Source organism: Procambarus clarkii, chromosome 52 (genome assembly GCF_040958095.1).
Source record: "Procambarus clarkii isolate CNS0578487 chromosome 52, FALCON_Pclarkii_2.0, whole genome shotgun sequence".
Classification (NCBI taxonomy): Eukaryota; Metazoa; Arthropoda; class Malacostraca; order Decapoda; family Cambaridae; genus Procambarus; species Procambarus clarkii.
Genome location: NC_091201.1, coordinates 8,784,306 through 8,856,394, shown reverse-complemented (window position 1 = coordinate 8,856,394; position 72,089 = coordinate 8,784,306). Strand labels below are relative to the sequence as shown.

At 39.0% G+C, this 72,089-nt stretch overlaps 1 protein-coding gene and 1 pseudogene across 1 annotated transcript in view; both read left to right on the top strand.

Moving 5' to 3' along the window:
- Window positions 1-17,983, top strand: part of LOC138351997 (transcription elongation factor SPT6-like) — an 18,074-nt gene extending 91 nt beyond the window's left edge. The window contains 15 exon segments of the mRNA XM_069304168.1: window positions 1-50; window positions 3,155-3,354; window positions 4,175-4,213; window positions 4,216-4,278; window positions 4,996-5,089; window positions 5,092-5,214; window positions 6,351-6,472; window positions 7,297-7,509; window positions 9,137-9,325; window positions 9,791-9,933; window positions 12,027-12,469; window positions 13,741-13,870; window positions 14,433-14,555; window positions 14,557-16,946; window positions 16,949-17,983. The exon segment at window positions 1-50 is cut by the window's left edge and continues 91 nt beyond it. Coding sequence (XP_069160269.1) covers window positions 1-50; window positions 3,155-3,354; window positions 4,175-4,213; window positions 4,216-4,278; window positions 4,996-5,089; window positions 5,092-5,214; window positions 6,351-6,472; window positions 7,297-7,509; window positions 9,137-9,325; window positions 9,791-9,933; window positions 12,027-12,469; window positions 13,741-13,870; window positions 14,433-14,555; window positions 14,557-16,946; window positions 16,949-17,808 — 5,182 coding nt within the window. The 3' untranslated portion in view covers window positions 17,809-17,983.
- Window positions 17,984-49,624: 31,641 nt separating this feature from the next.
- Window positions 49,625-62,222, top strand: LOC123763740 (transcription elongation factor SPT6-like; annotated as a pseudogene).
- The last annotated feature ends 9,867 nt before the right edge of the window (window positions 62,223-72,089 follow it).

Below are 72,089 nucleotides of genomic sequence, written 5' to 3'. Positions count from 1 at the left end.
AAAACTAAAAACAGTTATAGATGATTCTTCTGAAGAGGATGATGACGATGGTAAGTGATGCAAAAGTTCTCAATGCTGTTGTTGTTGTTGTTGTTATAGATTCAGCTACTCGGAACAAGTTCTAAGTAGCACGGGCTATGGTGAGCCGGTAACTTACCTAGCACAGAAGCGGGGCAAGTAGCACGGGCTATGGTGAGCCCGTAGTGGACTTTCCTGGCACAGGAGCGGTGCTAAATGTGAATGTGAACGTTCTCATTGATTCCAAGACTTTGTATATATACTATGAATTTGTTTCATCCATACCTGATGAGGTTCTAGAATTTCTACTCCTCAAACCCGGCCTGAGGCCATGATTGAATTTTGAGAGCTTGGTCCAACGGTCTGTTGCTTGGAGCGTACCACATATCCACCATAGTCCAACACTTCTTGAAGAAAACTATCTAGTTTTATCTTTAAAAAATATCCGTCAATATTATGGCTGTGAGGTTGTTGAACAACCGTGGACCTCTCATGTTTATTCAGTTCAGTGGTTTCTGGTTATGCTCATGGCCCCCTGTTCCTCATTGGTTGTATTCTGCATTTTCTTCCATGTCGATTACTCCAGTATGTCATTTACTGTGTAGATTTGGGACCTGGGCCTCCAGTATTTTCCACGTGTATATCATTTGATATCTCTCCTTTCTCTTTCTATCGAGTACATTTGGAGAGCATTAAGATCACTTTGTCAATGAATTATTAGGACGTATCCCAATAATTTAGGTGCTTTATCTCGTTTATTTATGCCGTATATGTTCTCTGAAATCCCTCTATTTCAGCAATCTGCTTTCAGCAATCTTAAATAATTTGATATAAATGTATTGTTAATGTTCTGATATATTTGTCATTTTTAACGAGACGTAGTTAAGAACAAAGGCAACTGCAGAAAGCCTATTGGCTCATACGAGGAAGCTCCTATCTATAACCACCCAAGCCCACTTATACATGTCCATGAAACAATCGAGGGACCCCACCTCCACCACATTACGCGGTAATTGGTTCCACAAATCAACAACCCTGTTACCGAACCAGTATTTACCCAAGTCTTTTCTAAATCTAAATTTATCTAATATATACCCAATGTTTTGTGTTCTGTCTTGTGTTGCTACTTTTAATGCCCTATTAATATCTACTTTGTTGTGTCCATTCATCCACTTGTAAACCTTTATCATGTCACCCCCTAACTCTTCGCCTTTCCAGTGAATGCAATTTAAGCTTTGTTAATCTTTCTTCATATGAAAGATTTCTAATTTGGGGAATTAACTTAGTCATCCTACGCTGGACACGTTCAAGTGAATTTATATCCATTCTATAATACGGCGACCAAAACTAAACTGCATAATCTAAGTGGGGCCTAACCGGAGCAAGATATTGCTGAAGAACCACACCAGGTGTCTTGTTACTAAAGATTCGATTAATAAATCCCAATGGCCTATTTGCCTTATTACGAACATTCATGCATTTATACTTTTGTTTTAAATTCTTACTAATAATAACTCCCAGATCTCTTTCGCAATCCGACTTCGCAATATCAACACCATCAAGCTCGTATCTTGTAACTCTACCATCATTACCTAGACTCAGAACTTTACATTTATCAGCATTAAACTGCTTCTGACAATCCTTTGACCATTTCAAAACCCTATTTAGATCAACTTGAAGTGATAGTGAGTCTTCTTCCGTATTAATTTCCCTACCTACCCTACCGATTTTTGTATCATCGGCAAATTTGCAGATGTTGCTACTCAAACCTTAATCTAAATCATTTATATATATTATAAACATCAGAGGTCCCAGGACAGAGCCTTGAGGCACTCCACTAACAACATTATCCCACTCTGACTTAACCCACATTTATACTAACTCTGTTTCCTTTGGTATAGCCATGCCCTAATCCAACTTAATATAGGACCCCCAATACCATGAGCCTCTATCTTTTTAATCAGTCTTTCATGTGGCACTGTATCAAAAGCTTTGCTAAAGTCAAGGTACACAACATCACAGTCCTTACCACTATCAACTGCCTCAACTATGCTAGAATAAAAAGATAACAAATTTGTTAAGCATGAACGGCCATTTATAAAAACATTTGCCACTCAATTATTAATTTATGTTTTTCAAGATGAAGACGAATTTTATTTGCAATTATCGATTCGAGTAACTTTCCCACAATAGACGTTAGGCAAATTGGCCGATAGTTTGACGCAAGTGATCTATCTCCTTTCTTAAAAACTGGTATCACATTAGCAACTTTCCAAAACTCTGGCACTCTTCCTGACTCTATTGATTTATTAAATATGGTAGACAGTGGGTCGCGAAGTTCCTCTTTGCATTCTTTAAGCACCCTGGCAAACACTTCATCCGGCCCTGGGGATTTGTTTGGTTTGAGTTTTACTATCTGTTTAATTACAACCTCCCTGGTAACTGCTAAACTAGTCAACCTGTCCTCGTCCCCACCCACATAGACTTGTTCGGCTGAATGCATATCGTCAAGTTCCTCTTTAGTAAATACAGATATAAAATATTTATTAAAAATACTACGTTTTATACCTTAGTTGTTATTAAGTGTTGAAAATGAAACTAGGTGACTTGACATCAATCACATTACTGTTATTATACCATATGGCCTTGCTTCTGTGCTTCAAGTTATTATACCATAAAGCCTTGCTTCTGTGCTTCCAAGTTATATATCATAAAGCCTTGCTTCTGTGCTTCCAAGTTATTATATCATAAAGCCTTGCTTCTGTGCTTCCAAGTTATTATATCCTAAAGCCTTGCTTCTGTGCTTCCAAGTTATTATACCATAAAGCCTTTTGAAATATGCCAGACCTTCAAAACTTCAAGAAATGAAGGGAGTTGTCAGAAATGTCAGTTGCTTAATTTAAAAACTGCAAAGGTGGTCGTTCTGGAGCCTGTTGAATTTTTGAACTATCTCATCAATATTTTAACTTGCTTAGCTAAATGAACTGTGGGGTTAATTCCTTAAGCCCATTATGTGTCTCTGTAATCTATATTATGGGCTGCATAATAAATGAACTAAACTAAGTAAAACTAATAAGAACAATACAATAAGACTAAAGAACTTTCATCGCATTCATCTCTGGTTATTTATTGATAGATGAAGAGAAAATTCGTGAAGAAAATAAAGACTTCATTAACGACGACGATGAAGAGGATGATGAAGGAGGTTCGGGGTCAGACAGTGAAAAGTATGGCAAACGAAAACGGCGGAAGGACGATGAAGATAAAACAAACTACCTCGATGATGATGATATTGATCTTATTGAGGAGAACACTGGTATGAAACTTGACAGAAAGGTTAGTTTTCTCCAATAATTATTGTAATATATATTTTGTTTATATTTATACAAGTTTCTGTACAGGATAGAAAAAAATAATTTGCATTTTTGTGTTTTAAAGAATGAAAAGAACTTGAATTTCACACCGTTTAGATGAATTAGAAACAAAATTGGGAAACCATTATTGCTTCTGCTGGCATATATATAAGTAGAGAAATATAATTTAAGATTAATTTCTGATATATATCTAATATATTTAATATATTTATATTTCAATTATATAAAAGTGTATTTATATAATACACAGTATACAGTATTTTTCAGAGTGAATGTTTTAAAAATAAGTTTTGGACAATTATATAATTTTTATGGTAAAATTTTAGTCAAAATTTTGATTAAATTTTCCTAGAAATATATGCTGATTCCAATTATAGCAAAAACCAATTCTGCTGTCTTGTAAATTCAAGATTTACTAGATTTAAATAAATTTAAAAAATGTATATTTAAAAACGGGTTGACCAATATATATAAAAAAAGTTGTACTTTTAAACATTTGGCTGCTCCATAATATTGGCTGCCTCACTGACTTGGAGGTTGTGCTACAATGATAACCTAAGTAAGTCTCATAAGGTTATCTAAGGAATAACCAAACCCTTGAATCATTTGAATGGTTTCGTGAGCGTGTAACATACTAAATCTCTAAACAAGATACTAAATATACTAAGATACTAACATACAAATAAGAACTATAATACTAGCATAGTACTATAGATTGTCTTCATGACAATTTTTTGTTTATGAAATTAATGTATATATGTCTTGAATTTTTGTTTCACCAGAGAAAGTATAAGCGTTTGAAGAGGATTGTGGATGAAGACATCTGGACGTAGAAGAGGAAGATGTGCAGGGTCAGATTCGAAGAGAGATCTTCGAGGGTTCAGACGTAAGTAAATCTCTGGAGTTTATGTTGTATTCAGTGCCACTTTATATGCATAGGCAGTGTTTATAATTGTTCGTTTTCTGACGATGTTTATTAAGAGGGTATCCTGTGTACTCACCTTACCCTAGTTGTGTTGGAGGGGTTTAAGCTTCGGCTCTTTGGTCCCGCCACTCAACTATTAATCCCAGTGTTTCTCGAGCACTGCTTCCTAAGATCCTCGGAGCTCTATCATAACTGCATTTAAAACTGTGGAGTTAGCCTCACCACATTATTTTCATTTACTAACTACTCTGACACTGTAAGAGTTTTTCTAATGTTTCTGTCGCTTATTTGGATACGCAGCTTCCCCCTGTATCCTCTTATGCGTATTCATCACATGTTAAATAATCCACCCTGGTCTACCCTGTCGGTTCTCCTGAGAATTTTGTATGTGATGATCATGTCTCCCTTAGCTCTTCCATGTCGTTTGTAGTGTGTGATGTTTATTATGAGACCACTGTGTGTGATGCTATCTCTCGGTCATTCTTCTTTGTTCTGGCTCTAGTGGGTTAGAAATTTTGAATACAGTAAAATAGTTCGAGTGTGCCTTTTAGTCTTATCCCTCTTACCTGCATAATTGACACTTTAATGAGAGATATTTCGTTATTGCTTAAATATTATTAGTCGTTTGATTCTGTTTCCTTCGTCTGTCATTCATAACTTTAATATCTGGTACCACAGGATGAGGAGGAGGATGGGGCCTCCGCTCTCCACCCTCCACAGCACCCTGAAATGTACGCGTCAGAGGAGGAAGAGTCTGATGAAGATAATTTCATTTTGATGACAAGACACCCAATGTCAAACAGGAGAGGATGGCTATGCTTGAACCTGGTGGAATGAAGGTTGCCCGTGAAATATTCGGCGGTGATTATCATTTTGAGGAGTTTGAACAACATGAAGGTATGTGTTTTGTCAAATTTAAATGTAAATTAAATTATAATATGGCAGACTAGGTATGTCACACTATTCTCACTTCTCAGATGTACAATCTGAGAAGTTTTCCTTCTTCCTGTTCTCACTCCAGGATTGGAGAGACATTTTATTTTGACATTATATTTTGTGTATTTATATTGCAGTTTGCTCTCTCTCTCTCTCTCTCTCTCTCTCTCTCTCTCTCTCTCTCTCTCTCTCTCTCTCTCTCTCTCTCTCTCTCTCTCTCTCCTTCTCTCTCTCTCTCTCTCTCTCTCTCTCTCTCTCTCTCTCTCTCTCTCTCTCTCTCTCTCTCTCTCTCTCTCTCTCTCTCTCTCTCTCTCTCTCTCTGTCTCTCTCTGTCTCTCTGTCTCTCTCTGTCTCTCTCTCTCTCTCTCTCTCTGTCTCTGTCTCTGTCTCTGTCTCTCTGTCTCTCTGTCTCTCGTCTCTCTCTCTCTCTCTCTCTCTCTCTCTCTCTCTCTCTCTCTCTCTCTCTCTCTCTCTCTCTCTCTCTCTCTCTCTCTGTCTCTGTCTCTGTCTCTGTCTCTCTCTCTCTCTCTCTCTCTCTCTCTCTCTCTCTCTCTCTCTCTCTCTCTGTCTCTCTCTCTCTCTCTCTCTCTGTCTCTGTCTCTGTCTCTGTCTCTGTCTCTCTCTCTCTCTCTCTCTCTCTCTCTCTCTCTCTCTCTCTCTCTCTCTCTCTCTCTCTCTCTCTCTCTCTGTCTCTCTCTCTCTCTCTCTCTCTCTCTCTCTCTCTCTCTCTCTCTCTCTCTCTCTCTCTCTGTCTCTGTCTCTCTCTCTCTCTCTCTCTCTGTCTCTGTCTCTGTCTCTCTCTCTCTCTCTCTCTCTCTCTCTCTCTCTCTCTCTCTCTCTCTCTCTCTCTCTCTCTCTCTCTCTCTCTCTCTCTCTCTCGCGGGCATGAATAGCCCGTAAACATCAGCGTCGTTGTGCCTTGCATATTCACTCAATGGGAGATTTTGCTGCCCAACAAAAATATTCATAATATTGACTAGAAGTTTAAAAAGTTTTCTTTAATTTAATAACAAATTCGATACTTGCATGCAGGAACTTAAATATTTACCCTCTAATTTCTTATATTGTAATATTCATGATTTTTGTATTCAAAAAAGAATGGAAGGAGCGTGAAACTGATGATGATGACCATGAGAACGATGAAAAAGGCGATGAGGGACGAGAGCATCCCCGAGGTCGCAAGGATCGCGGGAATCAAGTCAAGAAGACTATCTTTGAGGTATGTTATGAGGAGCAACTGCAAGCCACAAGATTTTAAATTCATTGTGTAATTGTCATTAAGGAAGGCATTTATATTTTCACAACGGCCAGAGAGAGAGGCTGTTGTTTGTGTAGAATATGTTAATAAAGATAATGTGGGAAGTTATGAGTAAAAGATATGAATTAAGAGTGAAGGAAGAATGCGTCGATGTGGGTCAGTTCATTGTACATAAAATTAGAGCGAAGATTATTTTGGCTAATTTGAGGGCAAGAAGGTCAAGATATTACATACTATATTTGAGTGTGATGGAGCAAGAATTTCGTGGTCGGGAAAAAAGATGCAGTTTATTGAGGGCCAAAATGTTTAAATCTTGTTTACGTTAAGTTACAAGATGCAGTACACTCACTGTAAAAGGTGAGTGTACTTGCTCACCTTCTGAAAAGCTTGAGGCGAAAGACTTGCTTGATATGAAAGATATGGTGACCTGTAAATCATTCTCATCTTCAAAACTTTGTATACAGTCCTATATTCTACTTGTTTGGTATAATGAGAATACTTACCTTCTGCAAGAAGATTTTCGGGCAGGGAGGCAGCAACTAATATTTAACCTGTCTTAGTAGTAATTTGGGGACCTGGATATAAATTGGTTTTAGATCATGCACTAGGGAAAAGTGCTGCTGAATAACATAGGCGGTTGTCGTACCTGGCTTGAGGCATTTAATCTCAACCCGACCTACATCATGAAAGTAGGAGACAAAATGTTGGTGGTGGTGATAAAGATCAAGTTAATGAGTGTGTGGCAACATTAATTACGCATACAAATATAAATGCTATTCTTTCAGGTATTTGAACCCAGTGAATTAGAGCGAGGCCATTTCACTGACCAAGATCATCAAATCCGGAAGCTGGATATTCCCGAGAGATTCCAGCTGAGGCGGATACCTGTGACTCGCACCCATGGAGATGGTGACGATCGCTCAGCAGATAAAGAGCTGACTCGAGAAGCCAAGTGGATTTATCACCATGCATTCTTCAGGCCATTTATATCCAATCAAGTAGTTAATTTGCTTTTGTTGAAAAGTATAAATAATAAGAATATACATGTATTTCTTCTCAATTTGATGCGCAGGGCTAAAGTTCCTTCAAATTCCAATACATAATGCAATATTGGCATCTGTTCTACAGATATGACACTAACTGTTGAGTTTATTACCTCCCAGCAGCACTTTTAACCAAGTCTGAGCCTGTGTATGGTTACTGCAATGTCTCTGGATATCTTTTTGGTACCCAGTGGCTGTCCGTACCGCATCGCAGTGGGTCTTCCTTCCGGTAATTTGGCTCTGTGTAAAAGTCGCTCTGTGGCGACTTTTGATAGTTGGGAGTATTTCTTCTTGATTTGATCCTTAATCTGTGAAAAACTTGGAGGTATTTGAACCTGTACAGCAGGTATAGCAGTGGCAGTTTCTGCTAGTTAGTCTGCCTTTCATTACCATCTATTCCAATGTGACTGATTGACAGTCCTAGATTGTGTGCTTCTTTTCCTTTATGTAGGATTTCAGTGATAAGTTGTATATTATCTCTGATGGATAACAATGCCTGGAAAGAAGATTTAGATTCGATATGAATGCAGACATCATGTAAATTATTCGCAATTGCATAATTTATGGCCTCCTTCAGGGCATATAACCATGATGCAATGCAACCATGATGCTTCTGAAAGCTTCATGGTTGTTAGTGTGAACTGCTGCCCCAGCATATCTCTTTCTTGATCAACTGATCCATCTGTGAAGATGAAAGTGGTGTTTGGTCTTGAGATAATTTTCATTTTTGTTCTATGACTGCTTTGAGGGTCTGAGAGTCCCATGCTGATGTTTTAACTGATAATCCTTCAATGATTATCTAGACTAGATTTTTACCATGGAAGCTGCCGAATGTGTTAATATGGTTTACCATCTCTTTTGTTTTTATTAGTCCTTTTTTTTTTGGAATCTTTCAGGTCCACTTTCTGTAGAGATCAGATTATCCGTCCATCCACTTGTTCTATATTGAAGGTTTCTCTGTAGAGATCTGTGAAAGCTCTCTTTGATTGACTGTCTGGCGGTGATTCCAAAAATTTTTGCTGTTATGATGGCTATTCTTTGTTTGATCCTGTTTTCTAACGCTGGTAAATTGGTTTCCATTCTTAGATTCTCTCGACGTGTCCATATAGGTTCTCCCATCACTGAGGTGGAGTTGTAATGTAAGAGCTGGAGCAGCATAGCCAATGAGTGACTTAACTGCCTGCAAAAACGTAGTCCATTTTGAGTACTAGTAAAAATGCACTATCTCTAAGACTTGTCAGGAAGAATACAGCTGAGTGTTCAACGATGGCTTTTTTTCGATGCAGAAGATATTCAATTTCTCGAATGAATTTCAACTGGTTGTCCATTATGACTCCATGGTATTAAAAAGAGGTAACCAACTCAATTTCGTGTCCTTGTATTGCGAATCTGTTGTCGTGAATTGTCATTTTAACGGCCATTGTTTTGGTATTATTGCTGTTTATTTTCAGTGCTATGCGTTCCGCTTCCCTGTTGATTATCTCTAGGCATTTTTGTGTATTGTTCATGGCGTCTTTGCCATTGATGATGACCACAAAGTCGTCGGCAATAAATTATACAACAATACCATTATTTTGTACAGGAGGGGCGTGAAAAGGCAAGGCATGGCTCGCACAAGGATACTAATACTATCCAGAAAATATACAACGCCCTGGACTTGATGAGGAACCAAACCTTCGAAATTCCATTTATAGCCTTTTATAGGAAGGAAGAGGTCTGCCCTGAATTAAACATTCGTGATTTATGGAAAATCTATCGTTGGGATGAAAAGGTATTGATACTAAATATCAACTTAATTATATCAGGTAAACCATTTATGAAAAATATCAACTTAGTTATATCAGATAAAGCGTTCGAAATTTGACGTTTAATAATCTTTTATTCTCTAAGAAAATTTAAATTTGTGGAATGAACTATTTTTAAGATATGCTAAAAGATTCTGTATATGATATATTGAAAAAGTGCCTAATAATGATGCAGCGCAGGTTTGAACTACAACCAATTAGTCTGATATCAGTGATAAAGCACGTCGCAGCTTTAAAATGCAAAGAGCCAGCATCAAGGGTTCGACAGATAACCTAGATGCTGAACTTGTATCCATTATAAATTACAGATTGTCACGAATTATCTAAAATTTTATATCGTGAATTATAAATGAAGAATAAGTATTGTAATTATTAAAGATGCACAAATCAATAATGCACTAACCCTTAAATACTTGTAAATTTTTTCACAGTGGTGTCAACTGAAGTATCGCAAGGAGAACTTGCGGTCACTCTTCCAGTCAATGAGAGAATACCAAGGTGATCACATCACGAAGGACCCAGATGGTTCACATCTAGAAAATATGCGCATTCTTCAGGAGGAGGACATTGTAAGGTGAGATGACATATTAGATAGATCACTTGCGTCTAACTATCGACCAATTAGCCTAACGTCTATTGTGGGAAAGTTACTCGAATCTATAATAGCAAATAAAATTCGTCTTCATCTTGAAAAACATAAATTAATAATTGAGTCGCAACATGGTTTTATAAATGGCCGTTCATGTTTAACAAATTTGTTATCTTTTTATTCTAGCATTGTTGAGGCAGTTGATAGTGGTAAGGATTGCGATGTTGTATACCTTGACTTTAGCAAAGCTTTTGATACAGTGCCACATGAAAGACTGATTAAAAAAATAGAGTCTCATGGTATTGGGGGTGCTATATTAAGCTGGATTAGGGCATGGCTATACCAAAGGAAACAGAGAGTTAGTATAAATGGAATCAAGTCAGAGTGGGAAAATGTTGTAAGTGGAGTGCCTCAAGGCTCTGTCCTGGGACCTCTGTTGTTTATAATATATATAAATGATTTAGATTCAGGTTTGAGTAGCAACATTTGCAAATTTGCCGATGATACGAAAATCGGTAGGGAAATTAATTCGGAGGAGGACTCACTATCACTTCAAGTTGATCTAGATAGGGTTTTGAAATGGTCAAAGGATTGGCAGATGCAGTTTAATGCTGATAAATGTAAAGTTCTGAGGTTAGGTAATGATGATAGAGTTACAAGATACGAGCTAGATGGTGTTGTGATTGCGAAGTCGGATTGCGAAAGGGATCTGGGAGTTATGATTAGTAAGAATTTAAAACAAAAGGATCAATGCATAAATGTTCGTAATAAGGCAAATCGGACACTTGGATTTATTAATCGCAGCGTTAGTAACAAGACACCTGGTGTGGTTCTCAAGCTATATCTTGCTCTAGTTAGGCCCCATTTAGATTATGCAGTTCAGTTTTGGTCGCCATATTATAGAATGGATATAAATTCACTTGAACGTGTCCAGCGTAGGATGACTAAGTTAATTCCCCAAATTAGAAATCTTTCATATGAAGAAAGATTAACAAAGCTTAAGTTGCATTCACTGGAAAGGCGAAGAGTTAGGGGTGACATGATAGAGGTTTACAAGTGGATGAATGGACATAACCGGGGGGATATTAATAGGGTATTAAAAGTATCAACACAGGACAGAACACGAAACAATGGATATAAATTGGGTAAGTTTAGATTTAGGAAAGACTTGGGTAAATACTGGTTCAGTAACAGGGTTGTTGATTTGTGGAACCAATTGCCGCGTAACATTGTGGAGGTGGGGTCCCTCGATTGTTTCAAGCACGGGTTGGACAAGTATATGAGTGGGATTGGGTGGTTATAGAATAGGAGCTGCCTCGTATGGGCCAATAGGCCTTCTGCAGTTACCTTTGTTCTTATGTTCTTATGTTCTTATTACATTATGTAAAACACTTGCCATCATGCCATTATGTAAAGCATTTATTCAACTCTGGAGATGACATTTATTTATTTATTTATTTATTTATTTATTTATTTATTTATTTATATATATACAAGAAGGTACATTGGGTTTGTGAGAATACATTGGATAGTACAGTATTTACAATCTTGTAAAGCCACTAGTACGCGCAGCGTTTCGGGCAGGTCCTTAATCTAGCAGATAATTTTAAGTAGGTAATTTCAATCAGAATTGATAAATGATAAAGATACATTACAAGAGAAAAATGAGATGAGACATCAATAATGCACTACACTACACTACATGCAATAATGCACGTATATAAATAATATAGACATGAGTCTGGGGGATTCATGTACTGGTGGAGTATGACCCCTGTTTCTATTCAGCGTTACACAATATTCGGACTCGTCACTTGCGCCAACTAACTGTAGCCTAACATGATCCTAGCAGTTACTATATAACACTATCGCGTGGATGTTTGTGCGAACATATATAAGTACGAACAAGCCTGAATGGTCCCCAGGCATGTAGTTTTCAGGAGCATATATAAATAATATAGGCGCTGGAACTAAATAACTTTTAATATTCTGGTGTTAAATGGCATTTAAATTTTTAAAAATATTATTGCTTGCCTTAAATCAAGCAATGATGACAAACATTTTGTTTTATTTTCCAGAATTGAGGAGATTGAAACTTCAGAACAGTTCAATGATTATTACAAATTTTTCCTGCTTCACTATGGCAAAGATCAGCTATCAATGCGTGACCACATGAATACCAAGCACAGGAAGCAGAGAACCACACCAAGAGTCACTAGGGGTTTTAAGGAGCATGATCATGGTGAACGGGACCAAAATGGTGCTGGTATTGAGGATGGGAAGATACAGAGGAAAGTAGATGAATATGAGGATACAGAGGATGCAGATGAATATGAGAAGAGTGGTAATAATAAAAACAAGAAAGGTTCATTGAGAGCTAATGAGGATGTAGAAAAAGAGGTGGAGACAGAAATAGAAGAACAAATGGAGGAAGAAAATCACGAATCTGAGGAAGACTCTGAGTCTTTGAGAAGAGTTGTTCGAAAACACGAGTATGAACTTCTGCGGAAGGCTGGTATTGGTGAGTATCTTTTTGCATGATTGCTTCAATGCCCCCATTTAGGTTACTTAGTTCAAGTTTGGCCTCCATATTATAGAACTGAAATATTTTCTCTTGAATCCATACAGAGAAGGATGATTGATGCCAGGTATTAGGAAACCTCTCTTATGAAGAGAGATATAAGAGAGATCTTATATCTAGAAAAGATATAGAGATATAGAAAAAATATGAGTAAGAGGTAACATAAAAGAGATGATTGAGATTGGGACATTGATATTGCTTTGAGGCATTGTTAGAAGTATTATTTTTTTCTTTCTAATGTTAAAATATGAATAAAAAACTTTTATTACAATCTTTCTAATAAATATAAATGTATATGACATACTATGGCCGGGATTGAGTGAGGAAGTGCAGCAGTAAACAGGTGTTGTCAGCGGTCTGCTTAAGCCTCGTCCGGGGCGGGAATTGTCGCCAAGATAATTTTACTTAATTATTTCAGTGTCTGATTAAATTTAAATTTTTGGTTTCTTGCAGTAATATTGAAGATAAATATTCAATTTGATAAATGTGTGTAAATAACGAAAATTAACACGTGATTAACACGAAAATTTGATAAATGTATATTATAAAATGTGCAGAATATCACTATACTTAAAAATAATTTGCATGCTAGACATGAATATTATGAAGATTAAACCACACACCAGAAGATGAGGAGACGACGACGTTTCGACCACCATTATCGACTATATTAATTATCGATTATTATTATTATAGACACATTAATGATTGCGACAATCGAATTGATAATGGTCATCAGACTTGCCACGCATATTTTGAACGTAATTCTTATAGCACGCATACAATATAATTTTTGTCGTAGTTCTTACCATTTTTTTTCCACGTGCGGTGTTGCATTGGGCTCAATATTATTATTTGTCATAGAACGCGTATAGATAGATTAGTGTCACTAATTAGTTAAATATCATATTCTTATGAAAATTTATATTCTTAACTGTATGATCAAATAATCATTCTGCTTTTACTGATACGACACTATATGCACACTCATATATCTTCATTTTTGTGCACTTTAACGAACCACGAAGAGCATAAATTCCGTGATTTGAATTTAGATTTGGTTTGTATTATTGTTTATCTAGTTGTTAGCATAAACAATATTACATAACAAAGTAACTAGTGAAATGCAATATTCATAACACATTTTTAACCATTAACTTGTTTAAAATTTAAATTATTTTTTGTTATTGATTCCAAACTCAAACTTTCAGAGTCACTTACAAATAAATTTGGCCTGACTGCTGAGCAGTTTGGTGTGAACCTACGTGATAACTATCAGAGGTTTGATGTTCAACAGTGGCCAGAGGACCCCACGAGGGAAGCTAAGCAGCTCATTTCCAAGCAAGTAATGAGATAGTTGAATGATTTATCTGTAAATATACAGCTAATGGTTCTAATCACGAAATCACGTACAGCTAATCACGAAAAATAAACACGTGATATAAACAAGTGATATAAAAATCTGAACCCTCTCAATTCTGGCACTAATAACGTTGCAAAACACGACTAAAAACTCACTCCTGCTTTAATCCATCACTAAAAAAGGACTCTCAATTCACAAATTTAACCGCATCATCCTACTGAAAGTGTAAAATAAATCAAGGATATAGTTAAGACAAATGGATAGAATTTTAGCATTCCTTTGCACTATGAATGTGCAAATGGCTAGAGATAAAGGGGTTTTGCCTAAATTTTGCACCTTTTGTTCAACGTTTTCTATATATTTGAATTAAAGAATGTGGGTAATAAAAAGAGGACAGAACTCCTGAAAATGTCCTTAAATCTCAGCAATATGGTAAAATAAATATTTTGTAGATATTATAATAGTTATTACTTCATTATACTAAAAGTATTTTTTATTAAGTATTCCTCATGAAATATGATGAAAACTTTGTATTTTCAGAATATGCAGCACCCTAGAGCGAGTCCTTGAAGTAGCTGTTAAGATGGTTGGTTGGCAGCTGTCTTATGAACCCTTAATAAGACGCACAGTTAGAGAAGTATACTTTAAACGTGCCAGAATCAGTAGCAGTCATAGATCTACTGGGTGACCAGTTCCTTCGTCTCAAATGTGGTGTTGAAGACAAACTGTTGACCGTTAGTTTTTCCGATACCATTGAAGGAAGTACAACTAAGACTTACCTGGATGAAATGAAGCAGTTGTACTGCCGGGATGAGTTTTCCCAGGTTGTCCAAGACTGGAATGATCTGAGAGGCCGGGCAATTGAATTTGCCTACAAACGGATTATTGAAGATCTTAAAAGGGAATTGTCTCAACGTTTGCTCCAGGAATCGAATGATCACGTGATGGAAAAGTGTTGCAGTAAACTCAATAACTGGATAAAAATTGCACCCTATAGCCCCAGAGACTTTTCTGGTGAAGACGAAGACTGGGATACTGAAAAAGGCTTCAGAGTATTTTCTATTGCATTTGTTCCAGACCTTTCCCAGGCAGCATTTGGTTGTTGCATTGACATTGATGGTGATTGTTGTGAATATATTCGTCTCCCACATTTACTCAAACGGCGCAATGCTTACAATGAAAGAGACGTTTTGGCTAAAAAAAGTGATATTAGGCGCATGCAGGATTTTATTACTCGCTGTAAACCACATGTTATTTCCATATGTGGACAGTCTCGAGAAGCTCTCATGGTTAAGGAAGACCCGATTCAAATTCTCAAAGTTCTAGAAAAACAAGAAAGGTTTCCTAAAATAAATACAGAAATCATTGACAATGACCTAGCTCACATATATGCAATGTCCAAGAAAGGAGAAGCAGATTTCCTTGATTACCCTCCACTATTACGGCAGGCTATATCAGTTGGTCGACGTTTTCAGGATCCATTGATTGAATTCTCGCAGCTATGTAATGCTGATGAAGAATTACTTAAAATTAAGTTCCACAGTCTACAGGACCAATTAAACTCTAAGGAACTACTCGATGCTCCGTACACTGAATTCGTCAACTGCACTAATGAAGTTGGGGTCGACCTAAATCGTGCCGTAGCACATCCATATACACAGAACTTGGTCCAGTTTGTTCGTGGTTTAGGACCACGAAAGGCCAACCTTATTAGGAATATGAAGCAGAATAATCATCGTCTAGAAAACAGGAACCAGTTAGTTGTGAACTTCCACATGGGTCCAAAGATATTCATTAACTGTGCAGGATTTATTAAAATAGACACCAATGCTTTGGATGACAGTGATAATTATATAGACGTTCTAGATTCTACCAGAATTCATCCAGAAGCTTATGACTGGGCTCGAAAAATGGTTTTTGATGCACTAGATTATGAAGATGAAAATGGAGAACCTGCAGAAGCCTTGAAGGAAATCTTAGAAACTCCAGAGAAACTTACTGAGCTTGATCTTAAAGCTTTTGCTAATGAACTACAGAACCAGGGCTTTGGCAAGAAGAACACAACTTTGTATGACATTAAACGTGAGCTGAAACATAGATACAGAGGTTTTAGGTCAACCTACAGGTCTCCGACGCCAGAAGAAGTTTTCAGTATCTTGACTAAGGAGTCGCCGGAGACTTTTTATGTGGGTAAGCTTGTTCAGGCTACCGTCACAAATTTTATTCATCGCAAACTCCGTCGAGATCAAGCGGATAATGCCTATCCTGTCAGAACTGAAGGTACAGGTCTTTGGCAGTGTCCCTTCTGTCTAAAAAATTATTTTCCTGAACTAAGTGAAGTGTGGAATCACTTTGATGCCGGTGATTGCCCAGGTCAAGTCATAGGAATTAAAGTTCGATTAGATAACGGAATATCAGGTTTCATCAGTATAAAAAACTTGTCGGATAAAACGGTGATAAATCCAGTAGAAAGAGTGAGACGAGATTGTTTAGTTCTTTGTCGTATCATGAAAATTTATCCTGATAAATTTTCAGTTGATCTCACGTCACGATCATCAGACCTTCAGGACCGAAATAACAAGTGGAAGGCTCCAAAAGACACTTATTATGACCATGAGGCTGAAGAAAATGATTTAAATTTGGACAGGAAAAAGATGGACCAAAAAGCAAGTCGGTATCAAAAGCGAGTGATTGTTCATCCCTCCTTCAGAAACATTGACTATAATGAAGCTGAAAAGGTTATGCAGCAATTGGAGCAAGGAGAGGTGATCATACGACCATCAAGTAAAGGCATTAATCATCTCACTGCTACCTGGAAAGTTACAACAGGAATCTGTCAGCATATCGATGTGCTGGAACAAGCTAAGCAATATGACTTTTCTCTTGGTCAGAAACTATGGATTGGAAATGAAGAATTTGATGATTTGGATGAAATTATTACCAGACACATTTTACCTATGGCCAGTAACGTAAGACAAATACTTGAACACAAATATTACAAGGAGTCTATCATGGGCAATAAAGAGAAAGCAGCAGAGTTACTGAAAGAGGAGAAAAGGAAAATCCGAAGTCGATCCCGTATATCTTTTCGCCTAGGAAGGATTTGCCAGGAAAGTTTCTCATGTCATATTTACCAAGAGCGAAAGTGATCCATGAATTTGTAACTGTCAATCCTGAAGGTTTTAAGTTTAGGCAGAAAATGCAATTCCTAAATCTTGCCGGACTACTTAATTGGTTTAAGCAGAATTTCCATAGAACATTATCAGGTGCAACACAAAGAATGATGTCCACAGGCACGTCATACATGGGCAACTCAACACCATATCTTATGAGTGTTGATGCCTTCACAATTCAGAAAGTGGCTCAGAACCTAAATCCACAAATGCTGCATAACCTCTCCCAGGCAGCCACTAATACACCTTGTAGTGTCAACACTTCTGGAGGATTCTCTCATGGTTTCTCAAAATACGCTAATACTCCTTACACACCTTCAGATCTGACACCGTATGCCACCCCGGGGCCATCCACCATACCTCGCTATAATGAATCACAGACACTTGTGCCATCAAACCCAACTCCCTCACATCAATATGAGGCAGCATATTCTCAGCATATGATGACCAAAGTAACTGGACACTTACCTCAGCCATCTCGCTGTGGATCCCCAGTTAGCAGCCAAGCAAAAACAAAGGATTGCAAAATGGCAGCAGATGCTTTGGTGGAAGTTAACGGTGCGACTAATGGACATAATAGACGAAGGATGACGCCACAATGCAATGCTGGAAACCAGTCAACACCTCGCAATACTAATCAATATAATGTCCGCACACCTCGCCATACTCCTCAATATGATGACCACACATCTCGCAATACTCCACGATATAATAACCAAACACCTCGCCTTTTCCATGGTTAAGTTCATCATCATCCATTCACGCGCTAACATGAGCACTGGTGGAGACCAAACACTACCCTATGATGATGAATGCCATATATGTCTTTGGTATTGATGACAAAGTTATCTCACTACCTTCAAATTATATGTTTGTATATACAATTTGTACAGTTAAAGAATAAGGAACTGTATTTAATCATTACAATAAGTACTGTAATTAAAAAAATTGTTCACGTAACTATGGTATTTTTACCAGGGCAGTCTTCAGTAAAAAGATGTCGTTTTCTGTACCTACATTCATCATGTTTATAGCATGTGAACGCTGTAATTTTGGATAAAAAAATATTTTTTTATAAAGAAATGCAACGTGTCTCATACGAGATGTTGCATAACTATTCCAAATTTGATTTGTTCCTTTAACTTCATGTTTCCAACTATGACTGACTACCATTGTGATCTGTGAAATGTTTGCTGTGATCTGAGAAACAATTTAGTCAGAAATAATACACTTTATTTCTTTAGAGAAATACACATCAATTTGTTTTTTTTATCATGTATTTGTTTGAATGAAATGACGCTGAGCGCACCCGACACCAATTCTTTTAGAAGGTGAGGTGTGATGGAACGATGTCAACGACATCTTTTGAGCCCACTGTTAAGAACCTTACTTCCTGTGGAGGTTCTTTCCTATTATAAATTGTTGGTGGACACATTGGAGAATGTTTTCGTGAAATAAATCTGCAGCTGATAACAGGGAGGCCGTGAGTGACTAGTATCACTGCTAAGTAATCCCTACTGAGCTGGAGATTGTTTAGGAATAATGTGTATTGGAATAGGAAAACTATGTGAATGAAAAATGGACTCAATCAAAAAATGATTGGGGAATATGGTAAATGAAGTCAATACAGGATTTGATTGGAAATGTAGTAGTAGTAGGCATCCGTCAATCCGGTTATGGAGCCCTGGGTGTCTTTTCGTTGTATTCTAGTTGGATGCAGCATCTGCTGTGGCTGAGAAGGCCAACCCGAGAATGTCAGTCTCGACTGCAGCGAGCGCAGATAAAACGCTGAAGCGGGTGCGTCTGGCAGTGGTCGAGACCTCCTCTAAAGTCTATTATCCTCCGCCTGCCTCTTTAGGTCATCCTCGAATTGCTGGAGTCCCTTCTGACCTTTGCATTAGTGGCAGATCTGTCCACAGCTGCTGCCTCCCAAGTGTTGATGTCGATGTTCATCTGCTTGAGGTCGCGTTTGCAGGCGAAACGCAGACCTTTGAAACGCAGCTGAGGTCTTCCGGTGGGTCTCCTTCCTTCCTGATGCCAGTTCTCCATACAAGAGGTCCTTTGGTATACGGCCATTTTCCATGTGTGTGTGTGACATGTCCCAGCCATCGCATGGGTCTCTGTTTCAGGAGATTGAACATTGAAGGGCCTCTGTTCTCTCGAGTACTGTGTTGCTGGTGACGTGGTCTTTCCACGTGATGTCAAGGCTGCGTCTCAGGTTTGTCATGTGCAAGGTATTGAACCGTCTCTCCTGGCGAGAGCGCAGGGTCTAGAATTGCGAGCAGTAGAGACATGTACTCACCACACATGCCATGTAGACTTGTGCCTTGGTGTGCACTGTCAGTTTGGCATTTTCCCAAACGCGCTTTGTGAGCCTGGCAAGTGTTGTTGCGGCCTTCCCGATACGCCTGTTGAGTTCAGTGTCCAGGGAAAGGATGTCTGAGATTGTGGATCCCAGGTATACAAACTCGTGAACTACCTCCAGCACATAGTCGGCTATGTTTATACAGGGTAGCTCATTCACGTCTTGTCCCATCACCTGTGTCTTCTTCAGGTTGATTGTCAGGCCGAATGCGGAACAGGCTGCTGCAAAGCGGTTGAGTAGCTGCTGCAGGCCTTCTGCTGTGTGTGGTGATCGCTGCGTCGTCGGCGAAGAGGAACTCCCTGAGGATTCGCATCTGTACTTTTGTCTTTGCTCGGAGTCTGGATAGATTATAGAGCTTTCAATCAGATCTTGTACGGAGATAGATGCCTTCTGTGGTTGTTCCAAAGGCATGCTTGACGAGGATCGCGAAGAAGATGCCGAACAGGGTTGGAGCAAGAATGCACCCCTGTTTAACACCACTGTTGATGTTGTACTGTTGATGTTCAGTAGTTGAGCCGTCATACACGACTGTCCCCTTCATGCCCTTGTGGAACGATTGTATCATGCTGAGTAGGATGGGTGGGCAGCCAATTTTGGCCAAGGTCTTGAAGAGTCCGTCCCTGCCCACTAGGTTGAAGGCCTTTGTAAGGTCAATGAAGGCAATGTACAAGGCTTTTCTTGAAGCTGTCTCAGGGAGAACACCATGTCAGTGGTCGACATGGTGTAGATTCCCAGGTGAGGTATTTAGACAGAACGTTTCGTGCCAGTGATAGGGGGGAACAGATAAAGGGTTTGCTATCCGGGAGCTGGAATTGGTGATATTGTTGGAAACATGAATGATATTATGACGGGAAATGGAAACAAACCCATTATTTGTATTAGTGCAGGGGGTAATGATGTTGGACGAGTTAGGAGTGAGGAACTAATACAGAGATTCAGGACAGCCATTGAATTAGTTAGGAGCAAGGGAGGAATCCCGATCATATGTGGCATTCTTCCAAGAAAGGGAGCGGGAAATGAATGGATGTCGAGGGCAATTGGTGTCAATTGCCGGCTGGAAAGATATTGCAAATCAAATGCAATATCTTTCATAGACAACTGGGAACACTTCTGTGGAAGAAATTAAAAGTATGCTCGTGATGGGGTGCATCTATCGAGAGCTGGGGTTGTTGCTGTTGCGAACTCGTTGGAAGAAGTGGTTAGAGGTGTTTGTTTGGGTTTAAACTGTTAGTAGATAGATTTATGGGAATTCATTTAGAGGAAGGAGGTAATAAAAGTATGTGTTTGTGGGAGAAAGGAATTGGCAAAATGATCAGGGCCTCAAAATAACAATTCACTTAGGATATATTACACTAACAGTAGAAGTCTCTGAAATAAAATTAATGAATTAAATGCTCTTGTCTGCACAGAAAAAAATAGATATTATTGCACTTACCGAAAAGTGGATGAACGTAGAAAATAGAGAACTATTAGCTGAATATCAGATAAATGGATTTAAACTATTTCACACTGATAGATATATTAGACGAGGAGGGGGAGTCGCCATATATGTTAGGGACAATTTGAAATGTAGTCTCAAAGAGGGAATCAAAACTGAGCCACACACAGAAACTATTTGGATAGAATTAAACGAAAAAGCAAATAATATTATAATAGGAGTTATATATAGGCCACCAAATTTAGACAGAATGGAAGCAAGGCATTTATGGAATGAAATATCTAGAGCATCTAGATCTAACAGTATTTATGTCATGGGTGACTTTAATTTTAGTGGAATAAACTGGGTGAACAAAACAGGGAATAGTGAAGCAGAAGATTTTCTAGAATTAATTGACGATTGCTTTCTTACGCAACACATTAAGGAACCAACGCGGGAAAATAATATTTTAGATTTAGTGTTAACTAACAGGGAAACAAATTAATGACATCGAAATAGGGAGTGAGCTAGGGAACAGTGATCACAAAGTAATCAGATTTAGCATAGAATGGAATAGACCTGTAGGAGAAAATTCTGTTAAAGTGCCAGATTTTCGAAAAGCTGATTTTAATAGCCTAAGAAATTCTTTGGGTCAAATTGATTTTAAAGTCTTGGGTATGGGGTGGGGGCCGGTCTTGGAGCGAGACATGAACCCAGCGATAGGTGACGTAAATGGGGATTTCGATGTGAAATCAATATATAACTTATTTAAGAATATTCTAAACAAAGCACAGGAACGTAGTATACCATACAAATTGAATAGATCGAATACTAATGACCCAAAGTGGATAACAAAGAATTTGAAGAACCTTATAGGTAAAAAGAGAGCTTGGTACAAAAGGATTAAAAATGGGGAGGTCACCTTAGAACAGGAATTCGTACAACTGGTTAGAAATGTTAAAAAAGAGATAAGGAAAGCAAAAATAATCTATGAAGTTCGCATAGCAGGGCAAGCAAAGACAAATCCTAAAGGTTTTTTTCAGTTATATCGTACTAAGACTAGGGAACGGATAGGTCCATTAAAAACTGAGACAGGTCAAATAACAGATAGTGATGAAGAGATGAGTAGTATTTTTAATAAATATTTTGTTCTGTATTTACTAAAGAGGAACTTAACAATATGCCATCAGCCGAACAAGTCTATGTGGGTGGGGACGAGGACAGGTTGATGAGTTTAGCAGTTACCAGGGAGGATGTTCTTAAACAAATAGTAAAACTCAAACCAAACAAATCCCCAGGGCCGGATGAAGTGTTTGCCAGGGTGCTTAAAGAATGCAAAGACTAGCTTTGTGACCCACTGTCAACCATATTTAATAAATCAATAGAGTCAGGCAGAGTGCCAGAGTTTTGGAAAGTTGCTAATGTGATACCAGTTTTTAAGAAAGGAGATAGATCACTTGCGTCTAACTATCGACCAATTAGCCTAACGTCTATTGTGGGAAAGTTACTCGAATCTATAATAGCAAATAAAATTCGTCTTCATCTTGAAAAACATAAATTAATAATTGAGTCGCAACATGGTTTTATAAATGGCCGTTCATGTTTAACAAATTTGTTATCTTTTTATTCTAGCATTGTTGAGGCAGTTGATAGTGGTAAGGATTGCGATGTTGTATACCTTGACTTTAGCAAAGCTTTTGATACAGTGCCACATGAAAGACTGATTAAAAAGATAGAGTCTCATGGTATTGGGGGTGCTATATTAAGCTGGATTAGGGCATGGCTATACCAAAGGAAACAGAGAGTTAGTATAAATGGAATCAAGTCAGAGTGGGAAAATGTTGTAAGTGGAGTGCCTCAAGGCTCTGTCCTGGGACCTCTGTTGTTTATAATATATATAAATGATTTAGATTCAGGTTTGAGTAGCAACATTTGCAAATTTGCCGATGATACGAAAATCGGTAGGGAAATTAATTCGGAGGAGGACTCACTATCACTTCAAGTTGATCTAGATAGGGTTTTGAAATGGTCAAAGGATTGGCAGATGCAGTTTAATGCTGATAAATGTAAAGTTCTGAGGTTAGGTAATGATGATAGAGTTACAAGATACGAGCTAGATGGTGTTGTGATTGCGAAGTCGGATTGCGAAAGGGATCTGGGAGTTATGATTAGTAAGAATTTAAAACAAAAGGATCAATGCATAAATGTTCGTAATAAGGCAAATCGGACACTTGGATTTATTAATCGCAGCGTTAGTAACAAGACACCTGGTGTGGTTCTCAAGCTATATCTTGCTCTAGTTAGGCCCCATTTAGATTATGCAGTTCAGTTTTGGTCGCCATATTATAGAATGGATATAAATTCACTTGAACGTGTCCAGCGTAGGATGACTAAGTTAATTCCCCAAATTAGAAATCTTTCATATGAAGAAAGATTAACAAAGCTTAAGTTGCATTCACTGGAAAGGCGAAGAGTTAGGGGTGACATGATAGAGGTTTACAAGTGGATGAATGGACATAACCGGGGGGATATTAATAGGGTATTAAAAGTATCAACACAGGACAGAACACGAAACAATGGGTATAAATTGGATAAGTTTAGATTTAAGAAAGACTTGGGTAAATACTGGTTCAGTAACAGGGTTGTTGATTTGTGGAACCAATTGCCGCGTAACATTGTGGAGGTGGGGTCCCTCGATTGTTTCAAGCACGGGTTGGACAAGTATATGAGTGGGATTGGGTGGTTATAGAATAGGAGCTGCCTCGTATGGGCCAATAGGCCTTCTGCAGTTACCTTTGTTCTTATGTTCTTATGTTCTTAAAAAGAGATAAGGAAAGCAAAAAGAAACTATGAAGTTCGCATAGCAGGGCAAGCAAAGACAAATCCTAAAGGGTTTTTTCAGTTATATCGTACTAGGACTGGGGAAGGGATAGGTCCGTTGAAACTGATACGGGTCAGGTAGCAGGTGGTGATGGGGAGATGAGTGGTATTTTTGGTAAGTGTTTTGTGTCTGTGTTTGCTGGGGAGGAGCTTAACAATGTGCCTTCGGCTGAGCAAGTCTGTGTGGGTGGGGGCGAGGACGGGTTGACGAGTTTGGCAGTTGCCAGGGAGGATGTTCTTAAACGGGTAGTGGGGATCAAACCAGGCAGGTCCCCGGGGCCGGATGGGGTGTTTGCCAGGGTGCTTAGGGAGTGCAAGGAGGAGCTTTGTGACCCGCTGTCAACCATATTTAATGGGTCGGTGGAGTCGGGCGGAGTGCCAGAGTTTTGGAAAGTTGCTGGTGTGGTACCAGTTTTTGGGAAGGGAGATGGATCACTTGTGTCTGGCTGTCGACCAGTTGGCCTGGCGTCTGTTGTGGGAGAGTTGCTCGAATCTGTAATAGCGGGTAGGGTTCGTCTTCATCTTGAAAAACGTAGGTTGATGGTTGAGTCTCAACGTGGTTTTGTAGGTGGCCGTTCATGTTTGGCAAATTTGTTGTCTTTTTATTCTAGCGTTGTTGAGGCGGTTGGTAGTGGTGGGGATTGCGGTGTTGTGTACCTTGGCTTTAGCAAGGCTTTTGATACGGTGCCACATGAAAGACTGATTGGGGGGATGGAGTCTCGTGGTGTTGGGGGTGCTATGTTGGGCTGGATTGGGGCATGGCTGTGCCAGGGGAAGCGGGGAGTTGGTATAAATGGAGTCGGGTCAGAGTGGGAAGATGTTGTAAAGTCCCTTTACAACATCTTCCCATCTTCCCATGAGGTCCCTTTACTGCTCACCAGCAGTAAAGGGACCTCGTCTTGGAGAGTTACGAAAGACAGGGGCCTTAAGAAGACTTTGATAAAGCCGCCTTCAAACGCCATAGCAACTTTAAATTCATTTGACGTTTTGGAGGACGAGTGCTGTGGAGAGACTGTGGATCGCGCAAAAGGGAAAGCAACGAAGAGAAAGGAAGCGCAGGCCCCTCAGAAAGTAAAGGAAGTACCTAAGCAAACATTAGTTGTGGGAGATTCCCAGATAAGGTATTTGGATAGAACGTTTTGTGCTAGAGATAGGGGGAACAGGTTAAGGGTTTGCTATCCCGGAGCTGGCATTGGTGATATTATAAACAACATGAATGATATTATGGCTGGTAATGGGAACAATCCCATTATTTGCATTAGCGTGGGAGGAAATGATGTTGGTCGAGTCAGGAGTGAGGAACTGATTCAGAGGTATAAAACAGCCATAGAGTTAGTTAGGAGCAAGGGAGGAATCCCGATCATATGTGGCATTCTTCCAAGAAAGGGAGTGGGAAATGAATGGATATCGAGGGCACTTGGTGTCAATTGCCGGCTGGAAAGATATTGCAAATCAAATGCAATATCTTTCATAGACAACTGGGAACACTTCTATGTAAGAAATGAAATGTATGCTCGTGATGGGGTGCATCTATCGAGAGCTGGGGTTGTTGCTGTTGCGAACTCGCTAGAAGAAGTGGTTAGAGGTGTTTGTTTGGGTTTAAACTGTTAGTAGATAGAGGTATGGGAATTGATTTGGAGGAAGGAGGTAATAAAAGTATGTGTTTGTGGGAGAAAGGAATTGGCAAAACGATCAGGGAAAGAGAAGGTCCGCAAAATAACAATTCACTTAGGGTATATTACACTAACAGTAGAAGTCTAAGAAATAAAATTAACGAATTAAATGCTCTTGTCTGCACAGAAAAAATAGATATTATTGCACTTACCGAAACGTGGATGAATGTAGAAAATAGAGAACTATTAGCTGAATATCAAATATATGGATTTAAACTATTTCACACTGATAGATATATTAGACGAGGAGGTGGAGTAGCCATATATGTTAGGGACAATTTGAAATGTAGTCTCAAAGAGGGAATCAAAACAGAGCCACACACAGAAACTATTTGGATTGAATTAAACGAAAAAGCTAATAATATTATAATAGGAGTTATATATAGGCCACCAAATTTAGACAGAATGGAAGCAAAGCATCTATGGGATGAAATATCTAGAGCATCTAGATCTAACAGTATTTATGTCATGGGTGACTTTAATTTTAGCGGAATAAACTGGTTGAACAAAACAGGGAATAGTGAAGCAGAAGATTTTCTAGAATTAATTGACGATTGCTTTCTTACGCAACACATTAAGGAACCAACACGGGAAAATAATATTTTAGATTTAGTGTTAACTAACAGGGAAACGCAAATTAATGACATCGAAATAGGGAGTGAGCTAGGGAGCAGTGATCACAAAGAAATCAGATTTAGCATAGAATGGAATAGACCAGTAGGAGAAAATTCTGTTAAAGTGCCAGATTTTCGAAAAGCTGATTTTAATAGCCTAAGAAATTTTTTGGGTCAAATTGATTGGAAAGGCTTGGGTATGGGGTGTGGGCCGGTCTTGGAGCGAGACATGAACCCAGCGATAGGTGACTTAAATGGGGATTTCGATGTGGATTCAATATATAACTTATTTAAGAATATTCTAAACAAAGCACAGGAACGTAGTATACCATACAAATTGAATAGATCGTATACTAATAACCCAAAGTGGATAACAAAGAATTTGAAGAACCTTATAGGTAAAAAGAGAGCTTGGTACAAAAGGATTAAAAATGGGGAGGTCACTTTAGAACAGGAATTCGTACAACTGGTTAGAAATGTTAAAAAAGAGATAAGGAAAGCAAAAAGAAACTATGAAGTTCGCATAGCAGGGCAAGCAAAGACAAATCCTAAAGGGTTTTTTCAGTTATATCGTACTAAGACTAGGGAAAGGATAGGTCCATTAAAAACTGAGACAGGTCAAATAACAGATAGTGATGAAGAGATGAGTAGTATTTTTAATAAATATTTTGTATCTGTATTTACTAAAGAGGAACTTAACAATATGCCTTCAGCCGAACAAGTCTATGTGGGTGGGGACGAGGACAGGTTGACGAGTTTAGCAGTTACCAGGGAGGATGTTCTTAAACAAATAGTAAAACTCAAACCAAACAAATCCCCAGGGCCGGATGAAGTGTTTGCTAGGGTGCTTAAAGAATGCAAAGAGGAGCTTTGTGACCCACTGTCAACCATATTTAATAAATCAATAGAGTCAGGCAGAGTGCCAGAGTTTTGGAAAGTTGCTAATGTGATACCAGTTTTTAAGAAAGGAGATAGATCACTTGCGTCTAACTATCGACCAATTAGCCTAACGTCTATTGTGGGAAAGTTACTCGAATCTATAATAGCAAATAAAATTCGTCTTCATCTTGAAAAACATAAATTAATAATTGAGTCGCAACATGGTTTTATAAATGGCCGTTCATGTTTAACAAATTTGTTATCTTTTTATTCTAGCATTGTTGAGGCAGTTGATAGTGGTAAGGATTGCGATGTTGTATACCTTGACTTTAGCAAAGCTTTTGATACAGTGCCACATGAAAGACTGATTAAAAAAATAGAGTCTCATGGTATTGGGGGTGCTATATTAAGCTGGATTAGGGCATGGCTATACCAAAGGAAACAGAGAGTTAGTATAAATGGAATCAAGTCAGAGTGGGAAAATGTTGTAAGTGGAGTGCCTCAAGGCTCTGTCCTGGGACCTCTGTTGTTTATAATATATATAAATGATTTAGATTCAGGTTTGAGTAGCAACATTTGCAAATTTGCCGATGATACGAAAATCGGTAGGGAAATTAATTCGGAGGAGGACTCACTATCACTTCAAGTTGATCTAGATAGGGTTTTGAAATGGTCAAAGGATTGGCAGATGCAGTTTAATGCTGATAAATGTAAAGTTCTGAGGTTAGGTAATGATGATAGAGTTACAAGATACGAGCTAGATGGTGTTGTGATTGCGAAGTCGGATTGCGAAAGGGATCTGGGAGTTATGATTAGTAAGAATTTAAAACAAAAGGATCAATGCATAAATGTTCGTAATAAGGCAAATCGGACACTTGGATTTATTAATCGCAGCGTTAGTAACAAGACACCTGGTGTGGTTCTCAAGCTATATCTTGCTCTAGTTAGGCCCCATTTAGATTATGCAGTTCAGTTTTGGTCGCCATATTATAGAATGGATATAAATTCACTTGAACGTGTCCAGCGTAGGATGACTAAGTTAATTCCCCAAATTAGAAATCTTTCATATGAAGAAAGATTAACAAAGCTTAAGTTGCATTCACTGGAAAGGCGAAGAGTTAGGGGTGACATGATAGAGGTTTACAAGTGGATGAATGGACATAACCGGGGGGATATTAATAGGGTATTAAAAGTATCAACACAGGACAGAACACGAAACAATGGATATAAATTGGATAAGTTTAGATTTAGGAAAGACTTGGGTAAATACTGGTTCAGTAACAGGGTTGTTGATTTGTGGAACCAATTGCCGCGTAACATTGTGGAGGTGGGGTCCCTCGATTGTTTCAAGCACGGGTTGGACAAGTATATGAGTGGGATTGGGTGGTTATAGAATAGGAGCTGCCTCGTATGGGCCAATAGGCCTTCTGCAGTTACCTTTGTTCTTATGTTCTTATGTTCTTATGTTGTGGGTGGAGTGCCTCAGGGCTCTGTCCTGGGACCTCTGTTGTTTGTAATATATATAAATGATTTGGATTCGGGTTTGGGTGGCAACATTTGCAGGTTTGCCGATGATACGAGGATCGGTGGGGAGATTGGTTCGGAGGAGGACTCACTGTCGCTTCGGGTTGGTCTGGATGGGGTTCTGGGGTGGTCGAGGGATTGGCGGGTGCAGTTTGGTGCTGATGGGTGTGGGGTTCTGAGGTTGGGTGGTGATGGTAGAGTTGCAAGATACGAGCTAGATGGTGTTGTGATTGCGAAGTCGGATTGCGAAAGGGATCTGGGAGTTATGATTAGTAAGAATTTGAAACAAAAGGATCAATGCATAAATGTTCGTAATAAGGCAAATCGGACACTTGGATTTATTAATCGCAGCGTTAGTAACAAGACACCTGGTGTGGTTCTCAAGCTATATCTTGCTCTAGTTAGGCCCCATTTAGATTATGCAGTTCAGTTTTGGTCGCCATATTATAGAATGGATATAAATTCACTTGAACGTGTCCAGCGTAGGATGACTAAGTTAATTCCCCAAATTAGAAATCTTTCATATGAAGAAAGATTAACAAAGCTTAAGTTGCATTCACTGGAAAGGCGAAGAGTTAGGGGCGACATGATAGAGGTTTACAAGTGGGTGAATGGACATAACAAGGGGGATATTAATAGGGTATTAAAAGTATCAACACAGGACAGAACACGAAACAATGGGTATAAATTGGATAAGTTTAGATTTAGGAAAGACTTGGGTAAATACTGGTTCAGTAACAGGGTTGTTGATTTGTAGAACCAATTGCCGCGTAACGTGGTGGAGGTGGGGTCCCTCGATTGTTTCAAGCGCGGGTTGGACAAGTATATGAGTGGGATTGGGTGGTTATAGAATAGGAGCTGCCTCGAATGGGCCAATAGGCCTTCTGCAGTTACCTTTGTTCTTATGTTCTTATGACCTCTGTTGTTTATAATATATATAAATGATTTAGATTCAGGTTTGAGTAGCAACATTTGCAAATTTGCCTATGATACGAAAATCGGTAGGGAAATTAATTCGGAGGAGGACTCACTATCACTTCAAGTTGATCTAGATAGGGTTTTGAAATGGACAAAGGATTGGCAGATGCAGTTTAATGCTGATAAATGTAAAGTTCTGAGGTTAGGTAATGATGATAGAGTTACAAGATACGAGCTAGATGGTGTTGAGATTGCGAAAGGGATCTGGGAGTTATGATTAGTAAGAATTTAAAACAAAAGGATCAATGCATAAATGTTCGTAATAAGGCAAATCGGACACTTGGATTTATTAATCGCAGCGTTAGTAACAAGACACCTGGTGTGGTTCTCAAGCTATATCATGCTCTAGTTAGGCCCCATTTAGATTTTGCAGTTCAGTTTTGGTCGCCATATTATAGAATGGATATAAATTAACTTGAACGTGTCCAGCGTAGGATGACTAAGTTAATTCCCCAAATTAGAAATCTTTCATATGAAGAAAGATTAACAAAGCTTAAGTTGCATTCACTGGAAAGGCGAAGAGTTAGGGGTGACATAATAGAGGTTTACAAGTGGATGAATGGACATAACAAAGGGGATATTAATAGGGTATTAAAAGTATCAACACAAGACAGAACACGAAACAATGGGTATAAATTGGATAAGTTTAGATTTAGGAAAGACTTGGGTAAATACTGGTTCAGTAACAGGGTTGTTGATTTGTGGAACCAATTGCCGCGTAACATTGTAGAGGTGGGGTCCCTCGATTGTTTCAAGCATGGGTTGGACATGTATATGAGTGGGATTGGGTGGTTATAAATAGGAGCTGCCTCGTATGGGCCAATATGCCTTCTGCAGTTGCCTTTGTTCTTATGTTCTTATATCTTGCTCTGGTTAGGCCCCATTTAGATTATGCAGTTCAGTTTTGGTCGCCGTATTATAGAATGGATGTAAATTCACTTGAACGTGTCCAACGTAGGATGACTAAGTTAATTCCCCAAATTAGAAATCTTTCATATGAAGAAAGATTAACAAAGCTTAAGTTGCATTCACTGGAAAGGCGAAGAGTTAGGGGTGACATGATAGAGGTTTACAAGTGGATGAATGGAGATAACAGGGGGATATTAATAGGGTATTAAAAATATCAACACAAGACAGAACACGAAACAATGGGTATAAATTGGATAAGTTTAGATTTAGGAAAGACTCGGGTAAATACTGGTTCAGTAACAGGGTTGTTGATTTGTGGAACCAATTGCCGCGTAACGTGGTGGAGGTGGTGTCCCTCGATTGTTTCAAGCGCGGGTTGGACAAGTATATGAGTGGGATTGGGTGGTTATAGAATAGGAGCTGCCTCGTATGGGCCAATAGGCCTTCTGCAGTTACCTTTGTTCTTATGCCTGTAGAGAGGTTACCTCCCATCCCCCTGGGATGATGACCCATGTAGGATGATCAATGAGAAAACAATGAAAAATCCAACATGATACCACAAGAAATGAGGCACAAATTTCTTGAGGAAATTTATAAAGAAGCCGGAAATGAATTAGATAAAATCTACACTGATGGGTCATCTAATCCTCTCAATGGCAGAGCTGGGGCAGCATACTGAAAAAAAGCACGTATTGAGAACTATTCCTCATCAACGCAAACAGAACTGCCATTATAATGGCGATAAGATTTCTTGAAAGATACAATAGCGGTACAGTGATCAAATATAAATGCTGTTCTGAAACGATTCCTCCCATTTTGCACCCGCAAGATAACGTAAGATTTTAAGGGTTGCCAAATGTTAATCTTGTTTGATAAGCTGTTCCTAATACAGAGACAATTAAGAAAGTCTCAGACGTGTCTGGGTACAAGTGACAGAATGAATAACCCAGCGGGTTTTCTTCCTATTGGGGAGTGTTGTACATGCTGCAATGGCGGTGTGTCCACTCACACCGCCAGGGTCAGTAGCGTTGCCCAATACTGTCACTATGGTGGTGTGTCCGCTCACAGGATGAGTGGCGCTGCCCAATACTGTCACTATGGCGGTGTGTCCACTCACAGGGTCAGTAGCGTTGCCCAATACTGTCACTATGGTGGTGTGTCCACTCACAGGATGAGTGGCGCTGCCCAATACTGTCACTATGGCGGTGTGTCCACTCACAGGGTCAGTAGCGTTGCCCAATACGGTCACTATGGTGGTGCGTCCACTCACAGGATGGGTGGCGCTGCCCAATATTGTCACTATGGTGGTGCGTCCACTCACAGGATGAGTGACGCTGCCCAATACTGTCACTATGGTGGTGTATCCACTCACAGGATGAGTGACGCTGCCCAATAAGCTCGCCCCTCGGGGAAAAACTAAAACGGTGTGTTGTGAAGAGTTAGCAAACTTACCAGAAGCTTTGACAAAGTTTAAGTTTAGGAGCGAGTTTATTAGGTAACCCTACTCATCCCGGGAATGGACAGCGCCTTAGTGTATGTACAGAACTCCCTGCAGGTTCGCAGCGGCAGCAACCCCAGCCCTAGACAGATGGAAATGTAAGATTTGTTAATTTCTAAAGAATGTAAGTTAAGATTTGTTAATTTCTAAAGAATGTAAGTTAAGCTTTGTCAATCTTTCTTCATATGATAGGTTTCTAATTTGGAGGATTAACTTTGTCATCCTACGCTGGACGCGTTAATTTATATCCATTCTATAGAACGGCGACCAAAACTTAACTGCATAAATGATCTTCTTATATACTGGTTCAGGTTCGTTTTAAATAGTGGTTCAGTAACAGGGTTTTTGATTTGTGGAACCAATTACCGCGTAACATGATAGAAGTGGGGTCCCTCGATTGTTTCAAGTGTGAGTTGGTCATGTATATGAGTGGGATTAGGTGGTTATAAATAGAAGCTGCCTCGTATGGGCCAATAGGCCTTCTGCAGTTACCTTGTTCTTATGTTCTTATCTGTGTGCCGGCTGGATAACAATGTCTGGAGCTAAGATTTAGAGTCTGTATGAATGATGACATTATGTAAATTATTCTCACTTGCATAATTTATGGCCAATTTATTCTTTCAGGGTATTCATTTTCTTTGAGTGGGAAAATGTTGTAAGTGGAGTGCCTCAAGGCTCTGTCCTGGGACCTCTGTTGTATATAATATATATAAATGATTTAGATTCAGGTTTGAGTAGCAACATTTGCAAATTTGCCGATGATACAAAAATCGGTAGGGAAATTAATACGGAAGAAGACTCACTATCACTTCAAGTTGATCTAAATAGGGTTTTGAAATGGTCAAAGGATTGGCAGATGCAGTTTAATGCTGATAAATGTAAAGTTCTGAGACTAGGTAATGATGATAGCTAAACTTTCTAATATGCTGCATTCACCTGAGGTCTATAGAAGAAGAACGAAATCTGATTATGTATTTTGGTTCTACAAGGTAGCCAACTCCATCAAAATATTAAATATGTACCCAACTCAATTAATGATTAATCAACCAATTACTCCATGGGATAACTGGGATTTATCAGTTAATTTTGTAAATGCGCCCAAGAAAGATAGTGTGCACTCTACATTATTAAAACAGTTAACACTGAAAAGAATCACTGAAAGTAATCAGAGTATGGGTAGCGTTGTGTATCAGTGCTATACCGACGGCTCTGTAGAAGAAAGTGGACGATATACCGGATGTGCATGCAATATATTTGAACAATCTTCTCTCGTACATACAGCAATGAAGCGCGTCAATGACTGGGCAAGTACAACTCAAACCGAACTTGCAGGCATATACCTTGCCACTGAATTTTTAAAAGACAAAGGCAGTGGACTTATATACTGTGACTCGCAGAGTGCACTCCTGGCATAGAACGAATATAGTAGTGACATCCAGAAAACAGTCAGTTATATTCAAATGAATGTTTTAGCTGCTAAAGAAAACAGATTTGAAATTAAATTCCTATGGATACCATCACATGTTGGCATCTCAAGGCATGACACTGTTGATATGCTTGCAAAGACAGCCTGCAGAAAACCAATGATAGAAATTGATATGGGTGTTTCATTAGCAGTGACAAAGAGAATACTTAAACAAATATCTAATGAAGATTTCACAGACCTAACAAATTCACAAAGACCGGAAAGTTGTAGCATTAAATATTATGATAGATATCGTGAGGAGACATTCACATATGGGACTAATAGAACAAGAACCCGGCAATGTGATGCTATAGTGGCCAGAATACGCCTGGGATATAGACGTATCTGGCAGCTTTCTCAAAACCCAAATGTCGAGTACACAATGTGTCAACTTTGTGAAAGAGAAAATATGCACTCTCTTGAACATTATATTGTAGAATGTCCCATATTGACTGACTTTCGCCGTCCTGGGCTAAGGTATGCTGAACTCTGTAATTACTATACGAGTACTGGAACACTTGATGATATACTGGACTTGTACCCAAGATTAACCATGTACTGTGGATCGCGCAAAAGGGAAAGCAACGAAGAGAAAGGAAGCGCAGGCCCCTCAGAGGGTAAAGGAAGTACCTAAGCAAACATTAGTTGTGGGAGATTCCCAGATAAGGTATTTGGATAGAACGTTTTGTGCTAGAGATAGGGGGAACAGGTTAAGGGTTTGCTATCCCGGAGCTGGCATTAGTGATATTATAAACAACATGAATGATATTATGGCTGGTAATGGGAACAATCCCATTATTTGCATTAGCGTGGGAGGAAATGATGTTGGTCGAGTTAGGAGTGAGGAACTGATTCAGAGGTATAAAACAGCCATAGAGTTAGTTAGGAGCAAGGGAGGAATCCCGATCATATGTGGCATTCTTCCAAGAAAGGGAGTGGGAAATGAATGGATATCGAGGGTACTTGGTGTCAATTGCCGGCTGGAAAGATATTGCAAATCAAATGCAATATCTTTCATAGACAACTGGGAACACTTCTATGGAAGAAATTAAATGTATGCTCGTGATGGGGTGCATCTATCGAGAGCTGGGGTTGTTGCTGTTGCGAACTCGTTAGAAGAAGTGGTTAGAGGTGTTTGTTTGGGTTTAAACTGTTAGTAGATAGAGGTATGGGAATTGATTTGGAGGAAGGAGGTAATAAAAGTATGTGTTTGTGGGAGAAAGGAATTGGCAAAACGATCAGGGAAAGAGAAGGTCCGCAAAATAACAATTCACTTAGGGTATATTACACTAACAGTAGAAGTCTAAGAAATAAAATTAACGAATTAAATGCTCTTGTCTGCACAGAAAAAATAGATATTATTGCACTTACCGAAACGTGGATGAATGTAGAAAATAGAGAACTATTAGCTGAATATCAAATATATGGATTTAAACTATTTCACACAGATAGATATATTAGACGAGGAGGTGGAGTAGCCATATATGTTAGGGACAATTTGAAATGTAGTCTCAAAGAGGGAATCAAAACAGAGCCACACACAGAAACTATTTGGATTGAATTAAACGAAAAAGCTAATAATATTATAATAGGAGTAATATATAGGCCACCAAATTTAGACAGAATGGAAGCAAAGCATCTATGGGATGAAATATCTAGAGCATCTAGATCTAACAGTATTTATGTCATGGGTGACTTTAATTTTAGCGGAATAAACTGGTTGAACAAAACAGGGAATAGTGAAGCAGAAGATTTTCTAGAATTAATTGACGATTGCTTTCTTACGCAACACATTAAGGAACCAACACGGGAAAATAATATTTTAGATTTAGTGTTAACTAACAGGGAAACGCAAATTAATGACATCGAAATAGGGAGTGAGCTAGGGAGCAGTGATCACAAAGAAATCAGATTTAGCATAGAATGGAATAGACCAGTAGGAGAAAATTCTGTTAAAGTGCCAGATTTTCGAAAAGCTGATTTTAATAGCCTAAGAATTTTTTTGGGTCAAATTGATTGGAAAGTCTTGGGTATGGGGTGTGGGCCGGTCTTGGAGCGAGACATGAACCCAGCGATAGGTGACTTAAATGGGGATTTCGATGTGGATTCAATATATAACTTATTTAAGAATATTCTAAACAAAGCACAGGAACGTAGTATACCATACAAATTGAATAGATCGAATACTAATGACCCAAAGTGGATAACAAAGAATTTGAAGAACCTTATAGGTAAAAAGAGAGCTTGGTACAAAAGGATTAAAAATGGGGAGGTCACTTTAGAACAGGAATTCGTACAACTGGTTAGAAATGTTAAAAAAGAGATAAGGAAAGCAAAAAGAAACTATGAAGTTCGCATAGCAGGGCAAGCAAAGACAAATCCTAAAGGGTTTTTTCAGTTATATCGTACTAAGACTAGGGAAAGGATAGGTCCATTAAAAACTTAGACAGGTCAAATAACAGATAGTGATGAAGAGATGAGTAGTATTTTTAATAAATATTTTGTATCTGTATTTACTAAAGAGGAACTTAACAATATGCCTTCAGCCGAACAAGTCTATGTGGGTGGGGACGAGGACAGGTTGACGAGTTTAACAGTTACCAGGGAGGATGTTCTTAAACAAATAGTAAAACTCAAACCAAACAAATCCCCAGGGCCGGATGAAGTGTTTGCCAGGGTGCTTAAAGAATGCAAAGAGGAGCTTTGTGACCCACTGTCAACCATATTTAATAAATCAATAGAGTCAGGCAGAGTGCCAGAGTTTTGGAAAGTTGCTAATGTGATACCAGTTTTTAAGAAAGGAGATAGATCACTTGCGTCTAACTATCGACCAATTAGCCTAACGTCTATTGTGGGAAAGTTACTCGAATCTATAATAGCAAATAAAATTCGTCTTCATCTTGAAAAACATAAATTAATAATTGAGTCGCAACATGGTTTTATAAATGGCCGTTCATGTTTAACAAATTTGTTATCTTTTTATTCTAGCATTGTTGAGGCAGTTGATAGTGGTAAGGATTGCGATGTTGTATACCTTGACTTTAGCAAAGCTTTTGATACAGTGCCACATGAAAGACTGATTAAAAAGATAGAGTCTCATGGTATTGGGGGTGCTATATTAAGCTGGATTAGGGCATGGCTATACCAAAGGAAACAGAGAGTTAGTATAAATGGAATCAAGTCAGAGTGGGAAAATGTTGTAAGTGGAGTGCCTCAAGGCTCTGTCCTGGGACCTCTGTTGTTTATAATATATATAAATGATTTAGATTCAGGTTTGAGTAGCAACATTTGCAAATTTGCCGATGATACGAAAATCGGTAGGGAAATTAATTCGGAGGAGGACTCACTATCACTTCAAGTTGATCTAGATAGGGTTTTGAAATGGTCAAAGGATTGGCAGATGCAGTTTAATGCTGATAAATGTAAAGTTCTGAGGTTAGGTAATGATGATAGAGTTACAAGATACGAGCTAGATGGTGTTGTGATTGCGAAGTCGGATTGCGAAAGGGATCTGGGAGTTATGATTAGTAAGAATTTAAAACAAAAGGATCAATGCATAAATGTTCATAATAAGGCAAATCGGACACTTGGATTTATTAATCGCAGCGTTAGTAACAAGACACCTGGTGTGGTTCTCAAGCTATATCTTGCTCTAGTTAGGCCCCATTTAGATTATGCAGTTCAGTTTTGGTCGCCATATTATAGAATGGATATAAATTCACTTGAACGTGTCCAGCGTAGGATGACTAAGTTAATTCCCCAAATTAGAAATCTTTCATATGAAGAAAGATTAACAAAGCTTAAGTTGCATTCACTGGAAAGGCGAAGAGTTAGGGGTGACATGATAGAGGTTTACAAGTGGATGAATGGACATAACCGGGGGGATATTAATAGGGTATTAAAAGTATCAACACAGGACAGAACACGAAACAATGGGTATAAATTGGATAAGTTTAGATTTAGGAAAGACTTGGGTAAATACTGGTTCAGTAACAGGGTTGTTGATTTGTGGAACCAATTGCCGCGTAACATTGTGGAGGTGGGGTCCCTCGATTGTTTCAAGCTCGGGTTGGACAAGTATATGAGTGGGATTGGGTGGTTATAGAATAGGAGCTGCCTCGTATGGGCCAATAGGCCTTCTGCAGTTACCTTTGTTCTTATGTTCTTATGTTCTAATGTATCAATTATATAATGTATGTGATGTAACTATATAACCTGAGCTTGTTAAAGCACCTTCATCACTTTCAGTGATTAAGTGCTTAATTGCACACTAGTTTCTCTATCAGCTATCTCACTCTGTCAGAGTAAAAGAGACATAAGAACAAAGGTAACTGCAGAAGGCCCATACGAGGCAGCTCATAAGAAGAACATAAGAACAAAGGTAACTGCAGAAGGCCTATTGGCCCATACGAGGCAGCTCCTATTCTATAACCACCCAATCCCACTCATATACTTGTCCAACCCGTGCTTGAAACAATCGAGGGACCCCACCTCCACAATGTTACGCGGCAATTGGTTCCACAAATCAACAACCCTGTTACTGAACCAGTATTTACCCAAGTCTTTCCTAAATCTAAACTTATCCAATTTATATCCATTGTTTCGTGTTCTGTCCTGTGTTGATACTTTTAATACCCTATTAATATCCCCCCGGTTATGTCCATTCATCCACTTGTAAACCTCTATCATGTCACCCCTAACTCTTCGCCTTTCCAGTGAATGCAACTTAAGCTTTGTTAATCTTTCTTCATATGAAAGATTTCTAATTTGGGGAATTAACTTAGTCATCCTACGCTGGACACGTTCAAGTGAATATATATCCATTCTATAATATGGCGACCAAAACTGAACTGCATAATCTAAATGGGGCCTAACTAGAGCAAGATATAGCTTGAGAACCACACCAGGTGTCTTGTTACTAACGCTGCGATTAATAAATCCAAGTGTCCGATTTGCCTTATTACGAACATTTATGCATTGATCCTTTTGTTTTAAATTCTTACTAATCATAACTCCCAGATCCCTTTCGCAATCCGACTTCGCAATCACAACACCATCTAGCTCGTATCTTGTAACTCTATCATCATTACCTAACCTCAGAACTTTACATTTATCAGCATTAAACTGCATCTGCCAATCCTTTGACCATTTCAAAACCCTATCTAGATCAACTTGAAGTGATAGTGAGTCCTCCTCCGAATTAATTTCCCTACCGATTTTCGTATCATCGGCAAATTTGCAAATGTTGCTACTCAAACCTGAATCTAAATCATTTATATATATTATAAACAACAGAGGTCCCAGGACAGAGCCTTGAGGCACTCCACTTACAACATTTTCCCACTCTGACTTGATTCCATTTATACTAACTCTCTGTTTCCTTTGGTATAGCCATGCCCTAATCCAGCTTAATATAGCACCCCCAATACCATGAGACTCTATCTTTTTAATCAGTCTTTCATGTGGCACTGTATCAAAAGCTTTGCTAAAGTCAAGGTATACAACATCGCAATCCTTACCTCTATCAACTGCCTCAACAATGCTAGAATAAAAAGATAACAAATTTGTTAAACATGAACGGCCATTTATAAAACCATGTTGCGACTCAATTATTAATTTATGTTTTTCAAGATGAAGACGAATTTTATTTGCTATTATAGATTCGAGTAACTTTCCCACAATAGACGTTAGGCTAATTGGTCGATAGTTAGACGCAAGTGATCTATCTCCTTTCTTAAAAACTGGTATCACATTAGCAACTTTCCAAAACTCTGGCACTCTGCCTGACTCTATTGATTTATTAAATATGGTTGACAGTGGGTCACAAAGCTCCTCTTTGCATTCTTTAAGCACCCTGGCAAACACTTCATCCGGCCCTGGGGATTTGTTTGGTTTGAGTTTTACTATTTGTTTAAGAACATCCTCCCTGGTAACTGCTAAACTCGTCAACCTGTCCTCATCCCCACCCACATAGACTTGTTCGGCTGAAGGCATATTGTTAAGTTCCTCTTTAGTAAATACAGATACAAAATATTTATTAAAAATACTACTCATCTCTTCATCACTATCTGTTATTTGACCTGTCTCAGTTTTTAATGGACCTATCCTTTCCCTAGTCTTAGTACGATATAACTGAAAAAACCCTTTAGGATTTGTCTTTGCTTGCCCTGCTATGCGAACTTCATAGTTTCTTTTTGCTTTCCTTATCTCTTTTTTAACATTTCTAACCAGTTGTACGAATTCCTGTTCTAAAGTGACCTCCCCATTTTTAATCCTTTTGTACCAAGCTCCCTTTTTACCTATAAGGTTCTTCAAATTCTTTGTTATCCACTTTGGGTCATTAGTATACGATCTATTCAATTTGTATGGTATACTACGTTCCTGTGCTTTGTTTAGAATATTCTTAAATAAGTTATATATTGAATCCACATCGAAATCCCCATTTAAGTCACCTATCGCTGGGTTCATGTCTCGCTCCAAGACCGGCCCACACCCCATACCCAAGCCTTTCCAATCAATTTGACCCAAAAAATTTCTTAGGCTATTAAAATCAGCTTTTCGAAAATCTGGCACTTTAACAGAATTTTCTCCTACTGGTCTATTCCATTCTATGCTAAATCTGATTTCTTTGTGATCACTGCTCCCTAGCTCACTCCCTATTTCGATGTCATTAATTTGCGTTTCCCTGTTAGTTAACACTAAATCTAAAATATTATTTTCCCGTGTTGGTTCCTTAATGTGTTGCGTAAGAAAGCAATCGTCAATTAATTCTAGAAAATCTTCTGCTTCACTATTCCCTGTTTTGTTCAACCAGTTTATTCCGCTAAAATTAAAGTCACCCATGACATAAATACTGTTAGATCTAGATGCTCTAGATATTTCATCCCATAGATGCTTTGCTTCCATTCTGTCTAAATTTGGTGGCCTATATATTACTCCTATTATAATATTATTAGCTTTTTCGTTTAATTCAATCCAAATAGTTTCTGTGTGTGGCTCTGTTTTGATTCCCTCTTTGAGACTACATTTCAAATTGTCCCTAACATATATGGCTACTCCACCTCCTCGTCTAATATATCTATCTGTGTGAAATAGTTTAAATCCATATATTTGATATTCAGCTAATAGTTCTCTATTTTCTACATTCATCCACGTTTCGGTAAGTGCAATAATATCTATTTTTTCTGTGCAGACAAGAGCATTTAATTCGTTAATTTTATTTCTTAGACTTCTACTGTTAGTGTAATATACCCTAAGTGAATTGTTATTTTGCGGACCTTCTCTTTCCCTGATCGTTTTGCCAATTCCTTTCTCCCACAAACACATACTTTTATTACCTCCTTCCTCCAAATCAATTCCCATACCTCTATCTACTAACAGTTTAAACCCAAACAAACATCTCTAACCACTTCTTCTAGCGAGTTCGCAACAGCAACAACCCCAGCTCTCGATAGATGCACCCCATCACGAGCATACATTTCATTTCTTCCATAGAAGTGTTCCCAGTTGTCTATGAAAGATATTGCATTTGATTTGCAATATCTTTCCAGCCGGCAATTGACACCAAGTGCCCTCGATATCCATTCATTTCCCACTCCCTTTCTTGGAAGAATGCCACATATGATCGGGATTCCTCCCTTGCTCCTAACTAACTCTATGGCTGTTTTATACCTCTGAATCAGTTCCTCACTCCTGACTCGACCAACATCATTTCCTCCCACGCTAATGCAAATAATGGGATTGTTCCCATTACCAGCCATAATATCATTCATGTTGTTTATAATATCACCAATGCCAGCTCCGGGATAGCAAACCCTTAACCTGTTCCCCCTATCTCTAGCACAAAACGTTCTATCCAAATACCTTATCTGGGAATCTCCCACAACTAATGTTTGCTTAGGTACTTCCTTTACTTTCTGAGGGGCCTGCGCTTCCTTTCTCTTCGTTGCTTTCCCTTTTGCGCGATCCACAGTCTCTCCACAGCACTCGTCCTCCAAAACGTCAAATGAATTTGAAGTTGCTATGGCGTTTGAAGGCGGCTTTATCAAAGTCTTCTTAAGGCCCCTGTCTCTCGCAACTCTCCAAGACGAGGTCCCTTTACTGCTGGTCTCCTCCTTCGTTACTTCTCGTTGTTTCTATCTCCTATCTATAACCACCCAATCCCACTCATATACTTGTCCAACCCGCGCTTGAAACAATCGAGGGACCCCACCTCCACCACGTTACGCGGTAATTGGTTCCACAAATCAACAACCCTGTTACCGAACCAGTATTTACCCAAGTCTTTCCTAAATCTAAACTTATCCAATTTATACCCAATGTTTTGTGTTCTGTCTTGTGTTGATACTTTTAATACCCTATTAATATCCCCTTTGTTATGTCCATTCATTCACTTGTAAACCTCTATCATGTCACCCCTAATTCTTCGCCTTTCCAGTGAATGCAACTTAAGCTTTGTTAATCTTTCTTCATATGAAAGATTTATAATTTGGGGGATTAACTTAGTCATCCTACGCTGGACACGTTCAAGTGAATTTATATCCATTCTATAGTACGGCGACCAAAACTGAACTGCATAATCTAAATGGGGCCTAACCAGAGCAAGATATAGCTGAAGAACCACACCAGGTGTCTTGTCACCAACACTTTGATTAATAAATCCCAGTGTCCTATTTGCCTTATTGCGAACATTCATGCATTGATCCTTTTGTTTTAAATTCTTACTTATCATAACTCCCAGATCCCTTTCGCAATTTGACTCTGCAATCTCAACACCATCTATCTCGTATCTTGTAACTCTATCATCAATACCTAGCCTCAAAACTTTACATTTATCAGCATTAAACTGCATCTGCCAATCCTTTGACCATTTCAAAACCCTATTTAGTTTGATTTTAAGTTATAGTGAATTTTCGTCCGTGTTTATTTCCTTGCCGATTTTTGCAATATCGGCAAATTTGTAAATGTTGCTACTCAAACCTGAATCTAAATGATTTATATATATTATAAACAACAGAGATCCCAGGACAGAGCCCTGTGGCTCTGTTTCCTTTAGAATAGCCATGCCCTAATTCAACTTAATATAGCACCCCCAATACCACAAGCCTCTATCTTTTTAATCAGTCTTCCAAGTGTCACTGTATCAAAAGCTTTGCTAAAGTTAAGGTAGACAACATCACAATCCTTACCACTATCAACTGCCTCAACTATGCTGGAATAAAAAGATAGCAAATTTGTTAAACGTGAATGGCCATTTGTAAAACTATGTTTCGAATAATTTATTACTGTTTTTCAAGATGAAAACGAATTGTATTTGCAATTATCGATTCAAGTAACTTTCCCACAATAACCTTTAAGCTAATTGGCTGATATTTTGACGCAAGTGATCTTAAAAACTGGTACCACATTTGCAACCTTCCATGACTCTGGCATTGTGCTTGACTCTATTGTATTATTAAATATGGTTGACAGTGACTCGCAAAGACCCTCTTTGCATTCTTTGAGTGATAGTGGCGCCTTTGTTGCTGTTCCACAGAAATGACACATTTTAACAATTGGGTTTATTACCTCCCAGCAACACCAAGTCTGAGTCTGAATATGGCTAATGCAATGTCTCTGGATATCTTTTTGTCAGGCTTGAAAGAGTAGTATAGAGTGGCTTGTTCGTACCACATCACAGTGGATCTTCCTTCCGCTACTTTGGCTCTGTGGCGACTTTTGATAGTTGAGAATATTTTCTTCTTGATTTGCTCCTTAGTCTGTGAAAAACTTGGAGGTATTTGAACCTGTACAACAGGTAGAGCAGTGGCAGTTTTTGCTAGTGAGTCTGCCTTTTCATTACCATCTATGCCAATGTGACTTGGTATCCAATGTAGGGTGATTGACAGCCCTAGATTGTGCTTATTTTCCTATATGAAGGATTTCTGTGATGAGTTGTATATTATCTCTGTGCTGACTGGATAGCAATGCCTGGAGCGACGCTTTAGAGTCGGTATGAATTATGACATCATGTAAATTATTCTCAATTGTATGATTGACGTCACAGAAGACACAGAGAGCAGAAGAGTCACCTCACCTGGGGTTACAGTCACATGGAGCCAGAGAATATAACTCCAACTGTCATCTGTAAATTGTCCACTTGCATTCCGAAGTTCACGAGTGTCATTGGTCTCCCACCCATCGTCTTCTCTGTTGCATCGTGACTACATTTTCTTGGTGTGATAATGGATTCACATTTATACACTGCGAGTGAATACTTCCCAGCCTATGCGCGGAGGTTATCCCCGAGAATCTGTGCTGTTCATCTTCTACGAATAGCGAAGTTAACAGAAGAAATGCTCAATATTAAAATTGAAAATCTACAACAATTAGCCACAGAAAAGGTTCATCTCAGTATGTTTCTGGCTAACGTTCTAGCTAAACGTATGGAAACGGCTTCTGTCATGATGACTGGAGAATGGGAGAACGTCCTTTGGTATGTGGTAGATCTGGCCAAACACTGGAGCCCAAGACAAATTCTGGATTTTGACATACTAAAGTGTACGTGCGTAAAGTCCTGGATACTCAGGATGTTCACGGACCCCATTTTGTGCCCAAACAAGTACCTGCGTATGGAAATGCTTCGCTTCATTGGTATATGGCCTGAGACGTACCTTCAGGATGCCACCATAGGCACGCAAGCAGCTGCAGGGTTGGTGTCTGCAAGTGCGTATATGCAGCTGGACCATTTTTGCGATGCCTCACAAATGAAACTCTTTTACTTGCTTATCAAGGTGTTGTGTAATCTTCACGAGTATGGTTACCTAGTTGCTGTTACTGCAGCTGCCGTGGACCAGGTCAAGAGTCTGAAGATTGGACCAGAAGTGATCTTCTTCAACAGCCTTATTAAGCTGTTGGGCCAGAAGGCAAATGTGACAGTTGAGATGTACTCTGCCAGCTCTTTTGATTTGTCTTCATTTTCTGTTTTATTTAAATGCGCAATTAACATTTTTAAGTTACTGGTAGTCAGGCCACCTACTATGATGGCTTTCCAGTGTCCTGGTCTGGCTCAGGTTGCAGCTTCCGCGCTTGTCACTATAACATCATCCGTAGTTGCTCTAAGATCCAGGCCCCAAACTATTGATTGCGCCACCTACTTCTCATTTATCATTGAATTAAGTAAAATTTTCCAAAAAATTTCCTCACAAAAACAATTTAAGTTAATTTGGAAAGTTCTGCGAATTAACAACGCCCAGCTATTGTCTTCCCTCAACAGTTCAGGCTTTTCCTTCCAATACTTTCCAAATCCATGTGAGGAGTCGACGGAGGAATGCCCGGAGAAGTTCATTGACAGCATAACCCTGGCAGTGATGGAGGCGCCGGTGCTACTGCATTCGTCCAAGATGGTGGTGGACGAGTCGACGCTGATCCATCTGCTGCTGGAGTCTCCCTCCGACCCCTTCACACGGTGCCCTCTGGACGACGGCTCCTACAGTCGCCTGCCACACCTCAAAGCTGACATTCTTGCCTGGAGGAACACTGTCGGTCGTAACCTTGATAGTGAAGATTTTGGCAACGTTGAGGTCAACATGGAAAGTGGCGAAGAGAACCCCAACGGTTGTAGCAGCAGCTGTGACACAACTGGTGACAGAATCTTCAACGGATGGAAGGGAGACAGTAGCAGGGACAGTACCACTGCCATCATTGGTAATGTCACCAATGGTGACATTGCTGGTGTCAATGGTGACACCAGCGGCACAACTAGTGGCAGAATCTTCGTGGAATGGCAGGGGGACAGTAGCAAGGAAGAAAACTTTTGCGAAGTGTGTGAATTTCCTTAGATCTTCAGTGGTTTCTAAAGACACTGAAGCTTCTTACTCGTAAATTTTGGCTAAAAACTAATTATTTGATGAATGTTTTTTTGTAACAATAAGCATTAATTACCTAATTGTAGCAGAATTAGAAAAGCAATTTTAACCCATTACGGATCATGTACAATATTTATATTCTTAAATAAAGTGAGTTCAAACTGTTCTATAAGTTTAGTATATTTCCTTCAACGATGAAGATGTTTAAATTTTTATGCCAACCCATCCTCAGATCAAGTCCATTCCACTAAGTGGTCGACCCCAAAGACGCATTCATATATGGTAACATAATATTCGTTTAATACAGGAATTTTCTCAAATGTAAATTACTATTAATATATGTTAGCATATTGTGCATATTTAGTCATTGGTTAGGTTAGGTGTTTAGGTTCTGTTGACGATTATTTCCATTTGTGGTACGTGGGTGAAGTATTTACAGCGTTGTGGTTAGAACGGGATGGGGTGCATCTATAGATATTATTATAGATAGATAGATATTATTGCATATACCGAAACGTGGATGAATGTAAAAAATAGAGAACTGTTAGCTGAATATCAAATAAATGGATTTAAACTATTTCACACAGACAGATATATTAGACGAGGAGGGGGAGTAGCCATATATGTTAGGTAAAATTTGTAATGTTGTCTCAAACACGGAATCAAAACTGAGCCACACACAGAAACTATTTGGATAGAATTAACCGAAAAAACAAATACTCTTATAATAGGAGTTATATACAGGCCACCAAACTTAGGATGAAAGCAAAGCATCTACGGGATGAAATATCTAGAATATCTAGGTTTAGCAGTCATGGGTGACTTTAATTTTAGTGAAATTGATCTAACAGAACAGAATAATGACGCAGAAGATTATCTAGAATTAATTAACGATTGCTTTCTTAGCCAAAACATTAAGGAACCAACGCTTAGAATAAATCTAAAATAATATTTTAGATTTAGTCTAAATCTAAAATAAATAAATCTAAATCTAAAATAATATTTTAGATTTAGTCTATCTAAAATAATATTTTAGATTTAGTCTATCTAAAATAATATTTTAGATTTAGTCTATCTAAAATAATATTTTAGATTTAGTGTTAACTAACAGGGAAACAAATTAATGACATCGAAATAGGGAGTTAGCTAGGGAACAGTGATCATAAAGAAATCAGATTTAGCATTCAATGGAATAGATCTGTAGGAGAAAATTCTGTTAAAGTGCCTGATTTTCAAAAAGCTGATTTCAATAGCCTAAGAAATTTTTTGGGTCAAATAGATTGGAAAGTCTTGGGTATGGGCTGTGGGCCGGTATTGGAGCTAGACGTTAACCCAGCGAAAGGTGACGTAAAAGGGGTTTTCGATGTGGACTCAAAATATAACCCATTTAAAAATATTCTAAGCAAAGCCCAGGAATGTAGCATACCATATCAATTAAATAGATCGAATACTAACTAATCCAAAGTGGATAACAAAGAATCTGAAGAACCTTATAGGTAAAAAGAGAGCGTGGTACAAAAGGATTAAGAATGGGGAAGTCTGTTTAGAGCAGGAATTCGTACAACTGGTTAGAAATACTAAAAAAGAGATAAGGAAAGCAAAAAGAAACTATGAAGATCGCATAGCAGAGCAAGCGAAGACAAATCCTAAAGGTTTTTGCCAGTTATACCGGACAAAGATTAGGGAAAGGATAGGTCCATTAAAAATTGAGACAGGTCAAATAAAAGATAGTGATGCAGAGATGAGTAGTATATTTCATAAATATTTTATATCTGTATTTACAAAAGAGGAACTTAACAATATGCCTTCAGCCGAACAATTTTATGTGGTTGGGGACGAGGACAGGTTGACTAGTTTAGCAATTACAAGGGAGGATGTAATTAAACAAATAGTTAAACTCAAACCAAACAAATCCCCAGGGCCGGATGAAGTGTTTGGCAGGGTTATCTTCTGGAGGTTATCTTGAGATGATTTCGGGGCTTTTAGTGTCCCCGCGGCCCGGTCCTCGACCAGGCCTCCACCCCCAGGAAGCAGCCTGTAACAGCTGACTAACACCCAGGTACCTATTTTACTGCTAGGTAGCAGGGGCATAGGGTGAAAGAAACTTTAAGCACCTTAGAAAGAGTGCTTAAAGAATGCAAGAGGAGCTATCCGAGCCACTGTCTACCATATTTAATAAGTCAATAGAGTTAGGCAGAGTGCCAGAGTTATGGAAAGTTGCTAATGTGATACCAATTTTTAAGAAAGGAGATAGATCGCTTGCGTCAAACTATCGACCAATTAGCCTAACGTCTATTGTGGGAAAGTTACTTGAATCGATAATTGCAAATAAAATTCGTCTTCATCTTGAAAAACACAAATTAATAAACGAGTCACAACATGGTTTTACAAATGGCCTTTCATATTTAACAAATTTGCTATCTATTTATTCCAGCATAGTTGAGGCAGTTGATAGTGGTAAGGATTGTGATGTTGTGTACCTTGACTTTAGCAAAGCTTTTGATACGGTGCCACATATAAGACTGATTAAAAAAAATAGAGGCTCATGGTATTGGAGGTGTTGTATTAAGTTGGATTAGGGCATGGTTATTCCAAAGGGATATTCCAAACAGAGAGTTAGTATAAATGGGGTTAAGTCAGAGTGGGAAAATGTTGTAAGTGGAGTGCCTCAGGGCTCTGTCCTGGGACCTCTGTTGTTTATAATATATATAAATGATTTAGATTCAGGTTTGAGTAGCAACATCTGCAAATTTGCCGATGATACAAAAATCGGCAGGGAAATTAACACGGAAGAATACATGTGGCACTGTATCAAAAGCTTTGCTAAAGTCAAGGTACACAACATCACAGTCCTTACCACTATCATTAGCAATGTCGTAGCTATTCTATTGCCATTTTGGAATCGAAATGCTGAATTCTTTGATTGTAAATGGCTTTTCGCTCATTTCTAAGTTCAAAATATAAATCAATATCAACGCTCCGTTGTAGATTTTTGCTGTGTAATTCATGTTCGTATTTGAATTTTTCTTGCGTATTTGACGGATAATTTCTTCAGCCATGTGCGATTTATATTTCTCCCATAGCTCTGTTGGGGATGATGGAGAGCAGGTGGTCATTATGATTGCAAACAATACACGAATTTGATTTGTATGTAAATGCATACATCCCAGTGTCGGTCGTTATCCAATAAATTCAGAGCTTGACATGCACTACGGGATGTGGCATGTGTTACGCCGTTTACAAATCTCAATGGCTGGAACTACGTTGGACCTGGCACATTTACCAACACCTGCGAAGAAAGAAGAATTAATCTTGATTGGGATGCACAGTGTACAGTCTGCCTATCGTAGTTTATTTGAATATGCCAAGTTGTCCGTCGAGTTGCTCTCCTCGTTTGTGTCGTTCAAATGATTTTCTACTGGCATTCCATTTGTAATACGTAGCCACTTCCGAATTCAGCAGTTTCGCAAACGCATCATTTGTACATAACGTGAAGAAAGCAGTTAACGTTGTAGCCAGTGAATTCATAGCTGTGTGTGTTGCACATTTGCAACTGTGAAATAAACTTTCTTGTTTTCAAAACAAAAACACAAAATACTAACAAATATTTCAATTAAAACGCAGATCAATCATCACAGCTCAATTTCATCACCAATTGCACTGAAAAATGAGAAGAACTTAAAAAAATGAAATGAAAAACAATGAAAAAAGAAACAGATAAACTATACCCATGGGTATATGGTAAACATATGGTTTACGGTATGGTAAACAACACAGCTCAATTCCAACGCAATGTCACACAAAATAATTTAATCAAAATGAAAATATATAAAAATCTATGAAATTTCAATTTATTAATGCAATCGGAAACATTTAAATGGAATCGTAACATATTTTGTATAGCGCGTGTTGCTCTTACGTGCAACAGATGGCGCTGTTTTTCAAAAAGAGCATGTTTTTACAGGTCACAGGAGTGGCATCTAAACAGTAGGTATATAAAAACATGCATGTATTCGAATGGAATGTTGTGTCAAAATTTCAAAGCAATCGGTGAAGAACATTTGGAGATTATAGCATGTGTTGCTCCTACATATTACAGATAGCGTTGTTTAAAAAAAATGTTTTTTCCTGTCACAGATGAGGCATGTATATAGTAGGTATATAAAAACACTAGCCTGTTTAAATGCAACGTTGTGTCAAAATTTCAAAGCAATTGGTAAAAAGGTTACGAAGATTTCTCTTAAATGAAAAACACAGTTTTTTAAGAAAAAAAAAACATTTTTTTCCCGCCACAGACGTGACATCTATATAATATGTATATAAAAATCCGCTCGGAGGCGAATGGAACTTTCGGAGATTAGCGATTTTGAACAAACGAACATTTCCATTTTTATTTATATAGATGAGGATCAGTTATCTAAAAAAAAAAATCCATATCAGTATGTTAGATTTGATAAGAACAAAATTAAAGCTATTAATTTAATATTCTTCAGGACTTTAGAGAGAGAGACCACCAATCATGTCCCAGTTCATTTACTCAGAAGCAGAGGAAAGTGAAGAAGAGCAAGAAGAATATGAAGAAAATGAAAGGAAAAAATTGAAAAAACTAAAAACAGTTATAGATGACTCTTCTGAAGAGGATGATGACGATGGTAAGTGATGCAAAAGTTCTCAATGCTGTTGTTGTTGTTGTTGTTGTTATAGATTCAGCTACTCGGAACAAGTTCTAAGTAGCACGGGCTATGGTGAGCCCGTAACTTACCTAGCACAGAAGCGGGGCAAGTAGCACGGGCTATGGTGAGCCCATAGTGGACTTTCCTGGCTCAGGAGCGGTGCTGAATGTGAATGTGAACGTTCTCATTGATTTCAAGACTTTGTATATATACTATGAATTTGTTTCATCCATACCTGATGAGGTTCTAGAATTTCTACTCCTCAAACCCGGCCCGAGGCCATGATTGAATTTTGAGAGCTTGGTCCAACGGTCTGTTGCTTGGAGCGTACCACATATCCACCATAGTCCAACACTTCTTGAAGAAAACTATCTAGTTTTATCTTTAAAAAATATCCGTCAATATTATGGCTGTGAGGTTGTTGAACAACCGTGGACCTCTCATGTTTATTCAGTGGTTTCGGGTTATGCTTATGGCCCCCCTGTTCCTCATTGGTTGTATTCTGCATTTTCTTCCATGTCGATTACTCCAGTATGTTGTCATTTACTGTGTAGATTTGGGACCTGGGCCTCCAGTATTTTCCACGTGTATATCATTTGATATCTCTCCTTTCTCTTTCTATCGAGTACAATTGGAAAGCATTAAGATCACTTTGTCAATGAATTATTAGGACGTAGTATCCCAATAATTTAGGTGCTTTATCGCGTTTCTTTATGCCGTTTATGTTCTCTGAACTCCCTCTATTTTTTTTTTTTTTTTTTTTTTAGATATATACAAGAGTTGTTACATTCTTGTACAGTCACTATTACGCGTAGCGTTTCGGGCAGGTCCTTAATCCTATGGTCCCTGGAATACGATCCGCCGCCGCGAAGAATCGTTTTTTCATCCAAGTACACATTTTACTGTTGCGTTAAACAGAGGCTACAGTTAAGGAATTGCGCCCAGTAAATCCTCCCCGGCCAGGATACGAATCCATGACATAGCGCTCGCGGAACGCCAGGCGAATGTCTTACCACTACACCACGGAGACTGTTAATTAGCCTACACCACGGAGACTCCGTGCAGATACGGAGATTTCAGCAATCTGCTTTCAGCAATCTTAAATAATTTGATATAAATGTATGGATACACTTCATTGCTATTGTAAATGTTCTGATATATTTGTCATTTTTAACGAGACGTAGTTAAGAACAAAGGCAACTGCAGAAGGCCTATTGGCCCATACGAGGCAGCTCCTATCTATAACCACCCAATCCCACTCATATATATGTCCAACCCGCGCTTGAAACAATCGAGGGACCCCACCTAGTTAAGAACAAAGGCCGCTGCAGAAGGCCTATTGGCCCATACGAGGCAGCTTCTATCTATAACCACCCAAGCCCACTCATATACATGTCCATGAAACAATCGAGGGACCCCACCTCCACCACATTACGCGGTAATTGGTTCCACAAATCAACAACCCTGTTACCGAACCAGTATTTACCCAAGTCTTTTCTAAATCTAAATTTATCCAATATATACCCAATGTTTTGTGTTCTGTCTTGTGTTGCTACTTTTAATACCCTATTAATATCTACTTTGTTGTGTCCATTCATCCACTTGTAAACCTCTATCATGTCACCCCCTAACTCTTCGCCTTTCCAGTGAATGCAATTTAAGCTTTGTTAATCTTTCTTCATGTGAAAGATTTCTAATTTGGGGAATTAACTTAGTCATCCTACGCTGGACACGTTCAAGTGAATTTATATCCATTCTATAATACGGCGACCAAAACTAAACTGCATAATCTAAGTGGGGCCTAACCGGAGCAAGATATTGCTGAAGAACCACACCAGGTGTCTTGTTACTAAAGATTCGATTAATAAATCCCAATGCCCTATTTGCCTTATTACGAACATTCATGCATTTATACTTGTTTTAAATTCTTACTAATCATAACTCCCAGATCCCTTTCACAATCCGACTTCGCACTCTCAACACCATCAAGCTCGTATCTTGTCACACTACCATCATTCCCTAGACTCAGAACTTTATATTTATCAGCATTAAACTGCATCTGACAATCCTTTGACCATTTCAAAACCCTATTTAGATCAACTTGAAGTGATAGTGAGTCTTCTTCCGTATTAATTTCCCTACCTACCCTACCGATTTTTGTATCATCGGCAAATTTGCAGATGTTGCTACTCAAACCTTAATCTAAATCATTTATATATATTATAAACATCAGAGGTCCCAGGACAGAGCCTTGAGGCACTCCACTAACAACATTATCCCACTCTGACACATTTATACTACTCTGTTTCCTTTGGTATAGCCATGCCCTAATCCAACTTAATATAGCACCCCCAATACCATGAGCCTCTATCTTTTTAATCAGTCTTTCATGTGGCACTGTATCAAAAGCTTTCCTAAAGTCAAGGTACATAACATCACAGTCCTTACCACTATCAACTGCCTCAACTATGCTAGAATAAAAAGATAACAAATTTGTTAAGCATGAACGGCCATTTATAAAAACATTTGCGACTCAATTATTAATTTATGTTTTTTAAGATGAAGACGAATTTTATTTGGAATTATCGATTCGAGTAACTTTCCCACAATAGACGTTAGGCAAATTGGCCGATAGTTTGACGCAAGTGATCTATCTCCTTTCTTAAAAACTGGTATCACATTACCAACTTTCCATAACTCTGGCACTCTGCCTGACTCTATTGATTTATTAAATATGGGAGACAGTGGGTCGCAAAACTCCTTTTTCCATTCTTTAAGCACCCTGGCAAACACTTCATCCTGCCCTGGGGATTTGTTTGGTTTGAGTTTTACTATTTGTTTAATTACAACCTCCCTGGTAACTGCTAAACTAGTCAACCTGTCTTCGTCCCCACCCACACAGACTTGTTCGGCTGAAGGCATATCGTCAAGTTCCTCTTTAGTAAATACAGATATAAAATATTTATTAAAAATACTACGTTTTATACCTTAGTTGTTATTAAGTGTTGAAAATGAAACTAGGTGACTTGACATCAATCACAGTACTGTTAGTGGGCTCAGAAGCTTCTCAGTGCTTAGTTATTATACCATATGGCTTTGCTTCTGTGCTTCCAAGTTTTTATACAATAATGCCTTGCTTCTGTGCTTCCAAGTTATTATACCATAAAGCCTTGCTTCTGTGCTTCCAAGTTATTATATCATAAAGCCTGCTTCTGTGCTTCCAAGTTATTATATCCTAAAGCCTTGCTTCTGTGCTTCCAAGTTATTATACCATAAAGCCTTTTGAAATATGCCAGACCTTCAAAACTTCAAAAAATGAAGGGAGTTGTCAGTTGTCAGAAATGTCAGTTGCTTAATTTAAAAACTGCAAAAGTGGTCGTTCTGGAGCCTGTTGAATTTTTGAACTATCTCATCAATATTTTAACTTGCTTAGCTAAATGAACTGTGGGGTTAATTCCTTAAGCCCATTATGTGTCTCTGTAACCTATATTATGGGGTGCATAATAAATGAACTAAACTAACTAAAACTAATAAGAACAATACAATAAGAGTAAAGAACTTTCATCGCATTCATCTCTGGTTATTTATTAATAGATGAAGAGAAAATTTATTAATAAATTGAAGAGAAAAGAGAAAAGACTTTATTAACGACGACGATGAAGAGGATGATGAAGGAGGTTCGGGGTCAGACAGTGAAAAGTATGGCAAACGAAAACGGCGGAAGGACGATGAAGATAAAACAAACTACCTCGATGATGATGATATTGATCTTATTGAGGAAAACACTGGTATGAAACTTGACAGAAAGGTTAATTTTCTCCAATAATTATTGTAATATATATTTTGTTTATATTTATACAAGTTTCTGTTCAGGATAGAAAAAGATAATTTGCATTTTTGTGTTATAAAGAATGAAAAGAACTTGAATTTCACACCGTTTAGATGAATTAGAAACAAAATTGGGAAACCATTATTGCTTCTGCTGGCATATATATAAGTAGAGAAATATAATTTAAGATTAATTTCGGATATATATCTAATATATTTATATTTCAATTATATAAAAGTGTATTTATATAATACACAGTATACAGTATTTTTCAGAGTGAATGTTTTAAAAATAAGTTTTGGACAATTATATAATTTTTATGGTAAAATTTTAGTCAAAATTTTTATTAAATTTTCCTAGAAATATATGCTGATTCCAATTATAGCAAAAACCAATTCTGCTGTCTTGTAAATTCAAGATTTTACTACATTTAAATAAATTTTAAAAAATGTATATTTTAAAAAGGGTTGACCAATATATAAAAAAAAAGTTGTACTTTTAAACATTTGGCTGCTCCATAATATTGGGTGCCTCACTGACTTGGAGGTTGTGCTACAATGATAACCTAAGTAAGTCTCATAAGATTATCTAAGGAATAACCAAACCCTTGAATCATTTGAATGGTTTCGTGAGCGTGTAACATACTAAATCTCTAAATAAGATACTAAATATACTAAGATACTAACATACTAAATAAGAACTATAATACTAGCATAGTACTATAGATTGTCTTCATGACAATTTTTTGTTTTTGAATTAATGTATATATGTCTTGAATTTTTGTTTCACAGAGAAAGTATAAGCGTTTGAAGAGGATTGTGGATGAAGAATCTGACGTAGAAGATCAAGATGTGCAGGGTCAGATTCGAAGAGAGATCTTCGAGGGTTCAGACGTAAGTAAATCTCTGAAGTTTATGTTGTATTCAGTGCCACTTTATATGCATAAGCAGTGTTTATAAATTGTTTGTTTTCTGACGATGTTTATTATGAGGTACCCTGTGTACTCACCTTACCCTAGTTGTGTTGGAGGGGATTAAGCTTCGGCTCTTTGGTCCCGCCCCTCAACTATTAATCCCAGTGCTTCTCGAGCACTGCTTCCTAAGATCCTCGAGCTCTATCATAACTGCATTTAAAACTGTGGAGTTAGCCTCCACCTCATTAATTTCATTTACTAACTACTCTGACACTGTAAGAGTTTTTTCTAATGTTTCTGTGGCTTATTTGGATACGCAGCTTCCCCCTGTATCCTCTTATGCGTATTCATCACATGTTAAATAATCCACCTGGTCTACCCTGTCGGTTCTCCTGAGAATTTTGTATGTGATGATCATGTCTCCCTTAGCTCTTCCATGTCGTTTGTAGTGTGTGATGTTTATTATGAGACACTGTGTGTGATGCTATCTCTCGGTCATTCTTCTTTGTTCTGCTCTAGTGGGTTAGAAATTTTGAATACAGTAAAATAGTTCGAGTGTGCCTTTTAGTCTATCCCTCTTACCTGCATAATTGACACTTTAATGAGAGATATTTCGTTATTGCTTAAATATTATTAGTTGTTTGATTCTGTTTCCTTCGTCTGTCATTCATAACTTTAATATCTGATACCACAGAATGAGGAGGAGGATGGGGCCTCTGCTCTCCACCTTCCACAGCACCCTGAAATGTACGCGTCAGAGGAGGAAGAGTCTGATGAAGAGAAATTCATAGTTGATGACAAGACACCCAATGTCAAACAGGAGAGGATGGCTATGCTTGAACCTGGTGGAATGGAGGTTGCCCGTGAAATATTCGGCGGTGATTATTATTTTGAGGACTTTGAACAACATGAAGGTATGTGTTTTGTCAAATTTAAATGTAAATTAAATTATAATGTGGCAGACTAGGTATGTCACACTATTCTCACTTTTCAGATGTACAATCTGAGAAGTTTTCCTTCTTCTTGTTCTCACGCCAGGATTGGAGAGACATCTTTTATTTTGACATTATATTTTGTGTATTTTATTATTGCAGTTTGCTCTCTCTCTCTCTCTCTCTCTCTCTCTCTCTCTCTCTCTCTCTCTCTCTCTCTCTCTCTCTCTCTCTCTCTCTCTCTCTCTCTCTCTCTCTCTCTCTCTCTCTCTCTCTCTCTCTCTCTCTCTCTCTCTCTCTCTCTCTCTCTCTCTCTCTCTCTCTCTCTCTCTCTCTCTCTCTCTCTCTCTCCCTCTCCCTCTCTCTCTCTCTCTCTCTCTCTCCCTCTCCCTCTCTCTCTCTCTCTCTCCCTCTCCCTCTCCCTCTCTCTCTCTCTCTCTCTCTCTCTCTCTCTCTCTCTCTCTCTCTCTCTCTCTCTCTCTCTCTCTCTCTCTCTCTCTCTCTCTCTCTCTCTCTCTCTCTCTCTCTCTCTCTCTCTCTCTCTCTCTCCCTCTCCCTCTCCCTCTCCCTCTCTCTCTCTCTCTTTCTCTCTCCCTCTCTCTCTCTCTCTCTCTCTCTCCCTCTCCCTCTCCCTCTCTCTCTCTCTCTCTCTCTCTCTCTCTCTCTCTCTCTCTCTCTCTCTCTCCCTCTCTCTCTCTCTCTCTCTCTCTCTCTCTCTCTCTCTCTCTCTCTCTCTCTCTCTCTCTCTCTCTCTCTCTCTCTCTCTCTCTCTCTCTCTCTCTCTCTCTCTCTCTCTCTCTCTCTCTCTCTGAGGAAGACTCTGAGTCTTTGAGAAGAGTTGTTCGAAAACACGAGTATGAACTTCTGCGGAAGGCTGGTATTGGTGAGTATCTTTTTGCATGATTGCTTCAATGCCCCCATTTAGGTTACTTAGTTCAAGTTTGGCCTCCATATTATAGAACTGAAATATTTTCTCTTGAATCCATACAGAGAAGGATGATTGATGCCAGGTATTAGGAAACCTCTCTTATGAAGAGAGATATAAGAGAGATCTTATATCTAGAAAAGATATAGAAAAAATATGAGTAAGAGGTAACATAAAAGAGATGATTGAGATTGGGACATTGATATTGCTTTGAGGCATTGTTAGAAGTATTATTTTTTTTCTTTCTAATGTTAAAATATGAATAAAAAACTTTTATTACAATCTTTCTAATAAATGTAAATGTATATGACATACTATGGCCGGGATTGAGTGAGGAAGTGCAGCAGTAAACAGGTGTTGTCAGCGGTCTGCTTAAGCCTCGTCCGGGGCGGGAATTGTCGCCAAGATTATTTTACTTAATTATTTCAGTGTCTGATTAAATTTAAATTTTTGGTTTCTTGCAGTAATATTGAAGATAAATATTTAATTTGATAAATGTGTGTAAATAACGAAAATTAACACGTGATTAACACGGAAATTTGATAAATGTATATTACAAAATGTGCAGAATATCACTATACTTATAAATAATTTGCATGCTAGACGTGAATATTATGAAGATTAAACCACACACCAGAAGATGAGGAGACGACGACGTTTCGACCACCATTATCGACTATATTAATTATCGATTATTATTATAGACACATTAATGATTGCGACAATCGAATTGATAATGGTCATCAGACTTGCCACGCATATTTTGAACGTAATTCTTATAGCACGCATACAATATAATTTTTGTCGTAGTTCTTACCATATTTTTCCACGTGCGGTGTTGCATTGGGCTCGATATTATTATTTGTCATAAAACGCGTATAGATAGATTAGTGTCACTAATTAGTTAAATATCATATTCTTATGAAAATTTATATTCTTAACTGTATGATCAAATAATCATTCTGCTTTTACTGATACGACACTATATGCACACTCATATATCTTCATTTTTGTGCACTTTAACGAACCACGAAGAGCATAAATTCCGTGATTTGAATTTAGATTTGGTTTGTATTATTGTTTATCTAGTTGTTAGCATAAACAATATTACATAACAAAGTAACTAGTGAAATGCAATATCCATAACACATTTTTAACCATTAACTTGTTTAAAATTTAAATTATTTTTTGTTATTGATTCCAAACTCAAACTTTCAGAGTCACTTACAAATAAATTTGGCCTGACTGCTGAGCAGTCAGCAGCCAGGCCGTCAGCAGCTTATCCGTCAGCACTCAGGCCGTCAGCAGTCAGCAGTTTATGCTGTTGTTAGCATAAACAATATTACATAACAAAGTAACTAGTGAAATGCAATATTCATAACACATTTTTAACCATTAAATTGTTTAAAATTTAAATTATTTTTTGTTATTGATTCCAAACTCAAACTTTCAGTGTCACTTACAAATAAATTTGGCCTGACTGCTGAGCAGTTTGGTGAGAACCTACGTGATAACTATCAGAGGTTTGATGTTCAACAGTGGCCAGAGGACCCCACGAGGGAAGCTAAGCAGCTCATTTCCAAGTAAGTAATGAGATAGTTGAATGATTTATCTGTAAATATACAGCTAATGGTTCTAATCACGAAATCACGTACAGCTAATCACGAAAAATAAACACGTGATATAAAAACGTGATATAAAAATCTGAACCCTCTCAATTCTGGCACTAATAACGTTGCAAAACACGACTAAAAACTCACTCCTGCTTTAATCTATCACTAAAAAGGACTCTCAATTCACTAATTTAACCGCATCATCCTACTGAAAGTGTAAAATAAATCAAGGATATAGTTAAGGCAAATGGATAGAATTTTAGCATTCCTTTGCGCTATGAAAGTGCAAATGGCTAGAGATGAAGGGGTTTTGCCTAAATTTTGCACCTTTTGTTCAACGTTTTCCATATATTTGAATTAAAGAATGTGGGTAATAAAAAGAGGACAGAACTCCTGAAAATGTCCTTAAATATCAGCAATATGGTAAAATAAATATTTTGTAGATATTATAATAGTTATTACTTCATTATACTAAAAGTATTTTTTATTAAGTATTCCTCATGAAATATGATGAAAACTTTGTATTTTCAGAATATGCAGCACCCCAGAGCGAGTCCTTGAAGTAGCTGTTAGGATGGTTGGTTGGCAGCTGTCTTGTGAACCCTTAATAAGACGCACAGTTAGAGAAGTATACTTTAAACGTGCCAGAATCAGTAGCAGGCCCACTCCTCAGGCTGTGAACATCATTGATGAACATCATTCACTTTATGAACTTAAATATTTAAAGGACAAACCAGTCATAGATCTACAGGGTGACCATTTCCTTCGTCTCAAATGTGGTGTTGAAGACAAACTGTTGACCGTTAGCTTTTCCGATACCATTGAAGGAAGTACAACTAAGACTTACCTGGATGAAATGAAGCAGTTGTACTGCCGAGATGAGTTTTCCCAGGTTGTCCAAGACTGGAATGATCTGAGAGGCCGGGCAATTGAATTTGCCTACAAACGGATTATTGAAGATCTTAAAAGGGAATTGTCTCAACGTTTGCTCCAGGAATCGAATGATCACGTAATGTAAAAGTGTTGCAGTAAACTCAATAACTGGATAAAAATTGCACCCTATAACCCCAGAGACTTTTCTGGTGAAGACGAAGACTGGGATACTGAAAAAGGCTTCAGAGTATTTTCTATTGCATTTGTTCCAGACCTTTCCCAGGCAGCATTTGGTTGTTGCATTGACATTGACGGTGATTGTTGTGAATATATTCGTCTCCCACATTTACTCAAACGGCGCAATGCTTACAATGAAAGAGACGCTTTGACTAAAAAAAGTGATATTAGGCGCATGCAGGATTTTTTTACTCGCTGTAAACCACATGTTATTTCCATATGTGGACAGTCTCGAGAAGCTCTCATGGTTAAGGAAGACCTGATTCAAATTCTCAAAGATCTAGAAAAACAAGAAAGGTTTCCTAAAATAAATACAGAAATCATTGACAATGACCTAGCTCACATATATGCAATGTCCAAGAAAGGAGAAGCAGATTTCCTTGATTACCCTCCACTATTACGGCAGGCTATATCAGTTGGTCGACGTGTTCAGGATCCATTGATTGAATTCTCGCAGCTATGTAATGCTGATGAAGAATTACTTAACATTAAGTTCCACAGTCTACAGGACCAATTAAACTCTAAGGAACTATTCGATGCTCTGTACACTGAATTCGTCAACTGCACTAATGAAGTTGGGGTCGACCTAAATCGTGCCGTAGCACATCCATATACACAGAACTTGGTCCAGTTTGTTTGTGGTTTAGGACCACGAAAGGCCAACCTTCTTATTAGGAATATGAAGCAGAATAATCATCGTTTAGAAAACAGGAACCAGTTAGTTGTGAACTTCCACATGGGTCCAAAGATATTCATTAACTGTGCAGGATTTATTAAAATAGACACCAATGCTTTGGGTGACAGTGATAATTATATAGACGTTCTAGATTCTACCACAATTCATCCAGAAGCTTATGACTGGGCTCGAAAAATGGTTTTTGATGCACTAGATTATGAAGATGAAAATGGAGAACCTGCAGAAGCCTTGAAGGAAAACAGGAACCAGTTAGTTGTGAACTTCCACATGGGTCCAAAGATATTCATTAACTGTGCAGGATTTATTAAAATAGACACCAATGCTTTGGGTGACAGTGATAATTATATAGACGTTCTAGATTCTACCAAAATTCATCCAGAAGCTTATGACTGGGCTCGAAAAATGGTTTTTGATGCACTAGATTATGAAGATGAAAATGGAGAACCTGCAGAAGCCTTGAAGGAAATCTTAGAAACTCCAGAGAAACTTAGTGAGTTTGATCTTAAAGCTTTTGCTAATGAACTACAGAACCATGGCTTTGGCAAGAACACAACTTTGTATGACATTAAACGTGAGCTGAAACATAGATACAGAGATTTTAGGTCAACCTACAAGTCTCCGACGCCAGAAGAAGTTTTCAGTATCTTGACTAAGGAGTCGCCGGAGACTTTTTATGTGGGTAAGCTTGTTCAGGCTACCGTCACAAATTTTATTCATCGCAAACTCCGTCGAGATCAAGTGGATAATGCCTATCCTGTCAGAACTGAAGGTACAGGTCTTTGGCAGTGTCCCTTCTGTCTAAAAAATTATTTTCCTGAACTAAGTGAAGTGTGGAATCACTTTGATGCCGGTGATTGCCCAGGTCCAGTCATAGGAATTAAAGTTCGATTAGATAACGGAATATCAGGTTTCATCAGTATAAAAAACTTGTCGGATAAAACGGTGATAAATCCAGCAGAAAGAGTGAGACGAGATTGTTTAGTTCTTTGTCGTATCATGAAAATTTATCCTGATAAATTTTCAGTTGATCTCACGTCGCGATCATCAGACCTTCAGGACCGAAATAACAAGTGGAAGGCTCCAAAAGACACTTATTATGACCATAAGGCTGAAGAAAAAGATTTAAATTTGGACAGGAAAAAGATGGACCAAAAAGTAAGTCGGTATCAAAAGCGAGTGATTGTTCATCCCTCCTTCAGAAACATTGACTATAATGAAGCTGAAAAGGTTATGCAGCAATTGGAGCAAGGAGAGGTGATCATACGACCATCAAGTAAAGGCATTAATCATCTCACTGCTACCTGGAAAGTTACAACAGGAATCTGTCAGCATATCGATGTGCTGGAACAAGCTAAGCAATATGACTTTTCTCTTGGTCAGAAACTATGGATTGGAAATGAAGAATTTGATGATTTGGATGAAATTATTACCAGACACATTTTACCTATGGCCAGTAACGTAAGACAAATACTTGAACACAAATATTACAAGGAGTCTATCATGGGCAATAAGGAGAAAGCAGCAGAGTTACTGAAAGAGGAGAAAAGGAAAAATCCGAAGTTGATCCCGTATATTTTTTCGCCTAGGAAGGATTTGCCAGGAAAGTTTCTCATGTCATATTTACCAAGAGCGAAAGTGATCCATGAATTTGTAACTGTCAATCCTGAAGGTTTCAAGTTTAGGCAGAAAATGCAATTCCTAAATCTTGCCGGATTACTTAATTGGTTTAAGCAGAATTTCCATAGAACATTATCAGGTGCAACACCAAGAATGATGTCCACAGGCAGTTCATACATGGGCAACTCAACACCATATCTTATGGGTGTTGATGCCTTCACAATTCAGAAAGTGGCTCAGAACCTAAATCCACAAATGCTGCATAACCTCTCCCAGGCAGCCACTAATACACCTTGTAGTGTCAACACTTCTGGAGGATTCTCTCATGGTTTCTCAAAATATGCTAATACTCCTTACACACCTTCAGATCAGACACCATTCATGACACCGTATGCCACCCCGGGGCCATCCACCATACCTCGCTATAATGGATCACAGACACTTGTGCCATCAAACCCAACTCCCTCACATCAATATGAGGCAGCATATTCTCAGCATATGATGACCAAAGTAACTGGACACTTACCTCAGCCATCTCGCTGTGGATCCCCAGTTAGCAGCCAAGCAAAAAAAAGGATTGCAAAATGGCAGCAGATGCTTTGGTGGAAGTTAACGGTGCGACTAATGGACATAATAGACGAAGGATGACGCCACAATGCAATGCTGGAAACCAGTCAACACCTCGCAATACTAATCAATATAATGTCCGCACACCTCGCCATACTCCTCAATATGATGACCACACATCACGCAATACTCCACGATATAATAACTAAACACCTCGCCTTTTCCATGGTTAAGTTCATCATCATCCATTCACGCGCTAACATGAGCACTGGTGGAGACCAAACACTACCCTATGATGATGAATGCCATGTCTTTGGTATTGATGACAAAGTTATCTCACTACCTTCAAATTATATGTTTGTATATATAATTTGGACAGTTAAAGAATAAGGAACTGTATTTAATCATTACAATAAGTACTGTAATTAAAAAAATTGTTCACGTAACTATGGTATTTTTACCAGGGCAGTCTTCAGTAAAAAGATATAGTTTTCTGTACCTACATTCATCATGTTTTATAGCATGTGAACGCTGGATAAAAAAAAAATATTTTTTTATAAAGAAATGCAACGTGTCTCATACGAGATGTTGCATAACTATTCCAAATTTGATTTGTTCCTTTAACTTCATGTTTCCAACTATGACTGACTACCATTGTGATCTGTGAAATGTTTGCTGTGATCTGAGAAACACTTTAGTCAGAAATAATACACTTTATTTCTTTAGAGAAATACACATCAATTTGTTTATTTTTATCCTGTATTTGTTTGAATGAAATGACGCTGAGCGCACCCGACACCAATTCTTTTAGAAGGTGAGGTGTGATGGAACGATGTCAACGACATCTTTTGAGCCCACTGTTAAGAACCTTACTTCCTGTGGAGGTTCTTTCCTATTATAAATTGTTGGTGGACACATTGGAGAATGTTTTCTTGAAATAAATCTGCAGCTGATAACAGGGAGGCCGTGAGTGACTAGTATCACTGCTAAGTAATCCCTACTGAGCTGGAGATTGTTTAGGAATAATGTGTATTGGAATAGGAAAACTATGTGAATGAAAAATGGACTCAATCAAAAAATGATTGGGGAATATGGTAAATGAAGTCAATACAGGATTTGATTGGAAATGTAGTAGTAGTAGGCATCCGTCAATCCGGTTATGGAGCCCTGGGTGTCTAGTTGTTGTAGTCTAGTTGGATGCTGCGTCTGCTGTGGCTGAGAAGGCCAACCCGAGAATGTCAGTCTCGACTGCAGCGAGCGCAGATAAAACGCTGAAGCGGGTGCGTGGTCGAGACCTCCTCTGAAGTCTATTATCCTCCGCCTGCCTCTTCAGGTCATCCTCGAATTGCTGGAGTCCCTTCTGACCTTTGCATTAGTGGCAGATCTGTCCACAGCTGCTGCCTCCCCAGTGTTGATGTCGATGTTCATCTGCTTGAGGTCGCGTTTGCAGGCATCTTTGAAACGCAGCTGAGGTCTTCCGGTGGGTCTCCTTCCTTCCTGATGCCAGTTCTCCATACAAGAGGTCCTTTGGTATACGGCCATTTTCCATGTGTGTGTGACATGTCCCAGCCATCGCATGGGTCTCTGTTTCAGGAGATTGAACATTGAAGGGACTCTGTTCTCTCGAATACTTTGTTGCTAGTGATGTGGTCTTTCCACGTGATGTCAAGGCTGCGTCTCAGGTTTCGCATGTGCAAGGTATTGAACCGTCTCTCCTGGCGAGAGCGCAGGGTCTAGAATTCCGAGCAGTAGAGACATGTACTCACCACACATGCCATGTAGACTTGTGCCTTGGTGTGCACTGTCAGTTTGGCATTTTCCCAAACGCGCTTTGTGAGCCTGGCAAGTGTTGTTGCGGCCTTCCCGATACGCCTGTTGAGTTCAGTGTCCAGGGAAAGGATGTCTGCGATTGTGGATCCCAGGTATACAAGCTCGTGAACTACCTCCAGCACATAGTCGGCTATGTTTATACAGGGTACCTCATTCACGTCTTGTCCCATCACCTGTGTCTTCTTCAGGCTGATTGTCAGGCCGAATGCGGAACAGGCTGCTGCAAAGCGGTTGAGTAGCTGCTGCAGGCCTTCTGCTGTGTGTGTGGTGATCGCTGCGTCGTCGGCGAAGAGGAACTCCCTGAGGATTCGCATCTGTACTTTTGTCTTTGCTCGGAATCTGGATAGATTATAGAGCTCTCCATCAGATCTTGTACGGAGATAGATGCCCTCTGTGGTTGTTCCAAAGGCATGCTTGATAAGGATTGCAAAGAAGATGCCGAACAGGGTTGGAGCAAGAATGCACCCCTGTTTAACACCACTGTTGATGGTGTTACTGTTGAGACTGTCACAGTACTACAACTGAACAGTAGTTGATCCGTCATACACGACTGTCCCGTTCATGTCCTTGTGGAACGATTGTATCATGCTGAGTAGGGTGGGTGGGCAGCCAATTTTGGCCAAGGATCTTGAAGAGTCCGTCCCTGCCCACTAGGTTGAAGGCCTTTGTAAGGTCAATGAAGGCAATGTACAAGGCTTTTCTCTGCTCCCTACACTTTTCTTGAAGCTGTCTCAGGGAGAACACCATGTCAGTGGTCGGCCTCTCTGCTCGGAAACCACACTGTGACTCAGTGTACACTCTTTCAGCAAGAATCTGAAGCCTGACCAAAACGACCCTGGCCAACAGGGTCAACAAGAGTTTGCCAACAACGCTGAGGAGGGAGATACCGCGATAGTTGCTGACATCGCTTCTGTCACCTTTATTTTTGTAGAGAGTGATGATGTTTGCATTTTTGATGTCTTGTGGCATCGAACCCTCCCTCCATCATTGGCACATAAGTTCATGAAGCTCAGTTTTAAGTGTTCCACGAGCGAACTTGAGAACTTCAGGCGGAATCCCATCGTCTCCTGGGGCCTTCCCTGAGGAAAGTGAATCTATTGCTTTCTCAACTTCTTCCACAGTCGGTTCAAAATCAATTTCTTCCATGATGGGCAGGCACTCGATTGCATTCAAGGCTTCTACGCTGACCAAGTTCTCTCTGGAGTAGAGTTCGGAGTAATGTTCCTTCTAGCAATTCATCTGTTGATCACGGTCTTTAATGATCTCTCCGGTGGCTGACTTCAGAGGAGCCGTCCTGTTTTGTGTAGGGCCTGTTGCCTGTTTGATCCCATCGTACATGCCTCTTATGTTGCCGACATTGACCGCAGTCTGGATGCTGGAACAAAGTCGAAGCCAATAATCGTTAGATAGCATAGCACCTTGCAGTTTGTTTAACTCTATTGCGGGCAGTATGGAGGGCCTGTAGGTTCCTCTCTGAGGGCAGATTCTTGTAGGATGGAGAGCTCGTCTCTTTTTCTCTATGAGGGGTCACAGTTCCTCTGCACTGGCCTCGAACCAATCTGCTGACTTGTTCTGCCTCTTACCGAAGGTGGACATGGCAGTGTTGAAAATTGTGCCTCTGAGATATGATCACCTCTCACTTGCGCTATCGCAGGGTGGTACAGGAAGGGCATTTACCAGCGCAGCAGTGAATTCCTCCATCTTGTGAAGGTCATGGGTCTTGTTTACATTAATGCGTGGTCTTCCCTCCTTCTTTGCTCTGTGGATTTTACGGGGCTGAAACTTTACTCTGCAAACGACGAGAGAGTGGTCGGTGTCACAAGCTGCGCTCTAGAAGCTGCGTGTCAGTTTGACGTTTCTCAGAGTGCTACGCCCCGTAAACACCAGGTCGAGTTGGTACCAATGCTTAGACCTGGGGTGTCTCCAGGAAACCTTAGGCTGGGGTTTGGTGTCAAAGAAGGAATAGGTGATGCAGAAATCATGACGGCAGCAGAACTCCAGAATGCGCTGCCCACTCTCATTCATCTTTCCAAATCCAAAATGGCCCAGGCAGGAAGGCCAAGATCTGTGATCAGAACCAACTCTTGCATTAAAAGAAAAGGCAGCCTTTTCAGCCAGCCATAAAAAGCCAGTCTCCCAGTAGGAAGATTGGCTCGTGTTGAGGTATGTCTCTGAGAGTTAAGCCAAGGTCATCATTGAACTCGTCCTTCGCTTCGGTAGAGGAGGTCAGTGTTGGTACATAGGCGTTGATGAGGCAGACCATTCCTGCTGCTGTATGGAGCTGAAGTTTGATGATCCTTCCAGACCCTTCCGTGGGCGGTACTATGGACCCTAACAACCTGTTACTGATGGAAAAGCCAACGCCATGCTCCCTTACCTTACCTCTTCTGGTGATTTGCCCTGCCAGAAGAAGGTAAAGTCCTTCTCCCGAATGCTGCCGGTCGCGGGCAGACGTGTCTCCTGCAGGGCGACTATGTCCATCTGGAGCCTGCGTAGTTCATTGTTGATCACAGCTGTCTTGTGGGAGACGTTCACTTCCAGTAGATCTTCCGAGAGACCCGGTATCCTGGTCCTTACATTCCATGTGCCCAGTTTGAGAGCTGGGTGGCGCTGTGTTTGTTTTCTTTTGCCTGGTGCATGGTTGACGATCCGCTTATTGGATTGGGGGCCTAAGCCCCATACACCCAGTGGAGCAGGCGGACACCCATGCAGCAGGTTCACCCCTCTCCATGCCACCGATGTGTTCCAAGGGAAGGGCAGGCGCCGATATGCTTGGCATCAGTGTCGTCGCAGGAGTTGCCAGAATTTAGCTGCAAACAGCTGCAAACTGCCTTAGGGACTCCGACTCTGGATTTTTCCTCAGGGTTGACTCTCGAAGTCTTTTCCATGAGTGGGTTTAGCCGAAAGACAGCAGTGGTTTGAATTCGGGGTTTTTCTTCCCCTAGATGAGCTGCCTTTCCAGGCTAACAAGCCCCATCTGCCCGAAGCAACTGGTTTTAAGGCGCCAGAGGCCCGCCTTCGCCCCTTCTGTTGGTAGAAGCAGTTCCGCCAGGCCTAGAGGCTAAGCCACAGGTGCAGGCTGGATTTGGTTGTCAGAGGCTATTTGAGACGCACGCCATCAGGGGCATTGAAGATGGACAGCATTGAGTTCCTCATAGTGAGAGTAACACCCATAATTTCGACGTTCTCGCCACAGGCAGGTCTGTGATTGCCGTGGCATTGATATGATTTCTGACTAGAATTGAAATGCCTCTGGTGCTACCTTGTGCCATTGGGCAGTGGAAACCTTGAAATTCTGGGATATTGCTATATCTTTCAGTCCTGGTGATTGTTTCTTGAAGTAAAACAATATCAATGTTATCCTCGAGAGGCACTGTTCTGAGTGTTTGTGCTTTGTTTTTGAATCCTTGAATGTTCCAGTGTATAATTTTGAGATTGTCCATTATTCTGTTAGAGTTGAATCCATTGAGTCCATGGTAGTTTCCAAAGTGCTGATTTTCCCCGACGGCTTGTGTCTCCTTGGCTGGAGTGAAGACTGCCATTGGGTGCTGAAACAGTTCAGTTTCGTCACCTTCTTCGACTTCTACTTCGTCAACCTTTTCAGGTAGGGCTTATGGAAGAAATAAGTTCAGTAGATTGTTTTTTTAACTTTGTTAACATTTCCTTCCTTACACACAGAAATCACAAGAGCGTTTATTCATTTCCTTTCTTGAATGTGGGTTGGTCTGTTTCTGGAATTCTGCTTCAAACATTTCTCAAACATTCTGCTTGGAATGTTTTGTCAAGCGTCTTGCTGAAGGTCTCTGTCAGGGAGGCAATAACCATTTGCATAGTCACTTGATACGCCTTTGGCTGCCTTTCATTTGTCTTGGTAGGTGAGGAGACTCTTGGTTGGGTCCTAGCGTCTTTGCTACATCCTACTACTGGGGCATTTGATGATGTAGGGATCGTCATTCGTGCTTGGGAGGTCTTGGAGGATATAGCAGGTGTATTGCTTCTGCTGCTCTGATCTATTCGGTTGTTGTTGCCTTGTGGAGTAGTGCTTTGTTTTCTCCAGTTATTGGAGGCCCTGTTCTTGCTCAGACTAAAAGGAATTGGTGCTTTTGTCTTTTGCTGATTTGTATCTTCGTTTATTCGAACTTGCCGAGGAGTATACCACTAGTCTTAAACTGAGGTTCTTGTCGATTGTGGTCTAGAAGTTGTGCTTTGGGTTGCTAGGTAGATCCAGAAGTTTGTATACTTTTTACCCTTTCAGGACATCATTTGTTCCAGGCGTGATGTGTATCCTCGCAGATTGGATATTTTGCTTTTGTTGGTTTGCCTTCTTTATGCAGATTTTTGCATATGTCGGTGTTGTGGACCTCGCTGCATACTCCACATCGTTCTGGGCCTCTGCTGCCATTTTTATATTTTTTTTTTTTTAACTTTGTTAACATTTCCCTCCCTACAGACAGAAATCACAATAGAGTGATGTATCAAATGAACAAGTCCATAAGTCCACACCATGACATCACATCACTTTGCCCGAAATGCTATGCGCATTAGTGGCTTTAAGTATTGTATGTACTAGCTCTATCTATAAATCCAACATTGTGTTTGTAAATCAACTATGTATGTACTTTTCCTGAATAAAAAAAAATACTTTAATTTTATTTTATTTTATGGTGGCCGAAGCGCTAACATCTGTAACAGTGCATGGGTTCTAGATTGTACAGCCTTAGAATGAATTGTCCATAAATCCCAACATTTAGAGTGATGATGCGAGGTCCTTTTATTGTTACAAGGACCTGTCTTGTTTCTACATTGTTGTGCTTACACCTTTCCGCCATTGTGACATTTGGGCATTCTAAGAGTTTGTTTGCTTTAACTTTAACCGGGAAATGTTGCACTATCATCTTGGTGATTATTCCTCAGGTTTCAGTTCAGCTAGGTCTTCTGTATTCCTGAGGTTTGTAATTATATCTGGATTAGCTGTGGATATGTTATATCTGCCATAACTTCACGGATTTCTCCCAGGAAACACACGCACATCGCTTCCTGAGCAACACATTTAATGCAGTGCAACCATGTCCCTCCAGGAAATGACTCTTCTGACTAATCTTCTGAAATAATTAACGTCAGGACACAATGATCTCATAGCAAGAGCAAGGAAAATTGCTGAACATGAATGGAATAGTGAATCACAGGATAATCCTACTCACAATGAGCCACTGTGGCAAATTGTAGGAAACGGAAAAGCAAATAAACGCAGAAGAACCGAAGAAACGCCTGAAGAAACCAATTTAGAAGCCAGCCAGAACCCAAGAGCAGCCCCCAAACCAATGCCAAGGACCATCTTCAAAACCAAAAAAACAATAGATGGTCCCACTTATGCTTACATTACTTTGCTGTTTCCTTACTCCTTGAATTCCCCTTGGCTCAAGTTAAAGCTTCTATTCCCCCCCCCCCGACAACATTTACAAATTCACGACCACACACTCCCCAGTCATGACAGAATTGGGGGCCTGTCTGGGAGGACCTCACATATTGGAAAGCCTGATCGAAAGCTTGATAAAAATGGGTAGCCTTTATGTGAAACCTGACATAAAAATTGTGAAGCCTATGCAGATGAGAAGTCACAATAATGTGGGTGAAAAATGTTTGACAAACCACACACTAGAAAGTGAAGAGATGATAATGTTTCGGTCTGTCCTGGACCACTATCAAGTCGATTGTGACCATTATCACAAACGAGTTGGTAATGGTCCAGTGGTCCAGAACAGACCGAAACTTCGTTGTCTCTTCACTTTCTAGCGTGTAGTTATGTCAAACAATTGTGTAGCCTATTTATTTGATTTGTGTAGAAATTTAAAATATTTTTAATATTGGTAGAAAATGAATTTATGTAGTCTATTGTATATTGTTTGTAGATTATATTAATCTTTATGAAAAGCGTTAAAAAATTGTGGTCTCAAGTGCAAAAATTTGCCAGTGGACAGGGCAGTCAAGTGAACTAAGCACTGTCTCCCCATCAGTTTTTCGAAATTAATTCTGAGCTTAAAAGAGGAAGCTGGTGCTGAAGCTTCAAATTCGTGTTTGAGTCTGCTGTATCTTAGCACGCAAACATTGGATTTGGTAGCAGAACAAATTGTTGACAATCCTAGCATTGAGGATTTGAAAGCGGCAAAAAAGTTTATCTTAGTGGCTGTTGCCCTGTCCTATCAACTGGCAAAAATTCGATCTTAGTGGCTGTTGGCAAGCACTATGGAATATTATTGCACTTGGAAATGGTGATGAAGGACTGCTAATAGAGGTAATGATGGACTGGCTAGATAAGCAAATTCTCACACAGGAAATATTGGGGAAATGTGGGGAAATCTTCCCCACAACAGTCCCGCGTCCACCAGTGGTGCACATGTTGTTGCAAAAATAAATGTAGAGACTCAGACACAATGGCATGCAGAATTGGAATAAAGAAGTTGCAGTTTAAGGCAGAACAAGCTCAGAAGAGGCTTCAAGCAGAACAAGCTCCGATAAGTCTAGAGGTAGAACAAGCTCAGAAGAGGCTAAAGGCAAAGCAAGAACTAGCTATAAAGAGGTTAGAAGTGGATCAAGCTCAGAAAAAATGGGAGTCAGAGATTAGTCTAGCAGAATTTAAAATTTGATCAGAAAATACCGGTGTTGTTGACTTAGATTTTGGGCCCAGGAAAATAGACAGCTTAGCTGTAATTTAGGTTTTTGGAAAAAATCCTTCCTGATGTCTTGAGGAATTCCTATGGGGAAAATTCATAGCAAAAGTAACCGCTGCATTCTTAAAGGATTCTTATAGGATAAATTCGAGGCAAAAATCATTGTTACATTCTTAACAAATTTGCAATCATTTTATTCCAGCATTGTTGAGGCAGTTGATAGTGGTAAGGATTGTGAAGTTGTGTAACTTAACTTTAGCAAAGCTTTTGATACAATGCCACATGAAAGACTGATTAAAAAGATAGAGGCCCATGGTATTGGGGGTGCTATATTAAGTTGGAATAGGGCATAGGTATTCCAAAGGAAACAGAGAGTATAAATGGGGTTAAGTCAGAATAGGAAAATGTTGTAAATAGAATGTCTCAAGGCTCTGTCCTGGGACCTATGTTAATTATAATATATATAATTGATTTAGATTCAGGTTTGAGCAACAATACTTGCAAATATCCCAATGATACAAAAATCAGGAGAGAAATAAACACAGAAAAAGAATCACTATCACTTCAAGACTATCTAAATAGGGTCTTGAAATGGTCCTAAGATTGTAAGAGAGAGACAATAGACTGATAAGTGTAAGGTTTCAGGCTAAATAATGATGATAAGAGGAGTGACAAAATACGAGCTAGTTGGTGTTGAGACTACGAAGTCAGATTGTAAAACGTATCTGGGAATTATGATTAGTAAGAATTTAAAACCAAAAAAATCAGTGGATAAATGTTCGTAATAAGCCAAAAAGGACACTGGGATTGAATAATCGAAGCGTTAGTAACAAGACTCCTAGTGTTGTTTTCAGCTATATTTTGCTCTCGTTAGGCCCCATTTAGATGATGCAGTTCAGTTTTAGTCACTATATAAAGTCCATTTAGTCACTAGTTACCATGGATATAAATTCACTTGAACGTGCCCAGCGTAGTATGACAAAGTTAATCCCCCAAATTAGAAACCTGTCATATGAAGAAAGATTAACAAAGCTTAAAATGCATTCATTGGAAAGGCGAAGAGTTAGTTGATATATGATAAAGGTTTACAAGTAGATGAATAGACATAACAAAGGGAATATTATTAGTGTTTTAAAAGTATCAACACACGACAGAACATGAAACAATGGGTATCAATTGGATAAGTTTAGAGTCAGGAAAGACCTGGGTAAATACTGGTTTGGTAACAGGGTTGTTGACTTGTGGAACCAATTACCGCATAACGTGGTGGAGGTAGGGTCCCTCAATTGTTTTAAACGTGAGTTGGACATATGTGTAATTGTAATTTGTAGTGTAATGTAATTTGCTATGAATAAATTCTTAATCTTTAAGAATTTAAATTTTTATATTTAATTTAAATTTTTATTTATTCTTAAATAGAAGTATGTGTTTGTGGGAGAAAGAAATTGGCAAAATGATCAGGGAAAGAGAAGGGGGTCAAAATAATATTACACTTAGGGTATATTTGTTGGATATTTCCAACACCGAATACAACATTGTTGTATTCTCATTACTTATTACTAACCATACTAATTATTGTAGTAAGTAAAATTAACAACACGT